The sequence below is a fragment of the Elgaria multicarinata genome, chromosome 19 (assembly GCF_023053635.1).
Source record: "Elgaria multicarinata webbii isolate HBS135686 ecotype San Diego chromosome 19, rElgMul1.1.pri, whole genome shotgun sequence".
Classification (NCBI taxonomy): Eukaryota; Metazoa; Chordata; class Lepidosauria; order Squamata; family Anguidae; genus Elgaria; species Elgaria multicarinata.
In genome coordinates this window covers 15,501,159-15,571,933 of record NC_086189.1, presented here as the reverse complement: position 1 = coordinate 15,571,933, position 70,775 = coordinate 15,501,159, and the positions used below count along the sequence as shown (strand labels likewise).

The window sequence follows — 70,775 nt, the reverse complement described above, 5'->3', positions numbered from 1 at the left end:
AGTCTATGCTCTGGTAACCTCCAAGTTAGATTACTGCAAAGTGCTCTACGTAGGGCTGCCCTTGAAGACGGTTCAAAAGCTGGAGTGAAATGCAGCAGCCAGAGTAATAGCAGGGACCAGAAAGAGTGAGCATACAACATCAATTCTGGCCTGCTTGTACTGGCTGCTTGTAAATTTCTAAGCTTAATTCAAGGTGCTGGTTTTAACTCAAATAAGGCCTTACACGGCAGTCCTCCTTGACTTTGTCACCATGGTGGCATTACCCATTCTTTCCTTAGCTCTGATCCCTCATCAGCCAGGGAGGCTGAAATTTTGACCATCAGCTTCTCTACATAGGCATGCACAAGAGGTGTGCCGGGTGCGCCCGGGCACACCCTAAAGTCTCAAACAATAAGAGCTGAATTGAGGGGGCCATCGAGTAGGGATCCAAAGGGGGAACCAGATGTGCCATGAACAGTCCTCTGCTGCTACCGCCCCTGACAGCACGCCACTGCTCCAGGCAGCAGGAGTGAAAAGGAATCACCCTGCCGGGAGGCCAGGGAATGAATCCATAGAGGTGATTAGTTTCTGGGTGAAGTACAAAGTGTTGGTTATCACCTTTAAAGCCCTACATGGTTTGGGTCCAGGCTACCTGCAGGATCGCCTTCTCCCGTACAATCCGCCCCACACACTCCGGTCCTCTGGGAAGAATCTACTTCAGTCAGCAAAGACTAGGCTGACAACCATAACTCAGAGGACCTTCTCTTCTGCCGCTCCCAGACTGTGGAATGGCCTGCCGGAGGAGATTCATCAACTTAACAGTCTTCCGGAATTTAAGAAAGCCATAAAGACTGATCTCTTCCGGCAGGCCTATCCAGTGAAATTTTAGAATGTTTTAAGGATGTTTTAATCACGTATGGCATGTTTTTAATCAGTTTTTAATGTGTTCTATGTTCACTGTTGTTCCCCGCCTCGATCCAAGTGGAGAGGCGAGTAAGAAATAAATTATTATTATTACCGTATTTCTTCGATTGTAAGACGCCGTCGATTGTAAGACGCACACTAATTTCAGTACCACCAACAGAAAAACAACAACCCTAAGACACACCCGCGATTCTAAGATGCACCCCATTTTTAGAGAAGTTTATATGGGAAAAAAAAGTGTGTCTTAGAATCGAAGAAATAGGGTATTATTAATATAATCTCATAAGCCCTTCCTCTGGTCAGTATCAACTCGATCCTCCCAGAGTGCAGGACACGGAATAACGGGCTCAAGTTACAGGAAGCCAGATTCCAGCTGGACATCAGGAAAAGCTTCCTGACTGTTAGAACAGTACGACAATGGAACCAGTTACCTAGGGAGGTGGTGGGCTCTCCCACACTAGAGGCCTTCAAGAGGCAGGTGGACAACCACCAGTCAGGGATGCTTTAGGGTGGATTCCTGCATTGAACAGGGGGTTGGACTTGATGGCCTTGTAGGCCCCTTCCAACTCTGCTATTCTATGATTACAAAGCCCCACCAATGCTGGGGCTCAAGGGGAATTTCCTCATTCCCCTCCCTCACCTGCAACGGACAGGCAAGCTGAACACAGAGTAGGCCATCCGTGTCTACACTGTTTAATAAATAAATGAATAAAAATTATGTCCTTTGTGATCGAGTACTCTATCAGTGTTGGCCTTTAGGAACAAAAACTCCCTGGGCGCGCACCCTAATGAAATGTGTTGCGCGCACCTATGCTTCTCTGCTGAAGCACTGCCTCCCCAGCGCCCGGCGCAACTTGGCATTTTGTGCGGCTAGCCTCTTTGGCACCGTCAGACCGGGCATCAGCACAATTACCAAGCCCTAAACAAAGACCTCTACAGTTCTACTTTGGACGACCAGCGACGGCATTTTCGATTCTTTGTGCGCGCAACGGGATTTTATTTATTTATTCTGGAGGAGGGTGGGGGGGAAGAAAAGAGAGGTAACGCGGGGACTGTTTCGGACGGAACAGTCCCTGTGAATGAACGGACGGCTTTTCGCTTCTCTTTTTGGCTCAGCGTTTGAGGCTCCCATAGAAACCAGCTATGCTAAGAGAGGTTTTTCCCACAAAGTCAAGGAAAAGCAGAGAGAACAGTGGGTTTGTCCAAATTCTGCCGTTTGGAAAGTTTAGTTCCTTGCTAGTTTCTTTACATTTTAAAACATAAACGTTGCTCTTTTATGTGGATGTTCAGTAGTCTTTTAGAGTTACTGGCTGTTTTTTTTATTATTATTTATTTATTTATATTTATTTATTACATTTTTATATCGCCCAATAGCTGAAGCTCTCTGGGCAGTTCACAAAAATTAAAAACCATGAAGAGTTTTGCATAAATCTGACTCAGGGTGGCCTAACTTTATAGCGCACAGTCATCTCTTCAAACAGCTGCCAGAAGACAACCTTCTGTTTGAAGGACTCGCTCGTCCAAGTCCGCTTTCAAGATAATGAACCCTAAGGAGGGGGAACATGGGCCTTGAAGTTGCCCAACCATAGCTAGCACCTGGGCAGCAGATTGAGCAGGCACATGGAGTGACCTGGTCACATCTTCCTCGATATGGCAAAACGTATCACATTTCTATTAAAAGTATAGTAATCATTTCTACATGTGCACCCATGCGTGTAAATCAGCACATGCGAAATGCACGCAACTTTGCATCCTCTTTCATCTTTCTTTTTCGGCAATGCTTAAGGAGTCATGCTACTCGGATCCCACCGCCCCCACCATCACTGTTTTAGGAGTGACATGGAAACAGCCCAACTGAAAGGACAGCTCTGTACATCTCATTGATTAGGAAAAAGGGGAGAAGTTTGCCACATGCAGCTTCACTATTTTGTCTGAAGCCATCTGGGAAAAGTTTAGAACGGACAGACAGGTGAAGTTGGAGTCTTACAAGAAGAAGAGGGAAAGACAAGAACTCAATATATTATTATTATTATTATTATTATTATTATTATTATTATTATTATTATTAACTACCAACCTACTACATTTTTTTAGCCAATATATTAATCTGTTTTTATATTATAGCTGTCACATTTAGGGCTCAATCCTATGCACGTTTGGACAGAAAAAAGCCCTTCAACTTCCAGCATACTTTTCTTTCTATCTAAGCATGCATAGGGTTATGCCCTTAATTGGTTAGAAAAAAAATTGAATTGGAAAGTGGGGAGGAAATATCTTTAAAATCAAATTTTAAAAATCTGACTTAAGGGTTGTGAAAACTTTATAAGGGTTCCCCCTCATCCCATATAAATAAGGCCAGAGTTTTCCCTGCCAATAAACCAGCAAAAGTTTGAGTTTATGACTCAGAGTATAGCTTGGAATCCTCAGAGATGTGGTTCCTTTTCAAAGTTAATTTTTAAAGAGAAAGGTGCTTGGATGGGTTCATGTCTGGTTAGAAATCAAACTACATAGACTCCTACGTTCCTCCGATTTCAATCTGTCTCACCGTCCAAAATTTATTTTTGGTTACGAAGTGAAGAGAAAGAATAGGGCAGCTAGATGGAATGAAAGGTTAGCAAGGACAGCTCCTGCACCTTTAATATCATATTTTAACTATGTTATTGCTGTGTCTAGGGTTGAGCTATTAGCAGGCATACTCACTCAAAGCATTTTATACCACTTTTTCATAGAATCGTAGAGTTAGAAGGGAACTCAAAGGTCATGTAGTCCAATCCCTGGTCCACCAGTGCAGCACCACTGATACATGGCCACCCAGCCTCTACTTAAATACTTTCACAGACATTAGGCGCAGCGATCTTTCCAACAGCCCTGTAAGGTAGGCAACTACTCTTTTATCTCAAGTTAAGGCAACCCTTCCTGCATTTATGACAAGGCTTCAGCTTGAAACTTCCTAGTTCATCATTGTTTCTCTTCGACACTACAGCTCACCCCCTTCCCCCGTACCACAGGTTTATATGAAAGCAACACCTGTTGAATTTCTACCTGTTGCATAGGATCCCTGCCAGAGTAAAGCGTGTGGCAGCGTCTGGCTAGGTTTAAATGGAAGGTTGCAAATGAATTCACCCACCCAGCAGATGGGAGTGGACAAAATTAAAGGCACTAAAGATATCCCGAACCTTTCACGCAGGTGTAACGGCCGACCTACGTCCTGTCAAAAATCCTTTTCCCCTCAATGCATTTCTCCAGTTTAGGACATAACCCCATCGATTCCTTCTCTCCTCCTGGAACCCTGTCTCCTTTCCTGCAAGAATCACCTGTCGTAAGTTTTTAAACTTCACCCACTCACCGCACAGGAACTCAGCCGCAGACGGAATCACCGCAAAATCTCTGTGCCTCTTGGCAAGCCATCCCAGAATATAAACCAAAGTCGCTTGCCTGGGTGGGAGGAGCCAGGAGGGAGGGAGGGAGGTCTAGTCACATGGGTGGGTTCAATCCACTACAGACACCCCTCTGTGTCCATTCACAATTTTTGCCTAAAGTCAGCATATGATGGAGTGTTTATAAGGTATTGTGTAAGGGCTCTAGGAGTGCTAACTCTTTTGAGCGGCCCCGTGCCTTTAAGTGCAGCCTGGCAGGCAGAAATCCAGCAGGCTGCAGTCCTTCCTGGCATGGAAATATGAAGTGAGAATAAAAATGCCAGGATCATCCTGCCTTTAGACAAATCTATGGAGCGAGCGCATTTAGAAGACTGTGTAGAGTTCTGGTCAACACACCTAAAAAAAAAGTGATTGTAGAGCTGGAAAAAGTGCAATTAAAATGATCAAGGGCTAGAGCATCTCTCCAGTGAGAAGGTTGCAACAGCTGGGATGGTTTAACTTGGGGAAAAGGAGGCTAAGGAGACGGGATAGAGGTGTACAAAATGATGCCTGGTGTGGAGAATGCGGATAGGGAGACATTTTTCTCCCTTTCCCATAATACTACGACCCGGGGTCATCCCATGAAGCTGATGGGTGGGAGATTCAGGACAGATCAAAGGAAGGACTTCTTTATACAGCGCATAGTTAAACTATGGAACTCACTACCACAAGATGAGGTGACGGCCACCAATTTGGATGGCTTTAAAAGAGGGTTGGATGAATTCCTGGAGGAGAAGGCTGTCCATGGCTACTAGTCCTCCAGTATCAGAAGCAATGGGCCTATGTACACCAGTTGTAGGGGAACATGGCCTATGAAGAGAGACTGAAAGAACTGGGCATGTTTAGCCTGGAGAAGAGAAGATTGAGGGGAGACATGATGGCACTCTTCAAATACTTGAAAGGTTGTCACACAGAGGAGGGCCAGGATCTCTTCTCAATCCTCCCAGAGTGCAGGATACGGAATAACGGGCTCAAGTTAAAGGAAGCCAGATTCCGGCTGGACATCAGGAAAAACTTCCTGACTGTTAGAGCAGTACGACAATGGAACCAATGACCTAGGGAGGTTGTGGGCTCTCCCACACTAGAGGCCTTCAAGAGGCAGCTGGACAACCATCTGTCAGGGATGCTTTAGGGTGGATTCCTGCATTGAGCAGGGGGTTGGACTCGATGGCCTTGTAGGCCCCTTCCAACTCTCGTATTCTATGATTCTATGAGCAGCAGGGTGCTGTTGTACCCGTGTCCTGCTTGTCGGTTCCTGGTCAAGAGCAGGTTGGCCACTGTGTGACCAGAATTCTGGACTGGATAGACCCTTGGTCTGATCCTATGGGGCTCTTTTTAGGTTCTCGTGTTCTTAAGGTCCCTCTCCATCTAATCGGAAGAGCTACTCAGTAACAGCATCTCAGTCTTGACCTCCTTGTGTGCTTAGGTGTTGAAGTAAGCAGTAATCCCTGCATTTCTGGCCGCTGTTAAAGGCATAGGAGCAGGAGCGGGGAAAGAATTTGGTGACTCTGATTCCACAGAACCAAGGCTTGTGATTGTGGCTCCAAGGCCAGAGAGAGAGATAATGTCATGTTGCGTAAAAGCATCACCTGCCTTTTCGGCAGCTGATGTTGACACAGAACGATCCCTTGACTGTCCACACTTCACAATAATCCCTCAACACCCTCCCTCCCTGGTCCGGTTGGCACTGCTTCCAAATTCCACGCATCTATGCTGATTCAGCAGCTAGCAAAGTAAACAGCAGGGCTGAGATCCATGATCTCACCTCTCCTGCATCCTGACCCTGGACATCCCGTCTATAAAAGAGAGCAAAAACCGCAGACCCCAAAGTCCATCTAGTTCAGCATTCCAAAATCCGCCAGCATCCAGCCAGATGTTCTGGGAAGTTCATAAGCAGGCAGGATGGAAATATTGACTTGGTTTGATCCCAGCAACTGGTAATTAGAGGTCAATTGCCTGGGGGTACGGAGGTTTATTTATCACATTTCTTTATCTCCCAATAGCCAACGCTCTGGGCAGTTCACAAAACTTAAAATCCACGAATGCAACACGACGAAACGTAATATAGAACCGTTAGAAGCTTAACATAAAATGAAAACAGAGTGAAAACCAGCAACAGGATAAAGATCTGAAACACAACAAGATCGCTGGGAAATCCGTAACTTTTTTTGGCTCGACGGAATTCCATGGCATGTAATACTCACTTTGCATCTCTGAATCGAGATGTTGTTTGCTCCCCGAAGTCCTGATTTCCCCCCGACACACATTTTCTTTTTTGGGGAGGGGGGGGGGAAGGTTCTATGATTTGTGGCCGAATTTTCACAAATTGTACAAATATGCTTATAATTTGCACGAATGTGGCCATAATTTGCGCGAATTGCTTAGAAATGTGCATGTACGACTCACTTTCCGTGCACTAGAAAAGTTGCGGGTGTTCCTGAAATGTCAGGAAGTTGTTTTCACATTTTGGAGGGGGCTGCATTATTACATTTTTATTCCGCTCAATAGCCGAAGCTCTCTGACAAAATGACAAAATTCAACCATAATTTGCACAAATCTGGCTGCAATTTGTACGAATTCTGCCATAATCTACACAAACCGCTTAGACATTTGTGTGCAAGACTTACTTTGCATCCACTAACTGTGCTGCATGGTATTCCCCAAATGCCAGGAAGTTTTTGTGCATTGGGGGAGGGGAGGAAGGTTCTGCCATTTGCGCAAACTTCTGAGCAATTTGCACAAACTAATGCTGAATTTGCACAAATTATACAAATTCAGCCACAATGTGCAAAATCCCAGGGAAAATCTGCAGATCAAGTTGAAACAAAATCAAACTCTGGGGGGCTTTCATCAGACTCCACTATCCCAAACAGATTTCTCTGACATCTCTAAACAAGACACAGAACTGAAGCCTGGTGAACCTAGTTCTGAAAAGACCACCAAGTAAGTCACAGGCGAGCCTCTGAAGTAGAGTGCCAGCACAGAAAAGGCCCTGATTTTATTAGCTCCCAATCTCACCTTAATTGGCGGAGACATCTGAAGGAGGCCTTCTGAAGAGGATTCCAGGCTCCGGGCAAGTATGTATGCAAGGGGGCCTTTCTTCCGGTCACTTGACTTCCAACGTCGTGGTCTTCAACAGACACAAAAGAAAGATTTTTGTTGAATAAGACGCAGCCTAAGATCTATAGCCATGTCAGGTAGATGCCAAAGCTGTGGTCCACTGATTAGACACTTTGTGATGGAGCCTACAGCAGTTTCTGAAATTCCCAAATATGCCCCATTTTTATTATTTATTATTGCATTTATATCCCGCCTTTTTCCCCCTCCAATGAATCCAAAGCGTTGGCATACATCCTCCTCCTCCTCTTCATTTTATCCTGTGAGGTAGGTTGGGCTGAGAGTTTGTGACTGGCCCAAAGTCACCCAGTGGGCTTCCATGGCCGAGTGGGGACTAGAACCCAGATCTCCCGACTCCCAGTCCAACACTTTAGCCGCTACACCACACTGGCTCTACACCACACCATGGGGCCAAACGGGTTGGTGACTCTTGCTGCAGACCACAATAAACATTGACAATATTATAATTGTTCTCTTTATTTCCGAAGTTCAGGCTGTGAATGCTGTTGCTTATGTAGTCAAAAACAGCACCACCCATGTGCAAGAGGAAGGGGTCAACACGCTTGGGGGAACCCCAATGTTTGGCAAAGCACAACAAACTCTTAAAGTGGGGAGCTATAAGCAGCGGGGCAGGGAACCAAAGCATTCCAGTGAGGACTGAACATGGCCCACAATCTTGGAATACTGATCAGCTGTTGGGGTGAGCCTTGAATGGAGTGGCTGGAATCCTGAATTGCATCACTCAATGCTGTAACTTTTTGTTGCAGCTCTCTCTCTCTCTCTTAGATTTCCAAAAATGGCCAGATATACAATGGCACATGGAACCTGTCTGACTGTCAACTGCCAGCAGATGGCAACCTTTCCCTGACTGCTTTCATTTCCTCACCTTAATCCCTTTACAATGACTCTTTTGAAGGAAATAATATTGTAGGGCCTCCTGCTCACAAATTCTATCTATCCCTCTTTTTCTTTGTATGCCGCTTCCCCACAAAATGGTGCCCAAAGCGGCTCACCACACAGCAAATGGACAACAACAAAATGCAATTTACAAGGTAGCAAAACAGCAATAAATACAAAAAAACTACAAGGACCATAGCGTTGGCAGATAAATACATAGTAGGAAAAAGTATAATAAAATAGTATAAATAAACTTAAATAAACCTCACTGTATAGAAGAGAAAATAAAGCACAGTACAAAAATACTAACACAGGTAAATAAGTCTCCATTCCACACGAGGTTTCTCCACAAAGAGCCTCCAAATACAGGTTGGCTGGCAGACCTCTCCCTCATGAGAAGCAGCCTTCATCCTTAAAAGTTCTCACCTGCATCTGCTCTCATAGCTCCTTCCCTGTCTCTCACCTGAGGTAGAGATTGCCGGTCCTTCTTCAAGCCCGATAGACCCACAAAGTTTGCCATTCATCAACACCACCCAACCAAACGCTCCTCCCAATTCTGGTCTTCAGGCAGCAGGATTTTCCAGGTTCCAAGGTGTTGGGTGGGATGAGGCAGGTGGGAGTGTTCAAGCCCTTGTTTTGAGTCCCTCTTCATCAAACGCTCCTGGGTTAAGTATAGCTAGGGTGACCATATGGAAAGGAGGACTGGGCTCCTGTATCTTTAACAGTTGTGCTGCAAGGGGAATCTCAGCAGGTGTCCTTTGTATGCATGCAGCACCTGGTGAAATCCCCTCTTCATCACAACAGTTAAAGCTGCAGGAGCCCTGACGTCCTTTGTATCTGGTCATGCTAGGCAGGGCCCTGCAGCTTTAACTGTTGTGATGAAGAGGGGTGGGTGGGTTTGCACATTTTGGGAGGATTTGCGCATTTGCACAAGTGCAAATTTGTGCAAATTTGGGAAATTGACAAAAATCTGATTTGGAACAAAGGACACCTAAGATTTTGCAAATGCAGACAGAAAGGGGTTTTGCAAAATCTATACATCCCTAGTGAGAGGACATTTTGAGGTGGCTACAGCAATGCTTGCTTGCTTTATTTATTTATTTATTTATTGCATTTCTATACCGCCCAATAGCTGAAGCTCTCTGGGCGGTTTACAAAATTAAGACAATTCAAGTATAAAACAACAGTATAAAACCATAATATAAAATACAATTTTACACCTCACTGCAGATATGTCATTGCTATTCACACCATGGGCGATTGGTCGTGGTTCCTGGTCATTGGTCATTGGTCAATGCTATACACACCATTGTAGAATGACCACCAGGGTCAGGAAGACTTCTTTAGACGTTGAATCTCACTGAACACAGCAGGACTCGCTTCTGAGTAAGATGCGCAGAATTGCAACGCACTTTCGCCATTTCTTGGTATTGCACCATATCCTGCCGTACAGCTTCTTAGCATTAACTCAAGCAAAGGGTGAGTTGCTCTTCTCATGTTACTAGAGCATAAAGTCCCTCAACCCGTTTAGCTGCCCTCAGGGAGGAGCTGCGGAGTTTGTAGGATCAAACAGCCAAACTGTAGACCTACAAAACATAATAAGACGTGACCCAAAAAGACAACTTCAATTTATTTTCCTGAAATAGGTCACTACATGTAGATGGCGATCCTCCTAGATCAGCCTTCCTCAACCCGGGGCGCTCCAGATGTGTTGGACTGCATCTCCCAGAATGCCCCAGAATGCTGGGGCATTCTGGGAGTTGTAGTCCAACACATCTGGAGCGCCCCGGGTTGAGGAAGGCTGTCCTAGATGATGCTGGAAACTGTAAGACGTACAGCACCATGTACATTGATGGTGCTATATAAATAAATAAATAAATAATAATAATAATAATAATAATAATAATAATAATAGAGTACTTTCAAAAAGGATACTCTGTGTACTGATCTACACTATCAACTTGTTTGCCACAGTAGAGGCTGGTGGCTCTCTTTTGGTGGGTCTGTGAATCCATTCTTCATCACAACAGTTAAAGCTGCAGGAGCCCTGCCCTCTTCTGTACCTGGTCACTCTAGCTATACTAGAGCTATACTGCAACTTCAACTGTTGTGATGAAGTGGGAATTTCACCTGGTGCTGCATGCATACAAATGACACCTGCTGAAATCCCCTTTTCTAAACCACTGTTAAAGATACAGGGCCCCTGTCCTCCTTTCCATATGGTCACCCTACCATGGAGACTGCAGAGAACGTTGATAGGGGGACATTTTTCTCCCTCTCCCATAATACTAGACCCCAATGGGGTCCTCCCATGAAACTGATCGGTGGGAGATTCAGGACAAATACGAGGAAGGACTTCTTCACACAGTGCGTAGTTAAATTATGGAATCCGTTACCACAAGATGTAGTGATGGCCACCCACTTGGATGGCTTTAAAAGGGGGTTGGATCAATTCCTGGAGGAGAAGGCTATCCATGGCTACTAGCCCTGATGGTTAAGTGCTACCTCCAGTATCCGAGGCAATAAGCCTATGTGCACCAGTTGCTGGGGAACATGGGTGGGAGGGTGCTGTTGCATCATGTCCTGCTTTGTTGGTCCCTGGCCGACCATTGTGTGAACAGAGTGCTGGGCTAGATGGACCCTTGGTCTGATCCAGCAGGGCTCTTCTGATGTTCTTAAGCTTTTACAGAGGGTGAGTCTCTGTACATAGAGGAATATCATCCCATCCACCCACCTTTGTTCTTGCAGGATACAATCAATTCCTCCCTCCCTCCCGAAAACCCTGTCTTATTTTTCGCCAGTTTGCCAGGATTGAATTAACTGAAAAGCCTTAATGACGGTATAAACACAACAACCATTGTAAAGCCATTTCAGAATAATGAGCTGTTTCTTCAACGGTGCATTGCCGTGTGTTTGCGTGCATGGAACAAAACAGTTTTCTAGGCATGCTTTCAAGCTGCTCTCGGCTGAATGCAAGAGGGTGCAAATGCATCATGAAATCGTTATTTTTCACTCGTCAGGCATATGGTACAGCTCATCTTTGAAGACGGGGACATGCTTCCTTTTATTTATTTTATTTTCCAGCTCAAATGCCAGTTGCTTTTCAAGGTGATAGGCCCTCTTCCCAGCCCACCCTCTCCAAAAATAGACAGCAGCCAGGGAGGAAAATGTGCCTTAGCCGGTACTATGTAAAGAAAGCGTCAGGGAACTGTCGAAGCCTGGGTGGAGAAAGTCCTGTAGTTTGGCGGAGAGAAAAATCTCGTGCGGGGATGTACACAGGCCTACAGATTTAGGAAGGGAGGGAGATGCCATGGAAGGATTTGTATCCTGAAAAGCAGGATCTAAATACTACTACTACTACTACCAAACAATAATATAGCCCCATCTATGCACATCACACTTTACAAAGAACAGTAGGTGCGATAGGTCTCTACCCCAAGGAGCTTACAATTTAAAATAGACACACTTGAAACAACAGAGAAGAGGAAAGGAGGTATGGTTAAGCAGAGGAAGGATACCTGCTTACTTCAATTACACTTACTTTGGGTTAAATAACTATATTATATGCTACTTAGTGGTATTATTTAAATAATGGCATCACTCGTTCCCTGAATCCTGTATGTATTACTCGATTCCTATCCCCTTTCCCTTCTTTGCAAAGAACCCAAGAACCCATTGTGCTGCTCTTCTCCATTTTATCCTCACCACAACCCTGTGAGGTAGGTTAGGCTGAGGGTCAGTGACTGGCCCCAAATCATTCCAGTGATCTTCATGGTGGAGATCAACTATTTATTGATCTTTATTTATTGTTACATTTATACCCTGGCATTCTCCCTCTTGTAAGGAACCCAACGTGGCATTTCCAAGGTTGTTCTCCTCCGCTCCATTTTATCTTCACAACAACAACCCTGTGAGGTAGGTTAGGGCTGACAGTCAGTAACTGGCCCAAAACCATCCCAGTGACCTTCATGGCAGAACAAGGACAGGGCTTGGGACCACAATACCTGACGGAACGGCTCTCCCGACATGAACCTACCCGTACACTACGCTCAACATCTAAGGTCCTCCTCCGAGTGCCTACTCCGAGGGAAGCTCGGAGGATGGCAACTAGGGAGAGGGCCTTTTCAGTGGTGGCCCCCCAATTCATGATCTCCCCGATGAGGCTCGCCTGGCGCCAACACTGTTATCTTTCAGGCGCCAGGTCAAGACTTTTCTCTTCTCCCAGGCATTTAACAGCATTTAACAACGTATGCTAAGTTTGTTTGTTTTTTAATGGATCCCAGAACGGTTGTTGTTTAAATGGATACAGTTGTTTTATACTACTGTTTTTATATTTTTGATGGTTTTAAATTGTGTATACTTTTTAATGTTCATTGCTTTTATCTTTTGTAAACCGCCCAGAGAGCTTCAGCTATGGGGCGGTATATAAATTTAATAAATAAATAAATGCATCTTTTATTATTTATTGACCTTTATTTATTACTACATTTTTCCCTCTTGCAAGGAACCCAAGGAGGTTCTCCTCCTCTCCATTTTATTTATTTTTATTTATTTATTTATTAAATTTATATACCGCCCCATAGCCAAAGCTCTCTGGGCGGTTATGTTCACAACAACCCTGTGAGGTAGGTTAGGGCTGAGAGTCAGTGACTGGTCCACAATCATCCCATTGACCTTCATGGCGGAACAAGAAACCTTTTATTTATTGATCTCTATTTATTAATACATTTTCCCTCTTGCAAGGAACCCAAGGCGGTTCTCCTCTGCTCCATTTCATCCTCACAACAACAACCCTGTGAGGTAGGTTAGTGTTGCACCATGTACACTGATGGTGCTACATTATTATTATTATTATTATTATTAATAATAATAATAATAATTGACAGTCAGTGACTGGCCCAAAATCATCCCAGTGATCTTCATGGCCAAACAGGGACAAGAATTATTGATTTCTATTTATTATTACATTTTCCCTCTTGCAAGGAACCCAAGGCGGTTCTCCTCCGCTCCATTTTATCCTCACAACAACAACCCTGTGAGGTAGGTTAGGGTTGCACCATGTACACTGATGGTGCTATATAAAATAATAATAATAATAATAATAATAATAATAATAATAATAATAATAATAATAATAATGGTTGACAGTCAGTGACTGCCCCAAAATCTTCCCAGTGAGCTTCTATGGCTGAGTAGGGATCCCCCCCCGACTCTCGACATGGTACAGCCCATTCTAACGCCTCCGCAGCCCCGTGGAGGATTCTACCATTTCCTAAAGGAGGAGGCAAAGCCAGTGGTGGCTGGTGGCTCCGAGGCCCGCGGGGCTATGAATCCGCTCTGGGCTTCTGTCAGAACCAGTCACGACTCTCAAAGGAGCGGCCCAAGGTGCTGGATCCATTTGAGGGTGGGATTCAGATCCTTGAGAGCCCTGGCTGGAGCCCAGGGCGGGGGTCATAGCCCCGCTGGCTTCGGAGTCACCAGCCTCCGCTGGACTAGGCCTCTTCCCTCTGGTGAGGCGTTCTTTTCCTCCTCCTCCTCGCGTTTCCCGCCCTTCGGTCCCGGGGACTACATTTCCCAGCCTGCCCCGGGCGGCGCCGTTCCCCCGCATGCGCAGCGGCGGCGGCCCAGTGTGTCTGTGCGTGAGGGGGTGGCTGGGAGAGCTCGAGCGGGGCGGCGGCGGAGGAGAGGCCGAGGCGGCGGCGGCGGCGCTGAGGAGACGGACGGAGGCCCCACAGGTGGGTCCCCTCAGGCGGGAGGCCAGGCCAAGCCAAGCTAGGCCCAACCCTCCCCCTCAGCCCCGCCAGGCCTCGCTCGAGGGCCCGGGCCTGGCCTGAGGGGGGCGGCCCGAGGGGCTGGGAGAGGGCTGGGCCCGTCCCGTCCCGTCCCCCCGTCCACCCCCCGCCATTGCCTCAGGCTAAAGTTAGGATGTGCCTCTGCCCCCACGGGGCCATCGCCCCCCGCCCCACATCTTACATGGACACTTGTCCAAGCCTTGTCCTCCACGGGCCCTGCTCCCCCTTCGGCCCCAAGTCAGGCGAACCCCACTATTCGGCGCCGACGCCCCCCCCCCCCTCTTTCCCCTCTCTCTCACGCACAACCTGCAGCCCTTTCAGGCCGAAGCCACGATGTTCTTCTCTGGAAAAAAACCCCGCCCCAAATAATTTTGCATTGACGAGACCCCCCCCCCCACTCCCACATGTACACCCCACACATCCCCCCTTGCCCTCCTGACAGCCTGAATGTGCCTTTCTCCCCAGCCCCCCTTCGGCTTCAAGTCAAGGGAGCCCCCTATATTTTGCATTGACAAGATCCCCCCCCCACTCACACCCCACACATCCCTCCTGACCACCTGAATGTGTCTTTCTCCCCAGCCCCCCTTCAGCTTCAAGTCAAGTGACCCCCTATATTTTGCATTGACAAGACCCCCCCCACACCACATCCCCCTTGCCCTCCTGAATGTGCCTTTCTCCCCAGCCCCCCTTCAGCTTCAAGTCAAGTGACCCCCTATATTTTGCATTGACAAGATCCCCCCCCACTCACACCCCACACATCCCCCCTTGCCCTCCTGACAGCCTTAATGTGCCTTTCTCCCCAGCCCCCCTTCGGCTTCAAGTCAAGCGACCCCTATATTTTGCATTGACAAGATCCCCCCCCACTCACACCCCACACATCCCTCCTGACCACCTGAATGTGTCTTTCTCCCCAGCCCCCTTCAGCTTCAAGTCAAGCGACCCCCCTATATTTTGCATTGACAAGACCCTCCCCCCACTCACACCCCACACATCCTCCCTTGCCCTCCTGACAGCCTGAATGTGTCTTTCTCCCCAGCCCCCCTTCGGCTTCAAGTCAAGCGACCCCTATATTTTGCATTGACAACACCCCCACTCCCACACATACACCCCACACATCCTCCTTTGCCCTCCTGACAGTCTTTGTATGTTTTTCTACCCCCGCCCCTCTTTGGCCTCATCTTTTCCCATTATCAGTTGGGTTTGACCCCCCCCCCCTGTTTTTCATTGACATCTCCCCCACTTACAGAAGGAAATGATTTTCCTGACACCCCCTCTCAAAACGTTATACTTCAAAGACTCTCAAGTAAAGGTGGGTAGGAATCTGTGGCCATCCAGATGATGGTGGACTACTACTCCTATCATCTACAGCATGGCCAATAGTAAGGGATGGTGGGTGTTGCAATGCAATGTCTGGTAGGCTACAGCCCCCCCCCCCAGATTTATGGTTAGAAATCTGCCAGATGGGGTGGTGGTGATGGAGGCTGTTTTAGAGAAATTTCTATTCACCACCTTGTATTCTTAATGGCTAATTTGCAATGTGCTGCTGAGACTCATTCCTATGGCATTTCCAGTTTAAAGGGTGTCTGATAGCAAGGCTGTGAAAGCCGCCCCCTTCCTTTTCTGCCAGAGTTTCTGCTAATCTGAGACAACAGTAAGTTAGATTAAAACAGGGGTGCACAACTAACGGCCCCTCAAGGGCTTTACTATGGTAAGAACATAAGCAGAGCCCTGCTGGATCAGACCCAGGGTCCATCTAGTCCAGCACTCTGTTCACACAGTGGCCGACCAGCTGTCGACCAGGGATGTACAAGCAGGACATGGTGCAACAGCACCTTCCCGCCCATGTTCCCCAGCAAGCTTGCTGCCTCGAATACTGGAGATATCACACAACCATCAGGGCTAGTAGCCATGGATAGCCTTCTCCTCCAGGAATTAATCCAACCCCCTTTTAAAGCCATCCAAGTGGGTGGCCATCACTACATCTTGTGGCAGTGAGTTCCATCATTTAACTATGCTCTGTGTGAAAAAGTCCTTCCTTTTATCTGTCCAGAATCTCCCACCCATCAGCTTCATGGGAGGACCCCATTGGGTTCTAGTTTTTTGAGACAGGGAGAAAAATCTCTCCCTATCCACAGTCTCCATACCATGCATAATTTTGTACACCTCTATCCTGTCTCCCCTTAGCCTCCTTTTTTCCCAAGCTAAACAATCCCAGTTGATTTAACGTTCCCTGGTAGAGGAGATGCTCCAGCCCCTTAAACATTTTAGTTGCCCTTTTCTGCACTTTTTCCAGCACCATAATACCCTTTTTTTAGTTGTGACCAGAACTGTACACAGTATTTTAAGTGTGGTCGCACCATAGATTTGTATAAGGTCAGTATGATACTGCCCATCGCATTTCCCTCCCACTGCTAGCAACCAGGAAAGGGCCATCTATATCACGATCACTGTGTGTATGTGTGTATATATATATATGTGTGTATCTTGGGGCCAAAAAGATTGTGCACCCTGGGCTAGATGGACCCATGGTCTGTCTCGGTATGAGGCAGCTTCATCAAATCAATCAATTGGTGGCAAGTTCAGAACTGACAGAAGGAAGTACTGTTTCATGCATAATTAACTTATGGAATTCAGTGCCACAGCATGTGGTGGTGATGGCCTTTAGCTTAGATGGCTTTTGAAAAAGAATTAAATGAATTCGTGGTTGGTCAGTCAGTCGGGAGCCATTGCTCAGTGGTAGAACATTTGCTTTGCATGCAAAACAATCCCCCATGTTCAGTCCCCAAGTTCTTCAGTTAAAGGAATCAAAAGCAATGGGTAGGGGAAAACCTTTCCTTGAGATCCTCGAGACACTGCCGGTCAGAGGAAGCAGTACTGGGTTAGGGGGAATAACAGTCTGAAGGTTTAGGACAGCATCACATAACCGGTGTCTATTAGCTGTGATAGCTAGCTAGAAAGCCCTTCTTCACACAGTGCATAGTTAAACTATGGAATCGGCTGCTGCAAAATGTGGTGATGGCCACCTATTTGGATGGCTTTAAAAGGGGATTAAGCTATTTATTTATTACGTTTTATACTGTCCAATAGCTGAAGCTCTCTGGGCGGTTCAAAAAAATTAAAACCATAAAAAGCATAAGAAAACAACCAACAGTCTAAAAACACAAATACAGAATACAATATAAAAAGCACAGCCAGGATAAAACCACACAGCAGAAATTGATATAGGTTAAAATACGGAATTAAAACAGCAAAATTTAAATTTAAGTTGAATTAGGTGTTAAAATACTGAGAAAATAAAAAGGTCTTCAGCTGGCGATGGAAGGAATGCAGTGTAGGCACCAGGCGGACCTCTCTGGGGAGCTCGTTCCACAGCCGGGGTGCCACAGCAGAGAAGGCCCTCCTCCTAGTAGCCACCTGCCTCACTTCCTTTGGCAGGGGCTCACGGAGAAGGACCCCTGTGGATGATCTTAAGGTTTGGGCAGGTACATGTGGGTGGAGGTGTTCCTTCAAATAACCTAGCCCCAAGCTGTTTAGGGCTTTGAATGTTAGTACCAGCACTTTGATAGCCTTCCTGGAGGAGAAGGCTATCAATGGCTACTAGTTCTGTTGGCTATGTGCTGTCTCCAGTATCAGAGACATTAAGCCTATATACACCTGTTGCTGGGGAACATGGATTGTAGGGTGCTGTTGCAGTCCTGTCCTGCTTGTCGGTCTCCCGTGGTCAGCTGGTTACCAATTGTGAACAATGCTGTACTACATGGACCCTTGCTCCGATCCAGACCAGCTCTTCTTACGTTCTTAATCTTTGCATTCAGAGGCAGCATATCCTGAAATACCAGATGCTGGAGACCTAAGTTACAGCAGGCCAGAGAGAGGCCTGTAGCCTTACTGCATTGATTGTGGGCTTCCCAGAGATGTCTTGAGCGGCTGCTGTTGCAAAGATAATGCTGTAGTCGAAGGACCCTTGATCGGATCCAGAAGGTCTCTTCTGTTGTTCTTCAACCTGAATTGAAGTCAAACTGAAGTCATTTCCTCGTGCTTTTATTTACAACGTAATACTAAGCTGCGTCTATATCAGGTAGTTCAAAGTGCATCTTGAAGATGGATGGCTTAAGTATTTGGGGAGAGCTGTAACATTGCAAGGGGTGTTGAGTGCACAATATTGTTCTGTGCACACGTATGCCGTGCTGCCTTCCCCTGGGTGTGTGTGTGTGTGTGTTTCTGTGAAGGGCAGCCTACCCAGTGTCAGTGGCAGAGTGGGCAGGTTCCTACATGACCCCACTCTGTATGTATGTGTATAGTAGGACAGGTTGTCTATTGTAGGTGTATTATGTATTTATTTTTTGGCTGCATTTTCTAAACTGCCCAATAGGCGAAGCTCTCTTTAGGGTCTTCAACTGCTGGCAGAAACCCTGAAAGTGAGGGCCAGGTTTTGCTCTTCCTGCAAAGAGGCCATAGCTTAGTGGTACAGCCCTTGCTTTGCATGAAAAAGCTCCCAGGTTCTATCCCCGGCTTCTCCAAGTTGGGCTAGGAAAGGATCCAGCCTGAAACCCTGGAGAGCTGCCGCCAGTCAGTGTTGACAGTACTGGGCTTGATGGTCTGATGGTCTGACTCAATATAAGGCAGCATTTCCAAACGCAGCATATGTTCCTGTGCAGCATTTCCAAGCCCAGCATTTTCTTTGTGTAAAAATGGCTAGCAAATATCTATCCTGGGGGACGTAAAGAGGTGGGCGCTAAACTTGCTCCTGGATGACACCGGCTCCCGGCAGAGCAATGTAAACCTTTTAAGGCTGCAATTACCTGGGAGTAAGCCTCCATATGAACTCAGTGGGACTTACCTCCAAGTAAACATGTCTAGAATTGTGCTGTTAGGCGCGTTGAAGGCGATGATGTTTGATCTGGTTATACTGGTTGGTTGCAAAGTCATGTTTCGGATTCTCCTTCCTTGTCTTGATTTTTCAATGGGCAACAATTTATGCTGTTGCAATGAAAACGTCACAGTTTATGTTTGTCCAGCTGTAGCCCACTCAGCTGTTTGTAAAAGAAGACGGGGAGGCGGAAATATGAAGAAATCAGCTGTGGGAGATGCAGTGGCAGGGAGAATAACTTGTTTGTTCCATTTTAGATCTTTTCCTTCCAGCAGTGAACGTGGAGCAATGCTCATAATAGGAGTTATATCCCCTGCAGTGCTTCTGGAAAAATCAGTGCATTCACACACCATGGGCACAATCCGTCCAAAGTTGAGCACTTTGGTTTAAATGGAAACATTAAAGATTTGGTTCTATTTCTCCAGTTGAATTCAGCAAGATTTGAAACACGATTCAGTTTAGCTGCATCCTGCCCGATCTCCACATCCTGTTTTGAAGTGCTTTTTCTGCTTTCATTCTTACCCAAATGCTTTGGGAAAAGCACAGAATCCTGAGCTCATAACTGTAGGGCTGGGATAATATTTCAGATTAAAATGCGGCAACAAATGTTTTTTAGGTGCTGGAATAAAGTCTTTAGACATCAGTCATGTATGAGGATGGACCTTTCAGCTTTCCTGAGTGCCAGCATCAACGTGTCTGTGTAATTGACACTGGAATCCCACTGTCCCTGCTCAGGTCTCTAGCTGAATGAGCCAAACTACCTCTACATTCTAATATTAGCTGACTGCATGTGGCCCAGCGTGCAAATACTAATCCCAGCCAGTGCACAAACGGCCGACAAGCCTGGAAATATTTTTTTCAGAGTCATAGGAGCTGGTATCAAAGTTCAGGGTGAGCCACGCCATCAGGTGTCTGTGATTCTCCTCCCCAGCCCTAGCAGCCACACTTCAAAAACAAGCTTCTGAGCCAGCTGATTCCTTGCAAATAAGTCCAGCCTGCCCCTGCATACCTGTGCTAGTCATCAGTGGTAACTTGACAGCCTGAAAGAAAAAGAACCAGTTTGCAGAAGTTCTCCCTGCCTGGTTTCCTTGTGGTGATTCCTGCTTGCCAGGGCAGCTAGGCAAGTGACGCATTTTTTAGCCAGGTGTAATTGAAGCTGCCTTTTAATTAGAAAGGTGAATGCCTTGAGTAGTGCCTGGCTCAAATGAATAATAATAAAAAATCCTTTTGTAGTAGGGCCTTCTACATGAATTACTTCAACTGGAACAGGTTAGCATGACAGGGGAATGTTTCAGCTTTGTTTTGAGATATATTTGATGTAGATGGATTGCTTCCAGTAGTGCCAGTTCTTGGTCCACTTTGCATCGCACCTGCCCATTTTTGCGTCAGTAAGATGATTCCTGCACTTGCTGCTACAGCCAAGTGACTTGAAGCGGAAAGCTTTCAAGGAAAAACAGAACTTTCTGAGGGCTTGTAAGAGGTTTCTTCTTGGGTGTAGGAGGTAGGTCTCATGATCAACAGTGCTTATAATTCTTGGAATACATGATGAATAAAGCCAGACAAATTATTGAGCCAAAGAACAAAAAAAAGTACTTCTGCAGCACATAAAACTATGATTTGTTTAATCCATGGATTGTTGAATTATGTGTTATGATGTGTAACTCAGCTGTGCTAACAAACCATCATTTGTTAACCATGAAGAACCCAGAAAGAGAATCCATGGTTTGTTGTTGGGTTGTGTACTCTGGGTTGTTTAATCCATGGGTTGTCATTATATGTGAACCCAGAACCATGGGATGTTGGTTTTTTGCCAGGCTGCACAGACAGCGGGCAAGACCAGTAAAAAACCCCAACAACCCAGCCACTACATGCCAATACTTCAGCTCCACAAAGGCATTTGGGATACAGGGAGGGGACCAGATGAAGGCGGAGGGAAACAGACAATTCAGGGATTGAGAAAAAGCCCCCACATTCACTGTATTATAATATGTGAAGAAAATGTACATTCTTGACAGTTTGGGTTTTGTTGTATAGAGTCTTGTCTAGGTTATCCCACATTTTTCATAGAGTTGTCAAAATGAATAAATCAGACTTGTATTTTTTACCAGTAGTCTGGTCACCATAGGCGACCAGGAATTGCATGCAGGCGAGTGAACTGTCTGATAGAGGATGAATGGAGCCATCAGGACCCTCCTCAGTATAGAAATTGAGTGTGCTGGGCTTTTGAAGAACGCCAGAGCACTCTGTCTCTCCTCTGTCAGCACCACACAGACAACATTTTTCGCAAGCCGGAAACTTCTGTGGGTTTATTTACAAGGATGGAATAAATTGTTGTGCTTAGTGGTCTCGCCAGCAGTGCTTTGTACAGCTCTTTGGTTTGCGATATTGTAATGGAGACATCTTCTGGTTATAAATCTCTTTTTATGCAATGGTGTGCTAGCATCCACCCTGAAATTAGGGCCAGTTCTGTTAAATGCTTGCACCTCAAAGATTCAAGTGACCTTTGCCTACTTCCAACCCAGCTCTTTATTTGCACATTTAAGCTGCAAATGCTGGAGTGTAATGTTGGAATGGATACATTGCACAGTTCCTATATCTGTAGAATTTAGACTGATGACTAATAGCAAACCTGAAACAGTCGTGTGAGTTCATATTTCCTTGTAGGAACTGTTGTTATGCCCCTGGAACAACATTACAACATGCAATAAAATATATAAATAAACGTTTGAAATTGTTCACTTCAAAGGCTTTCTGCTGGAAGGAAAGGAAAGGAAAGGAACCGAACCTCTTGTGCAAAGCACTTGAGTCATTACTGACTCCTAGAGGGACGCCTGCTTTCGCTGATGTTTTCTTGGCAGACTTTGTAGTGGGGTGGTTTGCCATTGCCTTCCCCAGTCGTGGTTACCTTTCCCCCAGCTAGCTGGGTACTCATTTTACCGACCTCGGAAGGATGGAAGGCTGAGTCTACCTGAGCCGGCTGCCCGAGAACCAGCTTCCGCTGGGATCGAACTCAGGCCGTGGGGAGAGTTTCGGCTGCAGTAACTGCCGCTTACCACTCTGCACCACATGAGAACCTGCTGGAAAGCAGGTTCTAAACCTCAATATATTAAGTATTAATTGTGTCCCTCGTTCAGTCCCAATGGAACATTAGCTCTTGTAGGGTGACATTTTTCAGGGTAACCCTTTGAACATGCACACGTGGAAAAGAGAGAACGGTTTGACCAAGCAACTTTTCCGGGCTGATCCTGCGAGTGAGATCCTACATTCCTATTAGATAAATTCGCAGGGCTTACCACAAGAGAAGTACACTGTGTAATAGATGTCTGGATAACTTTACAGCTTATCTCTGCTTTTAGGATGACTTCACATACGTTACTCCTGTTGCGCTGGACATTTTGCTAGAACCGAGTCTCTAATTCATAGAATCATAGAATAGTAGGGTTGGAAGGGGCCTATAAGGCCATCGAGTCCAACCTCCCTGCTTAATGCAGGAATCCACCCTAAAGCATCCCGGACAGATAGTTGTCCAGCTGCCTCTTGAATGCCTCTAGTGTGGGAGAGCCCACAACCTCCCTAGGTAACTGGTTCCATTGTCATACTGCTCTAACAGTCAGGAGGTTTTTCTTGATGTCCAGCTGGAATCTGGCTTCCTGTAACTTGAGCCCATTAATTGTCATGTATGGGACCGGCACCAACCAAGCAGTCAGCCTCACCATAAGCACAGATTTGCAGTGGAGGCTTCTGGCTCAAATGTCAGTGGGGCAGTGAATCTGCTCCAGGTTTCAGTCAGAACTTTGGACACCTCCTTTAGAGTTTGAGCGGGTTCTGACTGACAGGTTCCGCTGCAGATTTTCATGCCTTACACAGTGGCTTTCAAACTTACTGGGGAACCCCAGGGATTCCTCGAAAATTCCTCAATGAGAAAGTTGGGCCACACTTTCTGAAAGACAGGTTTCCTACCGCAGTTGGTAATGCACAGCCATAGGGATGTGTTTGGCATGTTCTAGAGCAGGGGTGGGGAACATGTAGCCCTCCAGAAGTTGGGATCCAAGCATTTCCATCAGCCCCAGCCAGCATGGTCAGGGATGCTGGGTTCCACGCTTCAAGAAGGATGCAGACAAGCTAGAGGGGGTTCAGCGGAGGGCGACGAGGATGATCAGGGGCCTGGAAACAAAGCCCTATGAGGAGAGGCTGAAAGAACTAGGCCTGTTTAGGCTGGAGAAGAGAAGATTGAGGGGAGACATGAGAGCACTCTTAAAAGGTTGTCACACAGGAGGGCCGGGATCTCTTCTTGGTCTTGGAATAATGGGCTCCAGTTACAGGAAGCCAGATTCCGGCTGTACATCAGGAAAAACATCCTGACTGTTAGAGTGGTACAGCAATGGAACCAATGACCTAGGGAGGTGGTGGACTCCCCCACCCTAGAGGCATTCAAGAGGCAGCTGGACAGCCATCTGTCAGGTATGCTTTAAGGTAGATTTCTGCAAATGAGCAGGGGGTTGGACTCGATGGCCTTGTAGGCCCCTTCCAACTCTACTATTCTATGATTTGCAGGACCACAATTCTCCACTCCTGTTCACTTCTAGTTCACACAAGGCTATGGTGAAACCGAGCAGCACGCTGCACCCTAGAACGCCTGCCTCCCTGGGTCTTTGTGATGAGCAAGGGTGTTGTGGCAGATCTGTTGGGGTTTTCTCTGCAGGCAAATCGATATGAAAGGGGTTTCCTGGAGGTAGGAAGCTTTGACTACTGTCCTGGCTCGACACATGCTTTAAACGGTATATTGTCCTCTAGCCAAGAAGATGTCAGTGAGATGATCTTGAAGTAAACTGCTTGAGAACTGCAAGAGGGTGGAATGTGGGCAGCGTTCAGTTGCTGACAGCAAAGCTCTTTATGCACACATAGGACTTCTGCTCCTATGGCCAGGGACGTGACCTCATGCGCTTGTGATCCTAGGAGTCTCAGGCTGCTTGCATTTCCAAGCACTTACTGTGTTGCTGCCAGACCTGGTCATAATTACAGTAGACACATTGAAATCAATGGGACTTCAGTGACTCGTTACTAACTGAGGTGTCATTGATTTCAGTGAGTCTGCTGTCTTCTTGATGTTGAGATCTGGCAGGACTGTCACGTAGGGTGGTCGATTGGTGGCGGTCGAGATTTTAAGTAAAAAACCTACAAACTGTATAAAAACATTGCAGATTTATACATAAATGGGGGTGGGGGGGAAACTCCCTGCCATTTTCTTTCAGTTGCTTGCGGAAGTTCTGCTTTCTTTAGAAATGACCAATGCATTTCGTATCACTCTCACTTAAAAACAAGAGTACAGTCAACCCTTTTTCGAGCATAACACAACTGCAGCTTGTAAACGCTTTGTAATATTTACTGTGGAAAGCTGATAAAGGAAGGAACTTCCACTGACTTCCATATCTTAGTAAGAAGATCTTCCAGTTCTCTCTGCTTAGACAATGGTGAAAGTGAGACCGGAGAACACAGTCATCTCTTGACAGTTGTTTCCACACACACACCCTGCCTTGGGCTTCCCATTTCACTGAATTCAAGTATCGCTTTTATTCATGCGGGCAGTTTTTAAGCCCTTCCGAAGGAGCACACGCCTCGGATTCCAGTCTTGGTTTCTGTGTCTGCTTCAGCTCTAGCCTATAACTTCTGGGCAGGGTTTGCCTTGCTACTGACAGTGTACAGGTAGTAGAAAAAGTAGAAAATCCAGGTTAAAAATCCAGGAGAGGGTGGAAGGCTTAGCTATTGAGGTGTGGACTCCAAAAATATTGCAGATGCTGAGGCATCACTACAGGCAGCCCCTATCATGAGCAAAGGGAAAGTTGACACCTTAGATGATGGGTTTTTATAGCGTTGTAAAGGTTGGCATAGCGGAGAGACCCATATTTGATCTAGGAATGCAAACTCACGCCATGTTCCAGGAATTTAGTGGGGCTTTCACAGGAGGAGAAGATCCTTTGAGATGAATGGGAGAGCTTTTGTGCAACTCCCACTCCAGTTCAATGGGGCCTCCTCAGAAATATGTTGCCCCCAGTTACGTTGTGCTATACGTTAATAAGGCAGCGGGGAGTGGGTGGCCGGGTAGGAATTAGAATTTTTAGCTGTGAGCAGCAAATAATCTTGAGCCAGCCCTGAACCAGGACCACCCTTTTAGGCACCAGCATCACGTTTTGTATACTTGGACGCCTAAGGACTTTTGACATTCTTATGAAATAGAATCATAGAATAGTATTGGAAGGGACCTCTAAGGCCATCGAGTCCAACCCCCCGCTCAGTGCAGGAATCCACCTTAAAGCATCCCTGACAGATGGTTGTCCAGCTGCCTCTTGAAGGCCTCTAGTGTGGGAGAGTCCACAACCTGCCTAGGTAACTGGTTCCATTGTTGTACTGCTTTAATACTTAGGTGCCTGGTTGCCTAGGCAACACCCCCCCTCAAGTAACTTCCCCCCCCCAAAGGTTTTCCTGACTTGTCTGCAAACCAGCAAGCCATAAGAGTTCTGGGACAATCCCCCACCTTTTCCCTTTTTAGAAAAGGCTGAACTGACTATGTGCTATAATTATTTTTGGTGGGGGCTGATGTTTTGCCATTGCATTCCCTGTGTAATTACACTTGCAAACGGTTCCATCAGTTCAGAGTTTTCACACCCAATGTGAGACTCTGGCTGCTGCTGAATTTTGTTTTTATTCTTTTTACCTTTTTTTTTCCATTCGCAAAGAAACTTACCAGTTATCAAGTTCTGTGTATGTGTATACAATTAAAAACAACAACAGAAGAAGAAACCATCAACATTAGAAACAAACAAAAAATGTCTCTGCTAGTCCTCCACAGTATCAAGCGGACATAAAGCCCCCATTCCCATAAAAAGAACTGAGAAAAAGGAAGGACCAAGGTTCAATGAATATGCATGAAATTTAATCAGACTCATTTCCTGAGCTATAGCCATGACTATCAGTTTCAGTCTCTGCTTCAGTGGCAGTGCTGCCCCCTAGAGGCAGAAGTGCATCCTGCTCTTGCATTTGAGAGTTGTAGTCTCAGGACTTGCTTGTCCTCGGTGCACAGAAATTGTAAAAATCTAATACTGCACAAAGTTTTTAGAAATCATTTGGAGAAGTAAATATCTGAACACCTTGTCTTAAACATTTTATTCATCCTGCTAAAATAAAACATCCCATAATCCATTTTTTCTTTCAATTCCCCCAATTTTTCAGAAAACAAAAAAGGCGTCGGGGGAAAAACGGGGACGCCGACATTTTTTTCCTGAATTTTTCCGTTTTTTTCCAGGCCTTCACGTCTCTACCCATTCCATAAGATCAGAAAGAGAGGCCCTTTTTTGCCCCACCTAGGGCGGAGGCACAGTGGATGGTGACTCCAAGACAGGTCCTTCTCAGTGGCTGCACCAATTTTGTGGAACACCTTGTCCCATGAATTATATGTAGCCCCCTCTCCAGCTGTCTTTCACTGGTGGCTGAAGGCATTTTTATTCCAGCAGTCTTTTGCCTGCTAAGTATTCGTTTTGTTTAACGGTTTTATTTATTGGATCTGCCTCTGTATTTCATTGTATTTTTGTGTATATGAGATAGCATTGAAAAGTTTGGGTGGTGTCCCCACCCCCACCCCGTATCCAAGTGGATAAAATCACCCCACGCAATGCAAATGTCTATTCTGAGGAGGTTAAATTACCATAAAAATGCTGAATAGTTTCCACTTTTTAACTAAATTGTTCCTTTGTGAAGCATCAAGTTGAATGCACACACACGCATGCACACACACACACACACACACACACACACACTTGCATGCTGTTGCTGTATCAAAATGGAGCTTTTATGAACACTTGTCCAAATTTTTTTGTACGTATGGGTTCAGAAGGCAAATCAAAATATAATTGTTTTGTTTTCAGAGGGTCAGCTTGTATAAAAACAGAAAAGAATCAAGGTTAGGAGATGGCTGTGCCTCAGAAACCTCTACTTTGTGCACATTTTTAGATTGGATTGGTTTAGTTTAATGTATGTACCCTGCTTTCCTTTTAAAATATTAAGTGGCTTACAGTAAAAGCAAACAAACAGTATAATAAAATAATAATCAACAATAGTTTACAACAACGGCAGCAGCACCTCAGCAAAAAGCATTCAAAGCTTGCTTGAAAAGTTATTTTACCCTCTGTCAGAAGATAAATAGAAGGAGCCAAGTAAACCTTCATTGGGTGGGAGTTCCTCCGTTGTGGGGCTGCCACTGAGAAGGCCCTGTGTGTTTGCTTGGGAAAGCTGTAGCTGATCGCATTCTGTTTTTTCTTCGCAGTGAGTAACCCACCTCAGAGATGGTGAAGCTGGACATTCACACGTTGGCTCATCACCTCAAGCAGGAACGGCTCTATGTGAACTCGGAAAAGCAGCTGATCCAGAGACTGAATGCTGAGGTGCTGAAGACGGCTGAAAAGCTGTACCGCACAGCATGGATTTCCAAGCAACAGAGGATTAACTTGGACCGGCTGATCATAACAAGGTAATGGATGGTCCGACAGGGATTGAAATCCTGATCTTTCTTCCCCCGAAATCATAGAGTGGGTCGTACACCAAAGCGCTGCGGAAATGATGCATGCACGTGTTTGGCCTTTTCAGAACTTCTGACCAGGCATTAAGAAAAGGTAGCTTTGAGGTGATCCAGAGGTGCCAGAAAAGGTTGTGGAAGGGTCTTTCCAGGACTGTATTGCTTCAGACTGCATGCCTCAATGCATCCCTAATGTAAAAAGAAAAAAAACTCCTTGCTAACATGTTGGTGAGAGGGTTTTTTAGTCTAGCAACTTCTCTGATGACTTTGTGTTCCATGAACAGGTAGGTATGGACCTGAAAGGATTCCATACCTTGGTTCTCCCCCCTGTCCCCTTGCATATTTGAATTGGGCCAATAGCACATGAGAGAGAGAGAGAGAGAGAGAGAGAGAGAGAGAGAGAGAGAGAGATGTAAACATAGGACTACTTTATAGGGGCCTGATTCACACATAGTGAATGCTAAGCCATGGTATGGTTTATTAAAATCTACCTTGTTGCATGTTGCATGGTTTGTTAACCAGCTATAAACCACAAGTAGAAGCCATGATTTGTTGTTGGCTTACAACATCTGCTTGTTTAAACCATGGCTTATCGTTATGTCTGAAGCTAGAACTCTGTCTTATCCCTGGCTTATTTATACTGCTGTCCACCTTGAAACAGGTGCCTGGCAAGAGCAGCGTGAAAATGGAACTGCATTGAAGGCAGGCAAAATAGGTGGGAGAGAAACTAGAAATAGGAAAAATGAGCCGTGGTTTGTTTGCAAGGTGGTGAAAACAACAAACCATGGTTGATATAAACCATGGTTTAGTGTTATGTGTGAATTGTGTGAGTTGGCTTATCTAGCTTAGTGTTGTTTCCCCTCACTGGCAATAGCTCTCCAGGATTTCAGACGAGGGTCTTTCTTATCCCTGCCTGAAATATGTGACCCTACTGTGCTTTATGAATATGATAGTTAAAACTGGTTAAAAACAACATGACATCAAATACGTTTTAGCCCTTCTTCTGCCCTTCTTGCAAGAATTTAAACTAGAGTGTCTTAAGTTCATGTTCCTCCGACTGTGGGGTCATTGTCACTACTGTAGAATCTGGAAGAAAACATCATAAGAAAACAGTAATTAGAAAAGGGAACAATTTGAAAGAGGTACAGAGAGGGGGGAAAGAAAAGAAAACTTTTTCCTGAAAGCATTAAAAGATTTTAAACCTCGCTCAAGGTGACGTGTGAAAACTAGCTCCTGATTTGAGCATGTGTTCACACAGTTTCTCCCTTTTTCTGTTAAGCAAAACGTTAGTGTCTCATGCGCCTTGGATATGCTAACTGATTGTAAAGACTTAAAGAGGCAACCCCAACCAATCTCTTTTTTAATCCAGTATTCTGGCAAATGAATGCAAAGGCGCTGAGTGGTTTATTAGTAAGCAAGCGGGACTTTAATTAATCGATAATGAAAGAAGATGTTAGCGCCTAGTAGCAAGACCATGTAACGTAGACACATGAGACTTGGCATGTAGATGAAGAGGACCCTCAGGGTTATTCTGTTTCTAGAACACATAAATTAATTAAAATGTGTTCATGTGGTTGGAGTTTTCAGCCACTGGGGCAGATGTCCGTAACCAGCACATAACTTTGCAGTCAATAAAGTTTGAAGTCATTGGAGGTCAAGAGGCACTGGAAATCTTGGACAGACGCCTCCCTTGAAGGGCTATAGGGGTGTGCCGTGGCAGGGGCCGTGCCAGCGGGCGTAGGTTCACTCAGAATGGGCAGGCACGATGTGACTATCACTCTGACAGCTTTGTAACTTGCTTGAAACCATCACTTATGAAATGAAGGGCTATTCCAACCCGTGTGAAGCCTGTTCTGATGGCTCGTACATCAATAAAAATGGAACATTTGGGAGTGTAGGGTAGCCCTCTGGCAAGGAGTGTATTATAGCCCACTGGGAAGACCTAGCTGTGTCTCGGTGGCCCATCTTCATAGACAGGGCTTTGGGTGTCCTATTGTTCAGAGGATCGCGTGCGTGCTTGCATGTCAGGTCACACTCGGTCAAGCTTAGATGATTCTCTTTCCCTTGGTTTTGGCAACGTTCACTGTCGCAAACTTTAAGAACCCAGCGTTTCGGATGTGGTTGTTCCAAATGACTTCCACTGCTTTGTCTGTATTCATTGTTTAGTGCTGAAGCTTCCCCAGCTGAGTGCTGCCAGCATGCCAAGGTCTTGGAGGACACGCAGTTCGTGGATGGATATAAGCAGTTGGGGTTTCAAGAGACGGCCTACGGGGAATTCCTCAACAGGCTGCGCGAGAACCCCCGTCTCATCGCTTCCTGCCTGGTTGCTGGAGAGAAGCTCAACCAGGAGAACACGCAGAGCATCATTCATATGGTCTTTACCTCCATCTACGGCAACTGCATCATGCCGGAAGATGAAAGCTACCTCCTCCAGGTCTTGCGTTACTTGATTGAGTTCGAACTCAAGGAGAGCGATAACCCCAGGCGGCTCCTGCGGAGAGGGACGTGCGCCTTCAGCATCCTCTTCAAGCTCTTTTCCGAGGGGCTGTTCTCAGCCAAGCTCTTCCTCACCGCCACTTTGCACGAGCCCATCATGCAGCTGCTGGTCGAGGACGAAGACCACCTGGAAACTGACCCCAACAAACTGATCGAACGCTTCTCGCCCGCCCAGCAGGAGAAGCTCTTCGGCGAGAAGGGCACCGAAAAGTTCCGGCAAAAAGTCCAGGAGATGGTGGACTCGAACGAGGCCAAGCTGGTGGCCCTGGTGAACAAGTTCATCAGCTACCTCAAGCAGAACACCTACTGCTTCCCGCACAGCTTGCGCTGGATTGTGTCGCAGATGTACAAAACGCTGTCGTGCGTGGACAGGCTGGACGTTGGGGAAGTGAGAGCCATGTGCACCGACCTTCTCTTGACCTGCTTCATTTGCCCGGCAGTGGTCAATCCAGAACAGTACGGGATTATTTCTGATGCCCCGATCAATGAAGTGGCGAGGTTTAACCTGATGCAGGTATAACCTCCTTATTTTATTTATCTGGAGTGTTTTTAGGCTGCTCTTCAGTCAAAAAGGTTCGGCTGCCGTTCACCGTGGAGGAGCCTTGGGGCCGATCCAGGCGAATGCTCTGTGTGTGTGTGTGTGTGTATGTGTATGTGAGTGAGTGAGACATGAGGGACTGAACACGTTTGAAGCGGCAGCGTAGACACGTTGCTGGTAGCTGTATCGCTTTTGGCCCTCATTTGCCCATCTGTGGAATGGGTAGAGTTAAGATTTCAATCTGGAGATGGGGAATATGGAAAAGGCCGGCAGGAGCTTTTTATGCATGGGGGGCGGTGGCTGTTTGGAGGGCAAGAAGGGGAAAAGCCTGCCAGGAACCCTGTTTCTGGCGTCCAAACTTCCACGTTGTGGGGTTGTACAGGACATGCCATGCAGTTGCACATTTTAATTTTGTTTGTTAAAGTCATGCAAGCATTACATCTAAAAATGGCTAAGGCTGAATGAAACTGGTGAAAAAGCTGAACAAATAAATTAATCACACACACCCCTTCCCCAAAAGCAAACCACTGATTTTTAAGGTTTTTTTTTTGCAAACAGCCTAGAGAGCTTCGACTATTGGGCGGTATAGAAATGAAATAAAATAAATAATAATAAAAAATGTATAAACAATTCTACAAGACACCACAACAAGGAATGGGGAGGGAAGAGAGAGAGAGGAAAAATTCTTTCAGCAGCCTCCCCTACCTGGTGGCCTTTCGGCTCATCCCCACTTTAGATAATAAAAGCTGAGATTGTTCTGAATTTATTTATTTATTTATTTATTTATTTATTACATTTTTATACTGCCCAATAGCCGAAGCTCTCTGGGCGGTTCACAAAAATTAAAACCACGAAGAGCATAAAAATACAAAATACAATATAAAAAGCGCAACCCGAATGAAACCACGCAGCAATTAATGTAGGTTAAAATATGAGCTTAAAACAGCAAAGTTTAAATTTAAGTTAAATTAGGTGTTAAAATACTGAGAAAATTTTAAAAAAGGTCTTCAGCTGGTGACGGAAAGGAAACAATGTAGGTGCCAAGCGAATCTACATGTGAGATTTATTGCCAAATGTTCACTCTGCGTTTATGTGAAAACCACACAGAACCCTCTGAGCCTATTCCTTCAGCGTCCATGAAATATACACGGGCTAGTTTATCAAACAACATTCAGATCGTCCAGTGATGGCTCGCTTAGTAGAGCAATAGGTCGTGGAGACATTCCAAGTTCTGAGAACAATATTGAGTAAGAGCAAATAGCAATACAACGTTCCTGCAGCTAAAATGCGAGAGCAGCCAAATAACAAACTCTTCGAGTTGATAGGTGGTGTCACATGTCTTTAGAGGGGTGGTGGTAGAAGCTCTACACAGCACTGCCCTTATACAAATCTATGGTGCGACCACACTTAGAGTACTGTGTATAGTTCCGGTCACCGCACCGAAAAAAAGGATATTATAGAGCTGGGAAAAGTGCAGAAAAGAGGCAACTAAAATGATTAAGGGGCTGGAGCGTCTCCCCTACGAGGGAAGGTGACATCAACTGGGATTGTTTAGCTTGGAGAAGAGGAGGGTAAGGGGAGACACGATAGAGGTGTGCAAAATTATGCATGGTGTGGAGAATGCGGACAGGGAGACATTTCTCTCCCTCTCTCAAAATACTAGAACCCAATGGGGTCATCCCAGGAAGCTGACGGGTGGGAGATCCAGGACAAATAAAAGGAAGGATTTCTTCTCATGGCGCATAGTTACCACAGGATATGGTGATGGCCACCAATCTGGATGGCTTCAAAAGGGGGTTGGATAAGTTCCTGGAGGCAAAGGCTTTCCATGGCTAGTAGCCCTGATGGTTGTGTGCTACCTCCAGTATTCGAGGCAGTAAGCCTGTGTGCACCAGTTGCCGGGGAACATGGGTGGGAGGGTGCTGTTGCACCATGTCCTGTTTTATTGGTCCCTGGCCGACAGCTGGTTGGCCACTGTGTGAACAGAGTGTGGGACCAGATGGACCCTTGGTCTGATCCAGCAGGGCGCTTCTTTTGTCCTTAAGTCCTGTACAAAATACTTTAATTCCTGCGAGGGTTGGGGGGGGAAGAGGCATGCCAAGTTTAAAACTTGGGTGGGCTGAGCACGAATAGTCCTTTTTCACTCCACTTCACTTTGGTGGTGCGTGCGTGTGGTGCTTTCTTATTGTGAGTGGTGGCATCACATCCTGTGTTCGACTGGTTTCCCATCGTAGGTTGGCAGACTTTTGCAGCAGCTGGCCATGACCGGTTCTGAGGAAGGAGACCCCCGCACGAAGAGCAACCTGGCTAAATTCGACAAAGTAAGAACCCAGACTATAACATGTGTATCTCTGTGTATGCTTGACGTTTTCACCCCCTGGGTAACCTTGATGGGATACCCGTGAAAAGACTGTTGGCATGGTCCGGAAAGGGATGTGAGTAAGCACATGGCAACTTCAGGCAATTTGTAGATGGAGGGTTGGATCCGGATTTAAGCTCGATCAACCGTACTGGCAGGAGTGAACTTCCCTGGCCTCCTTCTCACGACAACCCTTCCACCCTCCTGAAAACCCTGCATGGCCCGGAGACCCTGTTGGACGGGGTGAGCTGTGGTGTGTGTGGGAGAGGGGATCCCCCCCAAATTTGGGACCTTCCATGAATGGAGCCCTTCCACTTGTGAAACGTGCCTTCCTCTCGCAGAAGGTAGTTTCTGGATCCATCCCCATAATCTCTCACCACCAGCAGATGTGATTAAAGGCAGATGAATTGCAACACGCTTGCGTTTAAGAAATGAGCTTTGGCAGTTTTCATGTTTCCTTCTTTACCTTCGAAAAATTATTTGCCAGGCCTTCTTGCCTTGCTTTGTGCGTGAAGTTGGAAGTGAAGCTGCCGTCCCTCCATTAGCACCGGACAGGTCTCTCCCTGAGGTGCCTGTATTGAAATGGCTTTCTTGTCCCCCTTTTCTTGCAGGGTTGTGTGGCCGCATTCTTGGACGTCGTCATCAGCGGGAGGGCGGTAGAAACTCCTCCCATGTCCTCCGTTAACCTTTTGGAAGGGCTAAGCAGAACTGTGATTTACATGACATACGGCCAACTCACTGCCCTGGTAAACATCTAAACTCTTGCGGGTTGCCGAAAGAGACAATTCGGGGTGACCATATGTGTTTGTGTGTGAGAGAGGGGGGAGTCTACTTTGCTTTCTACATTTTAGTAATAACTTCTACTGCTTTTTAATAATACCTAGGTCGGCTTTATGCGGAATGTCATGTCCAGTGACCAGCTGAAGGAAGACCGGATGGCTCTGGAAAACCTACTGTTAAACTTACCTCAGAACAAGCCAGGGAAAAGCAGCAGTTTGGAAATGACGCCCTACAACACCCCACAGCTCTCTCCAGCAACCACGCCGGCTAACAAAAAGAATCGTCTGCCTATAGGTGAGAAATTTATTTATTTATTTATTTATTTAAGCATTTTTTAATGCCGCCATTCAGCCAAAAATGGCTCTCACGGCGGCTCACAAAAGTATTTCTTGGCAGTCCCTGCCCACAGGCTCACAATCTAAAAGACATGACACCTTTCCCTTTCGGTTTTCAAATGTGACGGTTCTAGAAACCTTCCCCACCTTGACTTGCGTGCCAATGGCTTGGTTCTCATGTAATGACTAACTATGGGTTAAACAACCCACAATTAGTCAGGGCTGCCCCAGAGCAAATGAACACGCTGCTTGTTTGCCGCTCCCACTTTGAATCCGGTTTCATCATTGTTTGATGTGATGCACGGACCTGGAACTCTGGGTTGTTGAGGGACAAACAACCCAGAATCCTAACCCCAACAACAAACCAATGGGTTCCTGGGTTGTTGATCAAACCGGATGCAAAGTGGGAGGCAGCTCGCTCACTCTCGCACAGCCACGACAATTCATGGGTTAAACAAGCCGTGAATTGTCGTTATGTGTGAGTCGGGCCCATGTCAACCGCATCACGCTGGGCTCTCAACGGCTTCAGACGTGTTGTTTTGTTTCCAAATCCTAAAAAGCAAAAAAGTGTATTATCTCGACTTCCTGTTCCTGATGCTGTATTTGCTTTATAAAAATACTGATTTTTCTGTGGCTGATGGACGGTACAGCCTGTCATAGCAAACCTCCCATTTTTAGAACTGGCCATTAAGAAAATGGCTTTGGTGGTGTGCTCCATTGATCCTATCCCTTTGTATAAGCTCAGGGTTATTTGTACTCTGCACTGAATAATACATAATCAACATTGGTCGATTGCACAAGTTATTCTGCTGCTCAGGGAGAAGGGCAATGGATGACCCGGGGAGCTGGTTTTCTCCCGCCATGTCCACAGGAAATTGTATTCTGCAACCCTTCTCGCGTCTGAGATCTTTCCTGATCTCAGACCCCATGTTTGCAAGTGTGTCTGGTTTCTGGACCAGCCCTATTCTCTGGATTCTCTGCACTTGTGCAGAATTGCAGCTTATAGGCCGCCCTGCTCACAGCCTGAATGGTTGTAAAGCCAGATCTCTTCCAGACTCCAATATTCCCGAGTCGCCCGTTTCTCCAGTGAACTCTGTGCGCATGTATTGATTTTTTACTACTGATCCGTGTTTTCTCTCACCCCACGGCTTGACTTCTGTTTCTGTTTAATGCTATCAACTCAGGACAACAGCTGGCAGCCATCACTGCCTGGGACACATCCGCCACCAACCTGACAGCTCACATAAATCTAGTAACCCCATTTGGTGGGTAACGGGATTCTTCCCTCTTTCCTCCTCATTAATGTCTCTCTACAAGGGCCACGCTTTGCATGCATGTTCACGTCTCCAGCTGCTGTTTTTAGAGACACCTTCTTTGGCTCAATTCAAAAGCTTGGGTCCTGTTTCCTAAAAACTTTGTGTGTGTTTCTCGATAGCTAGAGAATCGTACCGTTGGAGTTAGTGCATGATAAACTCTGCCTCTAAGCCTTGTTTTTGGTTCTATAATTGCTGCAAGAGGAGAAAAAAGAAGGCTGGATGGGGGCATTGGGTTGGTACTCTGGAATTCTGAGTGGATGTGGAATGTTCGTCTACAATCTCATGCATTCCCCAGTGCCAAGAGTGAGTAACATACAGCTCATGAACCAGTACTGCCCACTGTAACCCTCCTCGTGCCTTTTTTAAAAACCCAAAATGGAGGGTCCCCGGACCTGACCAAAGTTGCCTATTCCCTACACAAGTCAGGCTGTCGCGATTAACACCCACCCACCCACCCAATTTCAGCTCCTTGTGTAGCATCAGGGGCAAATTCACGGAGCAGCTGTCCTGGTGGCACGTTTTCTTCACCTGGGAAGAAACATTATTTATATTTATTATAGGTTTAGCTTGCCCAATGACAAAATATCCCCTGGGTGGGTTACGTGATAGAAGAATAAAAACAGTTCACAATGGTGTGTGTGTGTGTGTGTGTGTGTGTGTGTGAATAATCAGCAGAGGAAATACAATAAAAAGATATATTTTGCGAACCGCCCAGACAGCTTTGGCTGTTGGGCGGTATAGAAATGTAATATATATATATATATATATATATATATATATGTGTGCAGCCATTCCAGCAAATTTGTACTGTGAAGTCTGGATTCTAAAATGCCTGGGCTGGGAAGATAACTGTGTGGGCCCCAGGCAGGCCTCCTTAGGGAGGGTGTTCCATAATAATCTTTTAGCTACCTCATTTGGTGGGGGTAGCCAGAGAAGGATCTCCAAGGTGACCTAAGGGTCTGGGCACGTACATATCCATTTATACCACTTGTATGACCAGATTTTTCTCTTCCCACTTTATTTTCAATGGCAGCCAGTTCTCCGGACGTTTATTTAGAGAAGTGTAGGATCCACTTTTTAACTTATAAAGAACTTCTCAAAACAGACTCCTTTGGATAAAGCTGTTTAACTTCTCTGTTGCAATGACCAGCTGTGCTTTCGGCCAGTTTGTACAGTTGGCAAACTCAAGTGAACAATTTTTTCCTGGGTTGTACCACTTTAGGCTACAGATGGATGGGGTTGGATAGGTGAACAAACTCCCTACACCTAGAAAACTAGCATGTGGAGGAGGGGTTCAGCCTGTTGTATGTTACCTTTCTACATACGGGGATTTTTCTCACAGGGGGCCCAGTCCAAGGGTGGGCAGAGGTGGGTGGGAGGTACCACTTAATTCCGCTGATCTGTGTAAACTGGCTTTTAGTTGCTCTAAGCTGCAAGTTTTGGAGAGCTACCATTCTCTGGGAAGTCCAGCAATAATGCATTGCGCTTGAAATTTCATAGTATGTTTTGTTCTGTTACGTACTCAGAAGTCTGCCTAAACAAGACCAGCTCTGTGGGTTTCTCTGTGTGTGTGTCTATGTGTAAAGCATTTTATGTTCCATTCCAACTTTGCTCATTTGTCCTCTTATGCATCACGATTTGGTGAAAAGAGCTTCTTTATTTTAATGCGGCTCAAAAGTCTCTATCCCCCCCACCCCCCCGGCAAGAACTTTTAGGCTTGGCTGTTAGGGGCTCAGTACATTCCCTTGTGTGCATTTAGATACTATCCAGGGCCCTTATTCTTTTAACGCTGTGGTTTTGGCAGTGGAGTTGTTCAAACAGCAGCACCTGAACGGCTGCCAGAATCACTGTTCTTTCCCTTGCCATGAAAGGAACAGCCTTGTCTCCCTCGTGCCGCTGCTACAGTTGACATAAGAAATAGCGCAAGTTGTAAAGGCATATTGGCCACTTTATTGCTTATATCTAGGGATGGGTTTAGTAATAATATCGGGGAGCCGGCTGGTGACTCCACGAAAGACGTCCAAGCCCACCTTCCCGTTTTCTGGGTGTTCCTGAGGGTTTTCTCTCTACTGGTTGTCCTCCAGTAATCCAGCAGATTCTGGGGAAATGCTTTTCCATCCACCATGAGGCAGGTTCAGTATCTTGAGGAACCTGTGGCCCTCCAGATACTGCTGGACTTCAGCCCTTATCAGTGCCGGCGGGCATGGCCAAAGATGGGAGGTGTAGTCCAAGAACCGCTGGAAAGGAAAGAGAGAGTCCCTCCACCTCTTTACTCAAAGAAAAGTAGATTTTTTCCCCCCTTGGAGCTACTCTTTCTCCTGCCTGTGTTGGAGATGGTTAATAGTAAGAAAAGTTAGGAAGTGGTTCGATGTCTTTTACTGCTTCTGCTCCTCAGATGACAGCCGTGTTGCAGAATTAGGACGATAAAGCAGTGTAGACCTTAGGTGCAGATAATAAAATAAATTCATGCTATTAAGCGATAATGACGCATGGGAGTGTGTCGCCTAGAGGGGATTTTAGCAAGTGTATTTTCTCTTGTCCCTGCAGCACTGAGATGTGACAGGCCTCACTGGGCAACTTTCTTTCTTCTGCCCAATTCGTGCCTAACGCTCCTGGCCCTCGGACCTTCATCAGGTCTGTAAGACATAGGAACTAGTGTGCTCAGTGGCCTGTAGCCAGAGAGAATGTGTGCAGTGAAGGATTTCCCATGCCTCTTCTTGGAGAAGCATGGTGCGCTAGATACTTGCGGTCTTACGTACTTTCACAGTGGCATAGCGCCCGTTTAGCACAGCCCCGCCTCATCCTTTTTGCCTGTATGCATGTGCTACACACTTCGCCCTAGAGTGTGCGTTTGGCTCCGCTTTAACAATGCAAAAGAACGTCAAGAATCCTCTATAAAACAATGATTGCTTTTTAAAAAAATGTTCCAGCTACCCGTAGCAAGAGCCGTTCGAATATTCAAGTGGACCAGCACACGGACCACGAAGGACTCTCTCAGGAGACGATACAAGAAGTTCAGCCGGAAGAGGTCTTGGTTATTTCTCTTGGGACCGGACCCCAAATTACTCCTGGAATGATGTCAGAAAATGAGGTATGGGACCGTGTGGCTGTTTTAAGCCTGTGTGGCTGGAAGCAGTTCTCTGTCACACAGGCCGTTGCCTCTAGCACAGAGGCTGCTGTGGAATTCTGTATCACAGCCACAAGTGGGAGGAGACGCGTGTGGGTCGCGACTGGTGGGCCTGGCTGCGCAGGCAAGCCTCCTGTTGGATCCTGCCCTTTGTCTGCTCCGGCAAACCAATGGTTGTGTTCTCAGGAAGTAGGCGCCTTGAGTAGGCCAGCGATCATTTCTGTATTCAGTACAACGCCTTCTCATCACTGAGACTCTTTAAGTAAATGCTACGAAGTACCGCCGTCACGCCTCCCCGGCAACTCGAGGATTCATTTCTCCATCTTTCTCCCCTGTACTCCTGATCCGTTTGGGGTTTGATTGTAGATGCAGGCTGTAAAGGAATTACGATTTGTAGTCAATGTTTCTCAGCTGCCATTTGGGGAAAAGCACACGCGCTGATTTGTTTTCCTCTCTTACTTTCTCTGCCCCCTGCCCTACTAGGTTTTAAACATGCAGCTTGCTGATGGAGGGCAAGGAGATGTCCCTGTCGATGAAACCAAACTCCACGGTAAACCTGATAAAACCTTGCGCTTTTCCCTCTGCAGTGATAATCTGGAAGGCATATCTGAAGGTGAAGGGTCGCTTTAGTTTCTTGTCTGTGAGACAGTGTTTTGAAACAGGAGCTTCTGTTCCTTTTTGCTGGCGTGTTTTTTTCATGGCCGCTGTTGTAAAAGTTGTGATAGCCGCTCATTCCATCGGCCAGTACGTGTTGAAAACGACTTAGCGTGCATCTCTGTGTGTGTGTGTGCGTGTACGTGTGTGCTCTCCTTTGCCTAGTGACTTCTGCTCTTCCCTGAATTTCCTTTCTCGCGCTCTTCCCGCTGGGCGATCAAACTAGAACGGCGCAATCTCTTTCTGACAGGCCCTTCAAACCGCTCTAATTCTGTCTCGTCGCTGGATTTGGAAGGGGAATCCGTGTCGGAGCTAGGCGCAGGCCCTTCAGGAAGCAATGGCGTGGAAGCACTGCAGCTGTTGGAGCATGAGCAAGGTCAGTGCTGGAGGGGGAAAGGTCAGTGCTGAGGGGGAAAGGCTTCCCAAGGACGATGGCCTCTTGAAGCGGCTGAAATCAGGACGCAATCCTACGGAGATGGTTGGCACCCCCCCCCGATGTCGGAAGCTGCCGAGTATCCTAATAATAAAAATAATAAAATTTATTTCTTACCCGCCTCTCCCTTTGGATCGAGGCGGGGAACAACATTAGAACAGGAATCAACACATCTTAAAAATTCTTGCTTTTACATTGATCTGGGTAGGCCTGCCAGAAAAGGCTAGTCTTTAAAGCTGCCTTAAGAGAGTTAATTTTACGAATCTCCTCCGGCAGGCCGTTCCACAATCTGGGGGCGACAGAAGAAAAGGTCCTCTGGGAAACTGATGTCAGCCTAGTTTTAGCTGACTGAAGTAAGTTCACCCCAGAGGAACTGAGTGTGTGGGGCGGACTGAGTGGGAGAAGGCGATCCCGCAGGTAGCCTGGACCCAAACCATGTAGGGCTTTAAAGGTAACGACCAACACTTTGTACTTTGCCAGGAAACTAATTGGCAGCCAGTGGAGTGATTTTAATGTTGGGGTAATATGCTCACCCCTAGACGTACCGGTGACCAACCTGGCTGCCATATTTTGAACTAGTTGAAGTTTCCGAACTAGGTACAATGGTAACCCTATGTAGAGCGCATTGCAGAAGTCAAGCCTTGGGGTTACCAGCACGTGCACAACCGTCTTTAGGTCTTCTGACTCTAGGAAGGGGCGCAGCTGGCGTATCAGCCGAAGCTGATAGTAGGCACTCCTGGCTGTCGCATCCATCTGGGCTGTCATTTGGAGCGACGGATCCAGGAGCACCCCCAAGCTGCGAACACAGTCTTTCATGGGGAGTGTAGCCCCATCCAGAACTGGCTGACACACCTCCAAACCTAGATCAGAGCCCTTGACAGCAAGCACCTCTGTTTCGTCTGGATTCAGCTTCAGTTTGTTTTTCCTCATCCAGCCCATTGCCGCCTCCAAGCATTCACTCAGAGGAGACACACTATCCTTAGCTGATGCTGTTATTGAAGGCATAGAGAAATATATTTGGGTGTCATCAGCCTCCATGCTCTGGCCGCCCTGCATTTCCACTAAATGGGCTGTTTCATCTGTCTACTGCGGAACTTCCGAGTGGGAGGGAAGGAGGCTGGGGGAAGCGTAGAAAACTGGGTAAGGCAGCTTTCCCGATCTCATCGCTCTGTGCCCCTGGGATCGCCCCCCTTTCCCTGACCTCCCCACACGCACACGCAAAACAAATATGCACACACCCCTGAACAAGGACGTAAGGATGGGCGGCGTTTTAATCGAAGTCGTCTCTTGTGACAGCCACGACTCAGGACAACCTCGACGACAAACTCCGCAAATTCGAGATTCGCGACATGATGGGGCTGACAGAGGACCGGGACATCTCGGAAACCGTGAGCGAGACTTGGAGCACCGATGTCCTCGGAAGCGACTTCGATCCAAATATCGACGAGGACCGTTTGCAGGAGATTGCGGGTAGCCGATCCTCTCGTTGAAGCGACGAAAAGCCACAGGGCTTTCTGTGAAGTGGGTGGGTGGGGCTGCATCTTGTCTCTGGGTTTTGAAAGTTGCCGGCGTGCTTTAAGGCGGGGGCCAGCAACGTCGTGCTCCCCAGCACTCCTGGGTATGTCCTAGAGGACTTTGTGGTGATGCCTGCAGGCACGTTTTAAGCTGGGAAAAACATCCCCGCAGACCAAAAACGGTTTCCTACCCCTGTTTTCAAGTCTGGCTCACATTTGCCTTCAGCCTGTCCGGACCTGAACCCTCAATCTACAGGTTTTAATATCTCAGGATATATAAGCCTCTCTTTGTTGCCTTTGCAGGCATAAACGCATTTCGGTTCTTGAAGCCGGGAGCGGTGGAAGGAGAGCTGTGGTTCCCTTTGGCTACCTGCGTGCTTTTGACCATCTCGGGGTTGCTTCCGCAGGTGCTGCTGCAGAGAATATGCTGGGGACTTTGCTTTGCTTGCCCGGCTCAGGATCGGTCCTCTTCGACCCCTGCACGGGTTCTACCATTTCCGAAACCACGAGTGAAGCTTGGAGTGTTGAAGTGTTACCAAGCGATTCAGGTTAGAATCAAGGTCGCAGGTTTTCTGCATCTGTCCTGCACGCAGGGTTGGAGTTGTGAAAGAACCCAGCCCTCTTGAATCTATTGCATGTCCAACAAGGCCTTCTTTAGACTTCTCCCACGCTTACATTTTTTGGCCCTTGTCTCTTATATTCTTGCCCGTGACCCCTAATTCTTCAGTTCCACCATCCTCAGCCTCTGTAGGTGACTGGGTTCGGACGACACGATAACCAGCGGTGGGTTAAATAGTCAACAGTGGGTTATTGAGTCGTCTGTCGGGACTTTTCACACCACGGTTGGTTATTCGGCCGAATTAACCGACGCAGATAACCAACGCTGTGCAGAGTTGATTATTTGAACAACCGTTGGTTATCGTGTCATGGGTTGGGCACTGTTGACTATTTCGTCGCACACGGTTGGTCAGCGACCAAAGCGGCGGATACCACTGTAGTCCATCCAGCAAAACTCACAATGGCGGGATACCAGTGGGAAGACTGGGGTGGGGGAGAGAGGGCGGGGGATGTGTCAATCAAGCACAGAGTTGACTATTATTCAACTCCACGCTGGCCTTAATCCACACAACGGTTGATTATGGTCATGTCGTGTGGGAAGTACCCCCTTGATAATCAACCATGGAGTTGACTATTAGCCCACCATTGACTATTGTGTTGTCCGAACACAGATGCTCTCTTGCTCCCTCGACCGTCTCCCCATGTTCCTCCTTGTGCCTGGATCTCTCTCTCTCTCTCTCTCTCTGAACGCCTGCATGGTCCCAACTCCGGGTTGCATCTGGACCCATTGTCGCTCCTGGATAGTCAGCTGCTGAGGCTAAGCGCACCTTTCCTCAGCTTTGGACAGTGACCCGGCTGCGCCCCTTCTTGGAGAAGGTGGATCTGGCCACGGTGATCTATGCCTTAGCCATCTCCTGTTTAGATTACTGCAGTGGGCTCTCCGTGGGGCTGTCCTTGAAGAGCGTTCAGAAAATCGCAGCCAGATGGCTTTCTGGTGTGAGCTTTGTAGGCCTTATTGGGTCAGTTTTAAATCCACTGCACTGGCTCCCAGTTTTTCCCCAGGCCCAATTCAAGGTGCTGTTTCTTTCCTAAACAGCTTGGGACCAGCGTGTCCAAAAGACCGAATCCTCCTGTAGGAATCTGACTGTAATTGGGTTGGCTCCCTCATTATTTGGCCTTTAGTTATTTGCTAAACACAAAACTGTTCTCCCATGGTTAAGAACGTCAGACCGAGGGTCCATCTAGTCCAGCACTCTGTTTGCACAGTGGCCAACCAGCCATCGGCCAGGGACGATAAAGCGGTACATGGTGCAACAGCACCTTCCCACCCATGTTCCCCAGCAACCGGTGCACACAGGCTTACTGCCTCTGATACTGAAGATAGCACACAACCATCAGGGCTAGTAGCCATGGATAGCCTTCGCCTCCAGTTATTGACCCAACCCCCTTTTAAAGCCATCCAAATGGGTGGCCATCCCTCCATCTTGTGGCAATGAGTTCCACAACTTTACTCTGCGCTGTGTGCAGAAGCCCTTTCTTTTATTTGTCCTGGTTTCACCGGTTAATGCTGCTCTTGATTTGAAAAGGCCTCCCGGCTTTATTGGACCATATGTGCTTCACAAGTTTTGTTTGGATTTTATTTTTCATATGATTGTATTGTAAATTGCCTTGAGGGGAGGAACAATTCATCTGGGCATGGTTTTAAGTTACGAGAACTCGGTATCAAGGCGGTGAGCTGTGTGTTGTGTTCCTCTCTCTCCCTCTGCCTTCCCCAAATCTTTCTTTAGAAGCCCCGGACCTAAAACAGGAGGAAAGGCTGCAGGAGCTGGAGAGCTGCTCGGGCGTCGGGAGCACCTCTGACGACACGGAAGTCAGGGAGGTCAGCTCTCGCCCCAGTACGCCAGGCCTCAGCGTTGTATCAGGTGAGTCCGGTTTCCAGGGAAAAAGATGATCAGGGGTCTGGAAACGAAGCCCTATAAAGAGAGACTGAGAGAACTGGGCCTGTTTAGCCTGGAGAAGAGAAGATGGAGGGGAGACATGAGAGCACTTTTCAAATACTTAAAAGGTTGTCACACAGAGGAGGGCCAGGATCTCTTCTCGGTCATCCCAGACTGCAGAATACAAAATAATGGGCTCCAGTGACAGAAAGCCAGATTCCAGCTGGACATCAGGAAAAACTTTCTGACTGTTAGAGCAGTACGACAGTGGAACCAAAGACTTACGGAGGTGGTGGGCTCTCCCACCCTAGAGGCCTTCAAGAGGCAGCTGGACAGCCCTCTGTCAGGGATTATTATTATTATTATTATTATTATTATTTATTTATATAGCACCATCAATGTACATGGTGCTGTACAGAGTAAAACAGTAAATAGCAAGACCCTGCCGCATAGGGTGGATTCCTGCATTGAGGAGGGGATTGGACTTGATGGCCTTAGAGGCCCCTTCCAACTCTACTATTCTATGACTCTGTGATTCATCAGATGAAGCTGCCTCTTATGCTGAGGAACCTGGGTTGATGTGAGATACATGGCAGCATTGAAAAGCTGGTGAATGTTTTGGAAACGAGGCATGTGTGCGTATTCCCTGCTTTGTCCCGGCATTAACAGTCAACGCAAGTTGAGATGCGTGGGCACTTAACGCTTATGCTATCTCAATTGTGTTGGATGTTAATGAAGTATAAAGCAATTCATAATAAATTATTTCACATTGAACACCCACCTCTGCTCTGTACAATCAGTAAAGAAAACGGTAGCAAACGCCCGCAGGCCCGGCGCGGTGCCGTCCCTCTCAATGAGATCTTTATTGCTCTCCGCAAGGTATCAGTGCAACTTCTGAAGACATCCCCAACAAGATCGAAGACCTGCGGTCTGAGTGCAGCTCTGACTTTGGTGGGAAAGATTCAGTAACCAGCCCTGATATGGATGAAACCGCTCACGGTAAGAGGAGGCATGACCAAGTCACGGTGGGTTTGTCAGCGCCTTGAATATCTAACCCAGCCTTCCCCATACCTGGAGCTCACCAGGTATATTTAACCATAACCCCTATAACACACACACACCCCCCGCTGCTAGCTATACTGTCTGGGGAGTGTTTGTCTAACACAGCCTTTCTCAACCTGGGGCGCTCCAGATGTGTTGGACTGCATCTCCCAGAATGCTCCCAGAATGCCCCAGCCAGCAGCGTAGTAGTAATAATAATGCAGATAGAGGTGAAGTGTAGAAAAGCCACTGAGTGTAGACCCTCTCCAAGCTTGTACCCCCCCCCCCCCCAGATTTCTCCTTTGTGCAGAATCCTAGACCACCTCCTCCTACAAACAGACATAACATTCTGGCCAGGTGGACCGGCTTTTTCTTCTTCTTTGTCCTCTCCACCCACCAACCACCTCTAAGCGTAGGAAGTAGATTCTGGGTAAGGCGTATATGTGCTAGAAAAGGGCATTAGTTACAGGGGTTTTTGGTAACACTCTTTGGATGGTTTTTGCTTTCAGGCTTGAAGCCCAACTTGGCTAGGCAATTCTGGGACACTCCCGCCCCGAGGGGTCAGGCTTTCTATTACAGCTCATTCAGTCTCTACTTGACTGCCCTCCTCCTCCTCCTTATTCTTCCTCCTCCTCCTCCTTCTTCTTATTCTTCCTCCTCCTCCTTCTTCCTCCTCCTCCTTCTTCCTCCTCCTCCTCCTCCTCCTTCTTCTACTTCTTCTTCCTACTTCTCCTCCTCCTTTTTATTCTTCCTCCTCTTCCTCCTCCTTCTTCTTCCTCCTCCTCCTCCTTCCATCTCCTCCTCCTCCTCCTTTTTACTTGCTTATGTAATGGACCTGGCTTAACACAGATTGAAAGTAGCCCTTAGCTTGGTTGATACAGCAAAGCCTTCAAGAAAACCGATACAGCTGTCAGAGTTGGACACCGTTTGCCCGCCCTGTCTGAACGCAGCCACGCCCACTGGTACCCCACGGCACGGCCCCTGCCGTGGTGCACCACATAACCCCCTGAGGGAGGGGTCTGCCTGCTCCATTTTGGGGGGTGGGTGGGTGCTGCCCTACAGCCTAGGGGGACGGGAGCGCAGGTGAAGATCTCTGCATTGATTCTACAGCTATGCACTGGTTAGGGCAGTCTGCCACCTCGTGACTGACAGGGGTACTGCAGACTTCAAGCACAGACACATTTGAATGAATTAAAATTAACACATTTAAAAAACCAAATAATCCAAGTTTCACGCCTCTAGGGTCCCCCGTATGTCAAGTTCCAGGTATCTTTCACTGTCTTAGAGCTATGGCTCTTGATAGGTAGAAACACACCACCCTCTTTCATTACTATAGATTACAATATTTCGATCCTGCCTTCCGGCTCTAGAATTAAGTCCCCCCCACAAGGAGGCCAATAGTTTCAATGAAGAAAAAGCAAACCTATATAAGAATACAGATGGCAAATATTAAACGAGTGAGCAGCAAAGCCAAAAGGCAAAGGGGTGGAACCAGGAGTTGTGTGTCCGAAAGGATTCATTATTGCCGACGCGTTTCAGAATAAATCGAGTCTGAAACACGTCGGCAATAATAAATCCTTTCGGACACACAACTCTTGGTTCCACCCCTTTGCCTTTTGGCCTTGTTGCTCACTCGTTATCTGGGGTTTCCTTTCTCTTTCGGCAAATATTAAAGAGCAGTCGGCCTCCTAGCCACTGAAACAACTTGTGGATTTCGTTGGGAGGTGGGTCTACCTTTTGAATTGGGTTCCTCAAGGCCCACAGGACTACTGAAATGTTTGGGGATGCGCGCCGGGTGTGCTGGACGAGGCGCCTCTGGGAATTTCCGAGCCCGAGGGGGTTCTAGGACTCTCCGTGCCGCCTCTTCGCAAAGACGCCCGTGCCGCTATCTGAGCCGCTTCTCCGTATTTCAGGTGCCAGCCAGCTGACCTCTCCCCCTTCTCAGGTGGACTCCTTGCTTGCCATGTTCGACCCCTTGTCTTCTCATGAAGGTAATCTCGCAGAGTGTGGGCCGCTCCCTGCACGGCTGCCACCCCCCCCACCCCCCCGAGTGTTTCATTTCACCTCCAGCGGCGGCATGACCCTAACGCCGGCCTCTTCTCCAGCAGTGGTGAGGCCTAAGGTGCACTACGCGAGGCCTTCGCACCCCCCGCCGGATCCCCCGATCCTGGAAGGGGCCCTGGGAGGCAACGACGCGCGGCTGCCCAACTTCGGCTCCCACACCGCCACCCTCCTCGACGCCGAGGCGTTCAAGCAGCGCTACTCCTATCCCGAAAGGCTCGTCCGGAGCAGGAGCTCCGACATCGTGTCATCAGCTCGGAGGCCAATGAGCGACCCCGGTTGGAACAGGAGAGCCGGCAATGAGGACCGGGACCTTGCTGCGCCTGGCGTAGGCGTGGGGGGAGCCGCTTTGAGTATGGCCCCACAGTCCTCTTCCTCTTCTCCGAGCAAAGATTTCTGCAGAGGAGAGGTAAGGCACGCCGGGTCTCTTCAGGGCAGCTTTCTCAAATAAGTACAGCTGAATTGTGCATCAGTTTGGAGTCGGCTGCGTTTCTAAAAAGTCTGGCGCTTTGGGCCTCTATCGCGGCGAGGCTTGGGATGTCACCAGGGCCAAGTCTCTCGAGTGAGCCACAGAGGCTTGCATGTCACAGTTCCGTAGGAGATCAGCAAAGCCGCAGGATATGGTGTTGGCTGAAGAATTCTGCTTCCTAAGAATCTCCGTTTTGTTTTTTTAAATCAAGCTTCTAACCCATATAAAGCTACCTATCATAGAATCACAGAATAGTGGAGTTGGAAGGGGCCTATAAGGCCATTGAGTCCAACCCCCTCCCCCCCCCCCCGTTCAGTGCAGGAATCCACCCTAAAGCATCCCTGACAGATGGCTGTCCAGCTGCCTCTTGAAGGCCTCGAGTGTGGGAGACCCCACCACCTCCCTAGGTAACTGGTTCCATTGTCGTACTGCTCTAACAGTCAGGAAGTTTTTCCTGATGTCCAGCCGGAATCTGGCTTCCTGTCACTTGAGCTCATTATTCCGTGTCCTGCACTCTGGGAGGATCGAGAAGAGATCCTGGCCCTCCTCTGTGGGACAACCTTTCAAGTATTTGAAGAGTGCTACCATGCCTCTCCTCAATCTTCCCTTCTCCAGGCTAAACATGCCCGGTTCTTTCAGTCCCTCCTCATAGGGCTTTGTTTCCAGACCCCTGATCATCCTGGCTGCCCTCCTCTGAACCCCCTCCAGCTTGTCTGCCTCCTTCTTGAAGTGCGTTGCCCAGAACTGGACGCAATACTCAAGATGAGGCCTAACCAAGATGAAGCCTTTGAACATGTGCGGGCAGTGTGGGTCTTCAAGCCACTTCAGTTCCTCACCCCCCTTTCAAATCAAACTGCACTATGCAAAATAAGAGGATGCACACATTTGCAGGTTTTAACACCAGGCACAGTATTCAGCTTTCCTTGTCTCAGCGTTCTGTGGGTTGTTGTTTTTTGTAGCGCAAGGTACACACGGCCCTCCTCTTAATCCGCCAGGTTGTCCCTATAGGGAGAGGAGGAAGCTACTGTTGCTGTGGAAAGATGAGGCAGGGTTGCCTTTCCCTTCCAGCCCTTTTTCCATCCTTCTTTCTGGGTGAGCTGATGGGAAAGAGAAAGGCCACCATCATCCCTTTAGACCTGCATAGAAATCTGTAGAGCAGCCCACTATCATGTAATTATTTTCAGTATTGGGAGGGGAGGGGGGGGCGCTGTCTCTCACAAAATTTAGGATGCTTGATCGCTTTTGTGCTGGACATGTTCCTAGAGTTGCAAACACAGCACAGTTTGAAGAAGCAAAGAAGCAGACAACTCCCCTGTTTAAAACAGCTCCGTTGGCTTCCAGTCTGTTTCCGGGCACAATTCAAGGTGCTGGTTACGACCTATAAAGCCCTATATGGCTCGGGTCCAGGTTATCCGAAAGACCGTATTCACCCTTATGAGCCTGCCCATGCTTTGAGATCTTCTGGAGAAGCCCTTCTTTCAGTCCCACCATCTTCACAGGCCCGCCTGGTGGGAACATGGGACAGGGCCTTCTCGGTGGCTGCTCCAGTGCTCTGGAACTCTCTTCCCAGGGAAGCTAGGCTGGCTCCCTCCTTGATGGGCTTTCGGAAGCAGGCGAAAACTTTTTTGTTCAAGCAGGCCTTTGGAGAATAATCTGGCCCTCCGTCTATGTTAAGAACTTGTAAAGTTTATGTTTTAATATTGTATTTTTTAAAAGTCATTTATTGTATATATTTTTTTCATAGGTTTAAAAATGTATATGTTTTAAATTTTGTAAGGCCGCCTTGAGGCCCAGTACTGGGCAAAAAGCAGGATACAAATAAATATAATAATAATAATAACAACAACCAGAGGCCGGGCCAGACTTAAGTTAGTTAAGCTTCCTTGGGAACTTTCGGTGCAATTAATTTTATTTGTGTCTACTCAGAAGTCGGCCCCATTGAATTCATTGAGTTCGTTAACTTAGACTGCAATTCTATACACGCTTTAACCCCACTGAATTCCACGGGAGTTCTGAGTAGACACGCATAGGATTCCACTGTTAAGTTTGGATCTAACCCGGCGTGTTTCTCCTCAACAGGCCGAGGACCGGAAGGACAGCGATGATGAGAAATCTGACCGGAACAAACCATGGTGGAGGAAGCGTTTTGTTTCAGCGATGCCCAAAGGTGACGTTTTATATATCTCGATCTTCTTACTTCAGTTAGTGTGAGTTAGTTGAAATTCTTTTATCACGCCCTTTGGAAAAAAAATAATAACATCATGGACTCTGATGGACTGGCAGAAAAATGTTCAAGGATTTTATCTATGCAGGAGGAGAGTTTGGCCTTTGAACAGCGGAATCCCATGCTGTGCGTCAAACCGTATTTGAACCTCCCCTCCTGTTTTAAAAGCAGCTTGCTGTATTCAGGAGGGCCCCTCAAAGCCCCCCTGGGTGCACGGAGGGGACAACGTGAGCAGTTATTTCAGTAATAACAACGTAAAGTCACTTGAGACCCTAGTCCTGCTGGTTTGTTCAGTTCAAATATGGTAATCTGAGAAGTTTTGAACACCTAAAGCTTCCGTAGAGGGTTATCTGGGTGGGGGGAAACGCTTCATTTAGAAGCTGATGCCAAAGAAGGTGGGGTTGGGGTTTCAGGAATGCAGAAAGCAATCTTTACTATTTGTATAAACTTTGGACTTGCATGTGTTTTGGGGTTTGAGAAAACCTACCCTGGATATCTGCTACAGTAGCTGGAAGTTGGGGGGTGGAATGCAAGGCAGCAGCAAACTGAGTAAACAAGTGTCCAAACAGCTGAGTTTTGTAATACCTGCATACCTGCCCATTTTTGATACTTGTATAAACTCCTCCAGTTATTTTATCTTAATTTGGTTGAGCGACTTTGAAAAGTGATTTTTCCTCCCAGCGTTGCATAAAACATACATACACCCGGCTCTTTAAATCCCGGGCTCCTGCTTTCTTCCGTTATGGTGAGGTGTGTCCCTTTTGTAGTAACTGAGCTGTCAGGAAATTCCTGTTTTGAATTCAGATATGCTGAAACGTGCCTTTTCCCTCTGAATTCCCAGCTCCAATCGCGTTTAGAAAAAAAGAAAAACAAGACAAGGACAAAGACGACTTTGTGCCCGATAGATATGGCTCGCTTCAAGGTCTGTAGTTTATTCTGACTGCTGCCATCCCACCTGAACATATTTAGACCCTGAGTTGGTTTCCAGGTTTCTCATTGAATCAGATTTGACTAGTCAGACAGTTTTATAACACTGTTTACTAAAACAACATGTAAATGAAACCCTCGAGGGCTTTAACAATATCGATCAGGGATACAGAATAGGATCTATCTATCTTTGTCACCTGAAAACAGCTTGGGGCCAATTGGTAGAAATCAAATAGTAAAAGCTCTTTTTGTATTGAATCACTCTGGAATGGGTAGTTTGTGTGAGTGAGAGAGAGATGCCCCCTGCAAAGAGCGAAATTGCATGTTAGGGATAACTCTGATAAACCAGACTTGAATTTAACCATCTGCCCAGTATAAATAAGCAGCCAATAGGTTGTGGAGCGAAATGGATGAAAACACAGCGTTCGAACTTCTTACTGATGTTTTTTATACTGTTGTTTTAATGTTTCTGATGGTTTTTAAATGTTGTATACTTTTTAATGCTTACTGTTTTAACTTTTGTGAACCGCCCAGAGAGCTTCGGCTGTGGGGCGGTATATAAATGTAATAAATAAAATAAATAAATTAAGAGGCTAGTAAAATTGTTTGCAGGTCGGTATTTCTCAGAGGGTTATTTGCAGGGCTGCGTTAAACCCTTCCTGCTAACGTGCTAGTTTTCTTCGTGAAGGGAGCTTGAAGTTCCCCTCACCCCCAGAGGTAGGCATTCAGTCATGCAATTCTTGTCCCCCTGCAGCCCAAAGTAGAACAGTTGAGAAATTGCTGTATGGCTTGATTCTGCTGATTCTAAACTGGCCCTAATAATAATAATAATTTATTTCTTACCCGCCTCTCCACTTGGATCGAGGCGGGGAACAACAGAAGGAAGAATTGGATTTCCTTCACCCAGAGTGTGTTACTGTTGGTCTAGTGATCTAGCTAAGAAGCTCACGTTTCCCAGCATTTGAGTCCTCTAACCACATGTTTAGCTCTCTCTCTGTGTGTCTGTGTGTGTGTGTGTGTGTTGCTCTTCCTGTTGGGAAATGTCTCTGAGTATATCAGCCAGAGTTATCAACATTTCTAAGAGCTAAGTGTGTTCTTCCGTGTTTTGCTAGCTAATGTGCTCCAAACTTTTACGAAACGGATTCAGAGTACTGATTCAGAGTTTGACCATCCCTGGCATCATTATATCTGAGTTCCATCTCTGTGATGGTCCGTTTCACGCAGCTCAATAAGGAATTGAATCCAGTTTACTTTCTTGGTTTTTTTTTTTAAAAAAAGCAAGAAAACAAAGCCCCACATTTTGAGATTGGAAAACTCCCCGGCTGGACTAAAATGTATTAGCGTGTACTTTCAGAGAGAAGAAACACTTAAATGGGGGGCACTGACAGATATATGAAGAGGTTCAAAGTACCCATTTGCACCAGAAATTCTGTTCCGAACGTTATTTGATTGTAAACCGCTTTGCGTGTCTGAAGCGGGCGATAAATCTTGTAAATAAACGCTCTTTCCTCAACTCTGTGTTTCTGCAGCCATCTTCCCCACACAGCTGATTCAGGGGAAAGTGAAATGGCCTCTCTGCAGGCTTGGTGAGACCCTGTCGGTAGCTGCTGCATGACTCCACCCAGCGCATGATGCCTTTAGCATTTAAACCACCTGCGGGAGACCGAAACAGGTTAATACCTGTGATGTTTTCTTCTGCTTGACATTTCAGATGAATCCGGCCCGAGGCTCAGCGCCCAGGCCCAGGCGGCAGAAGACATCCTGGACAAGTATAGGAATGCGATTAAGCGGACCAGCCCCAATGAGGCTGCTGTTGTGAGCTATGATAGCACAGGTGCGTTTGCCTGTACCCTTTGGCCCAACCCGCCCCGGTTCTCGCGAGCAGGGGGGAAAGCACAGCCGCTACCTGTCGATAACGGGAGAGGCGCTAATTGCTCAAAGCTCCTTTGCTGGGCTGTGTTTAGATGCCATCGGAGACAGCGAAAGCATCCATGACTCCCCACGGGACGACAACTTGCAGAACATGTCTGCGGATGACCTCCCGGATTCCGCCAGTCAAGCAGCACAGCCCCAAGATTCCGCCTTCTCCTACAGGTAACGGAACCGTGTATGGTTGAGGGATGTGAAGTCAGAGGAAAGGGACTTGGGATAGGGTGACCCTATGAAAAGGAGGACAGAGCTCCTGTATCTTTAACGGTTGCATAGAAAAGGGAATTTCAGCAGGGGTCATTTGTTTACATGGTAAACCTGGTGAAATTTCCTCTTCATCACAACAGTTAAAGCTGCAGTTTCCCTGTCCTCTTTTAAATCCGGTCGCTCTAACTTGGGAGGAAGGAGAGATCCAAACGTGGGCTGAGAATTTTGCATTGGGGAAGACACCCCCCCCCCCCGGCCCTCCTTTCTAGGGGACAGAATGTCAGACGAGGGTTGGGGAACCCAGTTCAAATCCCCGCTCAGCCACGAAGCTTGGATTGGTCACGCACTTTAAGACGATCCTACCTTTCATTGTGAGAATGAAATTGGAGGGAAGAGCTCTTTGGATACAAAAGTGGGACGCAAACGGAGCAGTGATAATAAATAAACCCCAAATACCCCCAAATATTTATTTATTTATTTATTTATTACATTTTTATACTGCCCAATAGCCGAAGCGCTCTGGGCGCTTCCCAAAAATTAAAACCATAATAAAACAACCCACAGTCTAAAAACACAAATACAAAATACAGTATAAAAAGCACAACCAGGATAAAAACCACGCACCAGAAACTGATACAAGATTAAAATACAGAATTAGAACAGTAAAATTTAAATGTAAGTTAAAATTAAGTGTTAAACTACTGAGAGAATAAAAAAGTCTTCAGCTGGCGACGAAAGGAGTACAGTGTAGGCGCCAGGCGGGCCTCTCTGGGGAGCTCGTTCCACAGCCGGAGTGCCACAGCGGAGAAAGCCCTCCTCCTAGTAGCCACCTGCTAATAAATAAACCCCAAATAAACCCCACAAAAAGACTTGTGAGTGGAGAGAGAGAGAGAGAGAGAGAGAGACCCGTGGAGGCTGGTGGATGTGATGTCAGAGGAAGTGGTGACTTCGTTCCGGGTTTCAGTCAGAACTCTTAAGGAGCTGACATTGAAGCCACCAGCCTCCACCGAGAGAGCCTGGGAAAGGAAGTGTGTGTGTATTGCAGGGGGTGAGGGACTTAGGTCTCTGCTGAGTATCTTTCCTTGCCTATGCAAACTCTGCTTAGATACCCTCTGGCATGCAAGACAGTAAAGGGAATCGCCTACGCATTTTCCAAGTTCTTCCCTCTCCCTGAGGACTACTGACTTGCACTGGTCCTTTGGGCCAGGAACGCTCCGCTCCTACAACACCCTTCTCCTCTCCCGATGTGTTCTTGCAGCTGTGCTGGGAGGATCCGGGTGCAAACCTTACAAAACAGTATGCCAACACGTTGCTCGGAAGGTAACGTTCATCCTTGTTGGGATGGCAGGGGGAAAAGGTAGATTTTTTTATTAGACGTAGAAAATGTTCACGTCTCCATAATTGACTGACCGGTGATGCTTTCTTCTTCTTCTTTAGGCACTGCTTATATTATTATTTTTTTATTTTGCCATTCATATCCTGCCTTCCTAGGATAAATGCCCCACAAGGCACAAATGAGAATCCTTTGTTTCCTGCAGGGATGCAAAGAAGAAACTGCGTCTCGCGCTGTGCTCGGCGGACTCCGTGGCCTTCCCCATGCTGTCCCACTCCACGCGGAACGGCCTTCCGGATCATACGGACCCTGAAGGTAATGCCTTCTGTCTTCGCTGGTGTTTCCCAAACTTCTGATAGCTGAAGCACATTTTTTTTCTTACCCCTAAATCAAAACAAGAGGTATACGCTACATCTACTGTACACCCCCGCAAAGTATTACCTTTCAGGCGTTGTAAAATGTCTGTAAATGGCTACTCGTTGTGTCAGCCCTATTGCCCTCATGTTGCGCTTGTGGAATTCCTCGAAGTATTTGGCTAGCCGTTGTGGGAGAATGGATGCAGGATTAAGCATGAGCATGTCTGAACTTATTCAGCAAGTAAGGAATCCCTACTTGAAGAATGATGTTATAGCACCGTATTTTCCATTCATCCTAGGCTGAGGCACTTCAAACTTTTGATAAAGTGCCAACCAAGTACAGTTGCTGATAGTTTTTCTGATTAATACGCACAAACGCACAAAATGACATACACTTAGAATCATAGAATAGTAGAGTTGGAAGGGGCCTATAAGGCCATTGAGTCCAACTCCCCGCTCAGTGCAGGAATCCACCCTAAAGCATCCCTGACAGATGGTTGTCCAGCTGCCTCTTGAAGGCCTCTAGGGTGGGAGAGCCCACCACCTCCCTACTGGTTCCATTGTCATACTGCTCTAAAAGTCAGGAAGTTTTTCCTGTTGTCCAGCCGGAATCTGGCTTCCTGTCACTTGAGCCCGTTATTCCGTGTCCTGCACTCTGGGATGATGGAGAAGAGATCCTGGCCCTCCTCTGTGTGACAACCTTTTAAGTATTTGAAGAGTGCTCTCATGTCTCCCCTCAATCTTCTCCTCTCCAGGCTAAACATGCCCAGTTCTTTCAATCTCTCCTCATAGGGCTTTGTTTCCAGACCCCTGATCATCCTGGTTGCCCTCCTCTGAACACGCTCCAGCTTGTCTGCGTCCTTCTTGAATTGTGGAGCCCAGAACTGGACGCAATACACCAGATGAGGCCTAACCACATCCCTTTTAAATGTTGTAGAACTTGTAGAGCTCCCATAAGCTGGGGCTTATGGGAGCTGTACCCAATTTAGAGAGTCTAGTTGTGACCGTTTCTGATGCCCCAGCGGAGCGGGAGCTTTGACCGAGGGGAGCAGTGTTAGCATCAAATTCACGCTCCGTTGAAGCCATGCCACGATACTGCTTCAGCATCTCCCGTTTTTCCTCCCTTCCACCCGCCATCTTGGGCTTCAGACAACGAAATCGTCTGCTTCCTCAAAGTCCAGCTGGCTGAAGCCATCAACCTTCAGGACAAGAACCTGATGGCCCAGCTCCAGGAGACCATGCGCTGCGTCGGCCGCTTTGACAACAGGACCTGCTGCAAACTCCTGGCCTCCATTGCTGAGGATTACAGGTGAGCCTCTTGCTCTTCCTCTGGTTGGATCTGTTTTCAGAAGACAGCATTTTGTCCGTCTCGAGTGGAATCACACGGTCACAGGCTTTAACAGCCTTCCCCAACCTGGAGTTGCAGTGAAGGCCGGCCTAGATAGACTTTATGAACTTCCGCAAGCCGTACAAGTCCACAGATATCTCCCCCTTGTTTGTGGATGATGCCATTTCGCCTGCATAAGGGTCTATACTTGGAGACTGGGTTTGCTGTAAGTACATAGGATTAATATTATTCAGAGAGGGCTCCCAGGACCATAACCCCATGGTTCTGCCTTTGAGACCCTTCCGCCACCCCCTCACCCTCCCCATGCGGAAAAGATGCATTCGTAGAGCATTGGGTCACGATCAGCCTCATTTATTAAAATCTGTATCCTGCCTTTATCGTGGGGTTGAAGGCAGCTAACAAGATATCCGAGAAAACAAATAATTCAAAGAAGAAAAAATTAACAAGTACCAAACGCAGAAGAAGAAGAAGAAGAAGAAGAAACATTGAATCAGGGGTCCTCAACCTTTTGTGGATGGTGGGCACATTTGGAATTTTGAGGAAGTGTTGTGAGCACTCTCACAAAATGGCTTCCACGGGAAGGGACTTTTTCATTCATCGACGGGCGGCCATGGCCAGTTACACAACGCTCATTTCCCAGAATGCAAACTGGTGAGACTTAAAGAAAAGTAACTTGCCCACTAAAGACAAGGCAGAGGTGGAGTCTGAGCATCCAAACCAAAAACCTCAATGATGCTGGGCTCTGAACCAAAACAAAGATGGTGCCAAAAGCAGCACTTTGCTTGGCAGCATGGCTACCTCCCAGATATATAAATTTTAAAAGTAAAATCAGGAGAGGCACCAAGAGAGGTGCTCACGCTCACCCTGTTGGAGGCCCTAGCATTAAACTACCTTAACACCAAACTAGATTGACAAGAAACGAAACATTTATATGAGGCTGTGGTGCGTGACAGGGGTGTGCGGTTCACGCCGCCCTCGTTCCTCTCTGCCTATGTCGGCGGCGGAGGCCGTGTTGATCAAAACCTGCTTTGCGATAGGAAAACCTTGGCCGACGCGCAGGGCTGCCGCTCACTCCGCAGTGGCACGTGCGATAGTTCAGTTGCCCGCTCCTGGCTTGCTTGGATGCCATGATAGCAGCTGGTTCTGGCGCACTCCAAAGGGCGTGTTTTATGGGTACGGAGCACGTCGGCCGGTGTCGCCTCCTTTAATTGGCTGCCGGCCTGGGGCCTCCTGCAGTCGGAACTCAGCCGCGCCTTTTCTCTTCCAGGAAAAGAGCTCCGTATATCGCGTACCTGACACGGTGCCGCCAAGGCCTCCAGACCACCCAGGCCCACCTGGAAAGGCTGTTGCAAAGAGTCCTGCGAGACAAGGAACTGGCCAACCGGTACTTCACCACCGTGTGCGTGCGGTTGTTGCTGGAGAGCAAAGAGTCAAAGATACGGGAGTTCATTCAAGGTAACGGTGCCTGCACGGAGGGTGGGGTCAGATGTGGGACCAGGATGACCTAGGTTCAGATTCCTGCTCCGCCGCTTACCCGATGTCTTCAGACCCTTCGCTCTGTCCCAGCTACGTTTGCAGGGTTGTTATGATAACAGGGCGAGGAGAAAGCCGCCCTGAGATCTTAATGATATAGGGCGGGATATAAGTGTTTTAAATAAATTAAATAAAATAAAGCTTCTGTCCTCTTTGGAGGAAAGATGAGATAAAGTCCTACAACTCCCAGCATGCCCCAGCCAAAATGGCTGCCTGGGGGAATCCTGGGAATTCTAGGCCTTTTTTTCCTGTCTAAACATGCATAGGATTGAACCCTAAATTCACTTTAATCCGCTTTTGGTGAAGCCTTGGCAGCATTCGGGCGAGCTGCTGTGATGTCACAGAAGGGGGCCTAGAGAGGCTTTGCTATTGGCTGAAGTGGCGTGATGAGGCAGAGGGGCCTCGGATCCCCCTGGAAATGCCCTTGGCTACTCTCCTTTCCCATTCAATATATGACGACTAGGTAAGAGTGTGGGCTCACCAGTTCACGGAGTCTAGTTGTGACCGTTCCTGATGCCTCAGAAGAGGGGAAATGGGGAGTCCCCTTTTGAACCCAGAGGCTCCCAACCAAGGGGAGCATCGTTTGCACCAAATTCATGCTCAGTTGAGGTAGCCCTCCTTGATCTTCCCCCAATTTTGTGTGTGTGTGTGTGTCCTTTGCAGTAGTCACAGCAAAGACCACGTCACGCCAGTCCTTTTCCAGCTTCATTGGCTGCCAGTCCAGGTCCGGGCCCGATTCAAAGTGCTGGTATTAACATTTAAAGCCCTAAACGGCTTGGGGCTAGGCTATCTGAAGGAACGCCTCCTCCCATATGGACCTGCCCGGACCCTAAGGTCATCCTCAGGGGTCCTTCTCCAAGAGCCCCTGCCAAAGGAGGTGAGGCAGGTGGCTACCAGGAGCAGGGCCTTCTCTGCTGTGGCACCCCGGCTGTGGAATGATCTCCTTAAGGAGGTTCGCTTGGCACCTACACTATATTCTTTGAGACGCCAGGTGCAGACCTTTTTATTCTCCCAACATTTTAACAATCTATAAATTTTAAATAACATGGTTTTAAATTTGTAATTTTGCATTGCTGCTGTTTTTATCTGGTTGAGCTTTTATATTGTATTTTATATTACGGTTTTACACGGCTGTTTTACACTTTGAATTGCCTTAATTTTGTAAACCGCCCAGAGAGCTCCGGCTATTGGGCGGTATAGAAACGCAACAAATAGATAAAGCATAGTGGCACAGTTCAGCAGTCACGATTTGCCGGGCGGAAATCCTGGGAGCGATCGTGGTTGGGGTGGGCTCCTGAGAAGGCCTGTGGCGCGAGGGGCCCTGTTCCTCGAACTCTGCAATGCCCCGCTCTGCTCTTGTGTCCAAAGATTTCCAGAAGCTGACAGCAGCGGACGACAAGACGGCTCAGGTGGAGGACTTCCTTCAGTTCCTGTACGGGGCCATGGCCCAGGACGTCATCTGGCAGAACGCCAGCGAGGAACAGCTGCAGGACGCCCAGCTGGCGATTGAGCGCAGCGTCATGAACCGCATCTTCAAGCTGGCCTTTTACCCCAACCAGGATGGGGACATCTTGCGTGACCAGTGAGTATAGACACCTTTCCCCAGCCCAGGGCCCTCCAGAGCAGTTGGACTGCTATTCCCACCATCCCCAGCCGGCATGGGGAACCATTTTCCTTAGAATTATAGAATAGCAGAGTTGGAAGGGGCCTACAAGGCCATCGAGTCCAACCCCCTGCTCAATGCAGGAATGCTTCTAGTGATCACCGCATTGATTTCAAGGTGTTTACAGATTGACTTCTTTATAATCTGCTCCAGAATTTTCCCAGGGATGGATGTCAGACTGACTGGTCTGTAGTTCCCAGGTTCCTCCTTTTTGCCCTTTTTGAAGATCGGGACAACGTTAGCCCTCCTCCAGTCGTCCGGCACCTCACCCGTCTTCCATGATTTTGCAAAGATAATAGACAAAGGTTCTGAGAGTTCTTCCGCTAGCTCCTTCATTACTCTTGGATGCAGTTCATCGGGCCCTGGAGATTTGAACTCATTCAAGGAAATTAGGTGTTCTTTGACCATTTGTTTATCAATCTCGAACTGTAATCCTGCCCCCTCAACGTGACTCCGCTTGTTGCGCTGCCCCAAGTTTGCGTTTTATTGAAGTTCTTTAAAAAAATAAGAAAGAAAGCAGATGCCAGTCCTGCACGCCACTTGGCCCATGCTGATAAATGATTTGTCTTGCCTAATTTGCACACTTGTTCCGGGTTTGACAGTTGAACTCCTGTCACTGCTGAAAGCTTTCATGGATTAATCGGTAGGATTAATCAACTAAAGCTCTAATCACTTTAAAAAGAGAGAGAGAGAGAGACTCCCTTGATTTTGGGCACGGCTGGGATGGAATGTACTAACATTCAAAGCCCTAAACGGCTTGGGGCCAGGTTATTTGAAGGAACGCCTCCTCCCATATGTGCCTGCCCAGACCTTAAGATCATCTACAGGGGTCCTTCTCCACGAGCCCCTGCCAAAGGAAGTGAGGTAGGTGGCTTCTAGGAGGAGGGCCTTCTCTGCTGTGGCACCCTGGCTGTGGAACGAGCTCCCCAGAGAGGTCCGCCTGGCGCCTACACTGCATTCCTTCCGTCGCCAGCTGAAGACCTTTTTATTTTCTCAGTATTTTAACACCTAATTTAACTTAAATTTAAACTTTGCTGTTTTAATTCCGTATTTTAACCTAGTATATCAATTTCTGCTGTGTGGTTTTATCCTGGTTGTGCTTTTTATATTGTAGTTTGTATTCATCTTTTTAAATTGTTGGTTGTTTTTCTGCTTTTCATTGGTTTTAATTTTTGTGAACCGCCCAGAGAGCTTCGGCTATTGGGCGGTATAAAAATGTAATAAATAAATAAATAATGGGCAAAAGGGACAAACTATGGGACTTGATACATGAAATACATTACTAAGACAGTACGGTGTAGTGGTTAGTGTGTTGGACTGGGAGTAGGGAAATCCGAGTTCTAGCCCCCACTCGGCCATGGAAACCCACTGGGTGACTTTGGGCCAGTCACAGACTCTCAGCCCAGCCTGCCTCACAGGGCTGTTGTTGTGAGGCTAACATGGAGAGGAGGAGGATTAGGTACGCCGCCCCGGGGTCCCTTCAGGAGGAGAAAAGGCAGATATGTAATAAATAACTAAGTATAAGAAGTTTCTGGCGCTGCATCACTTAAACTTCTCTCTCTCTCTCTCTCCTGCCTCCTCCATTTCTAGGCTTCTCCACGATCACATCCAGAGGTTATCTAAAGTAGTCACTGCAAACCATAAAGCGCTTCAGATACCTGAGGTAACACCCTCCAAAATCCTTGGCTGGGCTTTGTCCTCTGACACGGTAAACTTCGGTGGGAGAAGTGCAGCACTTCTAATTGCAGGCCGGGGCTCCCCTCCCAGAGCCCCGCCCCCAAATCCTGAGCATACCCGGCACCAGCCAGCCACGTGGGAGGCGGGGCAGGGAAGAACCCCCACCAACAGCTTGAGTTAGCACGGGCCTTATAGACCACAAGCCCTGAACGGGAACGGCCTTCCTGAGAGGGAGCAGCAGCTGCATCACCCTTCCCCAGTCAACAGGGCTTTGAACTGGCATCCTCCATCCATCTTCTCAGCCTTGAGGCCGGGAAGCAGCAGAATTCGTCCCCGGGCCCTGGCTTCACCCGCCCCATCACTCCGGTGGGAGCAGGGCCTCTTGCTCCTATTTCAGTCGCTCACCCTGGCTAGTTGCTGCATTTTCTTTTTAGTGGCATTTCCCTCTGTTTGCGCTTTCTTTGGACGGCTCTAATGCCGAGGTGACGTTAACGCTCGCTACGTTTTCGACTGTTGCTGTTAACGGCAGATCTCTAACAGTGGCAAACAAAGCTCTAGTCCCGCTCTGTTTTGTCCTGGTTGGGTTTTTTTTCCCTTTTCTTTTCGTTTTTGCATTCTGTTGGGTTGACGAATAAATGCAATCATGCTGACGCTGAAATCATCCCAGCTACACCATGTGGTCTGTTCCATTTTGGAGATGTAGAATCTCCCTTGTCATTGTGATCGTCGCTCACTTTTCTTTTGGATGTCAATACTACCGTATTTCTTCGGTTGTAAGACGCCGTCGATTGTAAGACGCACACTAATTTCAGTACCACTAACAGGGAAAAAAAAAACCTAAGACACACCCGTGATTCTAAGACGCACCCCGTTTTTAGAGATGTTTATATGGGGAAAAAAGTGCGTCTTGGAATCGAAGAAATCGGGTATTACTGCTTAACATTTGTACAGTGATTTTGACTATTCAAAGAGCTTCACATCCATTCCCTAGTTGCAATCCTTACAGTTCTGTAAAGTACGCCAGTGCCGGTATCCTTTATATTGCAGCTGATAGAACTGACCAGAGAAAGGGTGTGTGTGTGGCTAGCCTAAAGCCACGAATGCTGCAATCCTATACATGTTTAGATCGGAAAAAGTCCTACAATTCTCAGCGTGCTCCAGCCTTAGTGAATCCATGAAGAGGTGAAATTCAGACTAACTTAGGACTTACGAGTCTGCTCTAAGCATAACTAGTTCTGTATCCAACCTAGGTCCATCTCTTTGCCACTAATGGTACACAAACGCTCTAGTCTAGTGTTTGAAGTCACAGGCCTTGCGAATGGGCTCACTTATCTAACGCATTCAGCATGTATATTGTGGGACGCCCTGGGCTCACTGTATTAATATGTAGGTGCCCCACCTTTCCCAGTTGCCCTACTAATTTGGTCCTGGTTTAGCTAGAAGCAAGATTCCTCTTCTCCTTGCAGGTCTACCTCCGCGAAGCGCCGTGGCCGTCGGCCCAGTCTGAAATCCGCACCATCAGCGCCTACAAGACGCCCCGGGACAAGCTGCAGTGCGTCTTGCGAATGTGTTCCACCATCATGAACCTGCTGAGCCTGGCGAATGAAGACTCGGTCCCCGGGGCAGACGACTTCGTCCCCGTCCTCGTGTTTGTGCTCATAAAGGTACGGGGGGCTTATTTCAGGCGTGAGCCCCAGCACCGCTTCCTTTCAAAAATAGGCCCAGGATCACTTCTCGATCATTCCAGAGTTCAGGACATGGAATAAGGGGCTCAAGTTGCAGGAAGCCAGATTCCGGAAAAACTTCCTGACTGTTAGAGCAGTATGACAATGGAACCAGTTACCTAGCGAGGTTGTGGGCTCTCCAACACTAGAGGCCTTCAAGAGGCAGCTGGACAACCATCTGCCAGGGATGCTTTAGGGTGGATTCCTGCATTGAGCAGGGGGTTGGACTCCATGGCCTTATAAGCCTTCTATGATCTCTTCAAATACTTGAAAGGTTCCCACAGAGAGGAGGGCCAGGATCACTTCTCGATCCTCCCAGAGTTCAGGACACGGAATAACAGGCTCAAGTTACAGGAAGCCAGATTCCGGCTGGACATCAGGAAAAACTTCCTGACTGTTAGAGCAGTACGACAATGGAACCAGTGACCTAGGGAGGGGGTGGGCTCTCCCACCCTAGAGGCAGCTGGACAGCCCTCTGTCAGGGATACTTTAAGTTGGATTCCTGCATTGAGCATGGGGTTGGACTCGATGGCCTTGTAGGCCCCTTCCAACTCTACGATTCTATGAAACGGTATTTTTGACTGCTTGCTGAAGTCGCTCCTTTCTTCTCCCCCTCCAGGCCAATCCGCCCTGCCTGCTGTCCACGGTCCAGTACATCAGTAGTTTCTACGCCAACTGCTTAACTGGCGAAGAATCCTATTGGTGGATGCAGTTCACGGCGGCCGTGGAGTTCATTAAGACTATCGACGAACGGAAGTGACCCAAACCAGCAATCCTCCGCCGAACGAAAACCGCTCCGAGAGAAAGACCTCTAAGAATGTATGTCGCCCGTTCCCCGCCCCTCCGAGGCTACAGAGAAAGGAATGAGGGGAGGAGGAAGGACTTCTGTATGTAAATATTGTACAGAATCCAGGCATTTTAAAAACCTTTATTAATCAAACTAATTCCAATAGGGTGATTTGGGGTATTGTTTGATTGTGTGTGTCTTTTTTTTTTTTAAAAAAAATCTCTCTTTCCCATAAAAAAAAGTGGGGGGGGAAAAGAACTAGCACTGTGTCAAAACTTAATAAAAAAAGGGACCATATCATATGCTAAAGGTATCCTGGGAACTACAGGCCTTTCTTTGCTGCTGCAACAGCTACACCCTTTTTCTAACAGTTCAGTTCACATGGTGTTTTTTTTTAAAACAAATATAATTTTTTTAAAAGAAAAAAAAAAACTTGGGGAGGGGGGTGTTGGAAACGAGAGGGAAGCACTTTCTAACGATCCTTGTTCGCGTAACGCGTTTTCGGGGGCGCGAGGGGAAACACCAGCCACGGGGGGCAGTTTGCAGCGAGCGGGGCGCGCAAAGGCGGACTTGAATCATGAAATCACAATGTAAATATAACAGTGACGATACTTTCGACAAACCTCTGCCCTTCTCGGCCTGCCTGTCTGGCAGTGAGTATGAGTACGTGACCCCCTTTTTTTTGGGGGGGGGGCAATAATTGCGACGACCCCTAGCAGAATTTAAGCTACTTTTTTGGGTGGGGGAACGACCTGAAGCCCCCGAGTATTTATTAAAACGTAAAAGCTTACCGAACGTTACTAAAACTAGAAGTTATTCACAGGGCTTTCTCATTAGCATATTCTTTTTTTTTTAATTTTGGGACAGGGCATTAGCGTCCTCATCTGTTGCACAAAAGATACAAGATTTGGGGTTTATAAAGAAGGGGAATTGTTTGAAGAGAAGAAGTTCTAATATAAGCAAAAAGCATCAATACCTTGTTAAGTTTGGAGTTTTTGGGTTTTTTTCCCCTTCTGAAATACTGTGTATACTGTACAAACCCCGAAACAAAATTTTCCCTATGAAACCAGAAACTGTAATATATATTTTGATTATTCATATTAAAAAAAAACGTACGCCGGGGTTTTGGGTGAAGTCTTCGTTGTAACGTCCTTTGTATTGTCACCGTCTGTGGCATTTACATTTCTCCGTGCTTGAATGCCGTGGACGCTTTGTTTTCCGTATATGAGCACAAAAGCAGGGCTTTAATAATATAGAAAACATGGCTCACCTTTTAAGGCCTTCCCTGCTCACACCGAATCATTATGGACCCAGATTTCTTTCAAGAGCACATTCCTATGCATGTTTAGAACGGGAAAAGGCCGTTTTATTCATGACTGGCTGTGGAATGCTGGGAGTTGAAGGACTTTTTCCTGTCTAAACCTACTTAGGATTTTCCCCATAGAATCCTATGTGACCTAGACATTTATTTATTTATTTATTACATTTCTATACCGATCAATAGCCGGAGCTCTCTGGGCGGTTCACAAAAATTAAAAGCATTCAAAGTATGAAACAAAAGTATAAAACCATCATATAAAATATAATATTAAAAGCTCAACCAGATAAAAAGAGCAGCAATGCAAAATTACAGATTTAAAACACCAAGTTGAAATTTATTTATCGACTGTTAAAATGCTAGGAGAATAAAAAGGTCTTCACCTGGCGTCTAAAAGAATATAGTGTAGGTGCCAGGCGAACCTCCTTAGGGAGCTCATTCCACAGCCGGGGTGCCACAGCAGAGAAGGCCCTCCTCCTGGTAGCCACCTGCCTCACTTCCTTTGGCAGGGGCTCGTGGAGAAGGACCCCTGAGGATGACCTTAGTGTCCAGGCAGGTACATATGGGAGGAGGCGTTCCTTCAGATAGCCTGGCCCCAAGCCGTTTAGGGCTTTAAATGTCAATATCAGCACTTTGAATCGGGCCCGGACCTGGACTGGCAGCCAATGAAGCTGGAAAAGGACTGGCGTGATGTGATCTCGCTGACCAGTCCCTGTTAGTAACCGTGCTGCCCTGTTTTGTTCCAGTTGAAATTTCCGGACCGTTTTCAAAGGCAGCCCCACGTATAACGCATTGCAGTAATCCAAACGAGAGGTTATCAGAGCGTGGATTACTGTAGCTAGGCTATCTCTGTCCAGATAAGGGCGCAGTTGGTATATCAACCTAAGCTGATAAAAGGTGCTCTTTGCCACGGAGTTCACCTGTGCCTCAAGTGACAGTTCTGGATCCAAGAGCACCTCCAGACTACGGACCCGACCCTTTAGGGAGAGTGCAACTCCGTCCTGGGCAGGTTGCTGGACTGTTCAGTTTCCTGGCTCTGATCTGGGTGTCCAGGAAACGGTGCTCCCCTCCCCCTTCATAGTCTGCATTCCTGGGGGTGGGGAGATTAGGATGGCAGCCATATGACAAGTCCGGTGGCTGCCCCAGCCTCCTTCCCTCCCCGAAGCCTCTGCTAGATGGGCAAAAATGCCCATCTAGCTGAAATGTAGAGCAGGAAGCACAAGATTTATGGGTAGCCAGGACGCTTCCCATAGGATGTGCCCATACGGAAAGGAGGACAGGGCTCCCGTATCTTTAACAGTTGTGTAGAAAGGGGAATTTCAACAGGTGTCATTTGTATGCCTGCAGCACCTGGTGAAATTCCCTCTTTATCATAACAGTTAAAGCTGCAGGAGCCCTGCCTAGCATGACCAGATACTAAAGAGGGCTGTGCAATCCTATGAATGCCTACTCAGAAGTAAGTTCAATGACGTGCAGTCCTAAGTGTGTTTAGGGTTGCAGCCTGAGAGATGCAGACATTTTTTTTTAAAAAATGCCTCTTTTCCTAGCAAACGAAGTGTGGCAGCGCTTTGCCTGTTGAATTTCAGCCTGCCACAAAGTCACCCCCCCCATCCTGAATGCTTTAGATTTGCATTGCTGGAGTGACATCTAGTGGCCAAACGTCTTAACTGCACCCCTGGTCAGCCACAGTACATCAGTATAACAGACGCCCATGAGGACTACCCTCTTAAGGAAGGCACACACACACCAAAGCTGGCCTTGTTCCTGTGCATCGAACAGAAACCAGCCCAAAAGAAGCTAATTAACTCACACTTCCTCTACCGCATCACCTCTATGCAACAAAAGGCATCCCTTGCTAAATTTCAACATGCCACCCTGTTGGTCGCCATCCAGGCCTCCATTGGCACGGAGTGTGTATAAAACAAGAGGACGTGGAGAGCTCAGCACCATATTTGGAATAGAAACAAGAGATGGTTCTTTTTAATGCAAGCCAAAACGCCGCACAAGCTCCCATGTCGTTGCACTAGAAACAACGCAAAGACAAGCAAACTGTAGGAGGTATCTTAATATTTGCATGCGTTTAGATCGTGTATAATAGGGATGCAGGACCGCCTTCAGTCTGATTCCTACAGTGGTGTGGATGCAGACAAGCTGGAGGGGGTTCAGAGGAGGGCAACGAGGATGATCAGGGGTCTGGAAACAAAGCCCTACGAGGAGAGACTGAAAGAACTGGGCATGTTTAGACTTGAGAAATGAAGGCTGAGGGGAGACATGATAGCACTCTTCAAATACTTAAAAGGTTGTCACACAGAGGAGGGCCAGGATCTCTTCTCGATCCTCCCAGAGTGCAGGACACGGAATGACGGGCTCAAGTGACAGGAAGCCAGATTCTTGCCAGACATCAGGAAAAACTTCCTGACTGTTAGAGCAGTACAACACTGGAACCAATGACCTAGGGAGGTGGTGGGCTCTCCCACACTAGAGGCCTTCAAGAGGCAGCTGGACAACCACCTGTCAGGGATGCTTTAGGGTGGATTCCTGCATTGAGCAGGGGGTTGGACTCGATGGCCTTATAGGCTCCTTCCAATTCAACTATTCTGTGATTCTATGATTTGCCATATTATCCCAGCTTGGGAAGTTGCTAAAATCCATGCTTCCTGACCTTCCTGCACCAGGAAAGGCATTTTGCAAAGCGCCATGCCCGCCGGCCATGCCACCACACCGGTTCAACCCATCCTTTCCGCCGTTCGTACCGTCGTTCCCTGCCGTGTGATTGACCTTGAATCTCATTCGTTCGCTGCCGGCATTTTTCATCCCCTGGAAGATGGCGTTTGGGGACCTTTCCATCATTAAGTGGATTTACAGCAATTTCCTTATGTGTTTTCTCCAAGGGATTCTGTTATGAGAGGCACATTAAATCTCCATTAATACCTCATTATCCCACTGATAAGATTACCATGATAATGAGGCAGAAATTCTAATTGTCTCACTTCTTATTGTGCCTTTCATTAAATCATATACCTGGAAGCATGAATTGGGAGGCGGGGGGTGGGGGGTGGTTCCCGAGCCAACAGGCCCAGAGAGGAACCACAATGCACACGCCTGGTGTTTGTGGGGGCAGAAATGCACCGGGGATCTCACCCATATAGTGCTAGAGGATTCTCTGGGTTCTATTTCCTTAACAGTCCTTAGTGGTAGCTTACCTAAGGCTGCTGAACATACTCCGATCAGTAAAACGATGTCAAGTGAGAGCCCACGGACTTGTCTTTATGCTCTATATACCTCATCGCAGCGGCGTCATTGCAACCCCTTGTCTCAACAACGCAGCTGCTGGCTTGCACCCACATTGTGCTATTCCCTGTCCTCACAGAATCATAGAATAGTAGAGTTGGAAGGGGCCTACAAGGCCATGGCGTCCAACCCCCTGCTCAATGCAGGAATCTACCCTAAAGCATCCCTGACAGAGGGCTGTCCAGCTGCCTCTTGAAGGCCTCTAGTGTGGGAGAGCCCACCACCTCCCTAGGTCACTGGTTCCATTGTACTGCTCTAACAGTCAGGAAGTTTTTCCTGATGTCCAGCCGGAATCTGGCTTCCTGTAACTTGAGCACGTTATTCCGTGTCCTGCACTCTGAGATGATCGAGAAGAGATCCTGGCCCTCCTCTGTGTGACGACCTTTCAAGTATTTGAAGAGTGCTATCATGTCTCCCCTCAATCTTCTCTTCTCCAGGCTAAACAGGCACAGTTCTTTCAGTCTCTTTTCATAGGGCTTTGTTTCCAGACCCCTGATCATCCTGACTGCCCTCCTCTGAACACGCTCCAGCTTGTCTGCGTCCTTCTTGAATTGTGGAGCCCAGAACTGGATGCAATACTCTAGATGAGGCCTAACCAGGGCCGAATAGAGAGGAACCAGTACCTCTCTAGATGGCCCCCTGTCAAGAGAAGCTCCAAGGTTATCTCACTGTAGAGGAAAAACCTGGTTGTTATTCCAGCTGTGCCCCCAAAGGCAGGAAAACCACATTGGTTTTCCATCATTGTCCCCATTTTCACAATTTGAGGTTCGGGTCTATGAAACTCCTTGCCTCACCTATAAAAACAACAACTTTACCCGTAAAAACCGTCGCCACCAAAATAAACCCTTTGTATCTGCTATACCTCAGTGGTACCGAAGGCGTAAGCCTGGCATTGATACCACGACGGAGAACAAGATTGAACGAAACTGATTCATTAACGGAATGATATACCCAAGAGACCAGAGTCTGACTTGTCGAATAATAGGACGGGATTGCTTAAATACACTTCAATTAAATATCCTTGGTTACCAGACCTCATAAGAGAGTGTTCCATGCTAATGAGATCTCCGTAGCTTTTCTCTCAACAAAAATTCCCCACAACCTCACCGTCGCCAATCCCTCACAACCAGAAATGGAGGAGATACAAGGGATTTCCTCTGTGTTCAGGTCTTTCCCTGTTGCTTCTTGGCTTGTGGGTTGATGATACTGTTCAAGGACTCTTGCAGAAGATCTCTGACTGAATCCTGGACCGGCGCCATGAGTAGGCATGGCCAGGCGCTTGCTAAGGGTCCTCACCTCAGCCGGGACCCACTGAGGGAATCGCCCTAGCGCTGGGCTCTGCCACCTGCTTGAGGTGTCTCTGCTACCCCACACATCTCAGCCAACAGCTCCAGATTCTGCGTCTTTTTCAAAAAAGAGCTCTCTCAAACCGGCTTTCTCTTCCCACCGATATAGCACTGCTACCTTCAGCCAACCACCTTTCAGGGCGCAATCCTATGCATACTTAGACACACACAAAAAAGTACTACAACTCCCAGCATTCCCCAGCCAGCATGGGGTGTGGGCTCCTGGCAACTGCACCACCGTGCCTTTGCTTGACAATGGCCCAACTCTGCCTGCCTGTACGTTTCCAAGGCCGATACAAGGTGCTGGTTTTGACCCATAAAGACTGACACATCTTAAAACGTGATGGAGTGCCTCTCCCGGCACATATCAACCTGTACATTACGTCGATCATCTAAGGCCCTCCACAGGCTGCTTTCTCCGAGGGAGGTTCAGAAGTCGGCAACAAGGCACAGAGCCTTCTCTGTGGTGTCCCCCCTGGTTTATGGAATGATCTCAACAAGGCCCGCTTGCCATCTTGACTAATCTTTTCGGCTCCAGGTTAAAACCTTCCTCTCTCAGGCCTTTGGCCACATAGGACGAGGTTTTAAACACATCCTGGACTGTTTTCTTGACTGTTTAAAAGGGTTTTAGATATATGTGTGCCTCTATGTGTGCTGTTTGTGTGTGTCTGGATGTAAATGGTTTTATAACGTATTTTTTTAAATGGTTTTTATTTTTTGTAAACTGCCCAGAGAGCTTCGGCTGTTGGATGGTATAGAAACGTAATGAATGAATTTAGGTTGGAAAAGTCTTTTTGTTGTTGCTGCTGCTGCTATTGTTAAACAGCTGGGATTCAGAAATTCCTGCTGAACCACTGCAAATCACCCAGAAATGTAATGGCAGATTCTGATTTACTTTTTGACTGCTCTTGGCTTATGGTTCTTTGTCGTTAAACTGGAATTGAACAGGACAATCTTTCAAACGGAGGACCGTCCTTTGCCCGGTCTCCAAAAACAGTCCTCAGGGGAGGAGGACACCTCGCCACCCTAAGTGTGGACCCAGCAGAGAACTGGTGCTCTGATTCATGTATTTCCAGACACGTGTGCATCTCATTCACACACTGCATTATTTCTTTCTTTATTCATTTCATTTCTATACCGCCCCGTAGTCAAAGTTTTGGACGGGTTCACAAAAATTAGAACCGCAAACGACAGCATAAAACAACATGACATATAAAAGCTTAAAAGCGCAACCAGAACAAAACCTCGCAGCAATGCAGAGATTCAAAAGACAGAGCTAAAAAATGCTGGTGAAATAAAAAGGGTCTTCACCTGGTGCTGAAAGCAGTACAACATAGGTGCTAGACAAACCTCTCTAGGGAACTCGTTCTGCAGCTGGGGTGCCACAGCAGAGAAGGCCCTGCTCCTGGTAGCCACCTGTCTCACTTCCTTTGGCAGGGGCTCGTGGAGAAGGACCCCTGAGGGTGATCTTAGGGTCTGGGCAGGTACATATAGGAGGAGGCGTCCCTTCAGATAACCTGGCCCCAAGCCGTTCAGGGTACCCCTAAATTCATGTTGAGGTTCACATGGAGAACACATCGCCTTGGTTTCTGAGCAGTCCTAAGTTGGCTGCTCTCTTTTTCTCCTTCCTCCGCAAAGGCTGTGCCGCCCCCGCCGTGCGCCCGTTGGCAGGTGCTCTGATTGACAGCGGTGGCTCTGTAGCCGGCGGGAGGCAGCGACGGCGTGGAAGTTGACCATCATTCACTGCCACCCTGTCGAATGCTCCCCGTCAGCCTAATAATGAGGCCTGCCATTAAAGGCTCGTCTCCCACGGCTCAGGGAGCTACCTTGGCAGAGCCCTTGCTGGGACAATGACTAGACGTGGGGCGGGACAGCTTGACCCCATGACAAATTCCGGAGTTCAACAGGCTGCTGAGAACGTTGTCCACAGCCG

At 47.3% G+C, this 70,775-nt stretch overlaps 2 protein-coding genes across 7 annotated transcripts in view; one reads left to right on the top strand and one right to left on the bottom strand.

The window, feature by feature from the left end:
- Positions 1 to 4,343, bottom strand: part of ASS1 (argininosuccinate synthase 1) — an 82,192-nt gene extending 77,849 nt beyond the window's left edge. Inside the window, exon 1 of the mRNA XM_063144433.1 lies at positions 4,250 to 4,343. The gene's annotated coding sequence lies outside the window, so the exon portion shown is untranslated. The remainder of the gene's footprint in view (positions 1 to 4,249) is intronic.
- Positions 4,344 to 14,023: 9,680 nt separating this feature from the next.
- GAPVD1 (GTPase activating protein and VPS9 domains 1) lies at positions 14,024 to 64,009 on the top strand. Of its 6 annotated transcripts, XM_063144534.1 has the most exons (29): positions 14,024 to 14,068; positions 17,941 to 18,203; positions 27,313 to 27,516; positions 29,728 to 30,571; positions 32,830 to 32,916; positions 33,566 to 33,700; positions 33,839 to 34,028; positions 35,254 to 35,334; positions 38,316 to 38,476; positions 38,996 to 39,125; positions 39,417 to 39,542; positions 40,896 to 41,069; positions 41,521 to 41,661; positions 43,459 to 43,593; positions 44,488 to 44,607; positions 46,563 to 46,640; positions 46,758 to 47,119; positions 49,259 to 49,346; positions 50,245 to 50,325; positions 51,860 to 51,916; positions 52,042 to 52,164; positions 52,295 to 52,424; positions 54,005 to 54,114; positions 55,305 to 55,464; positions 56,771 to 56,958; positions 58,405 to 58,618; positions 60,290 to 60,362; positions 61,843 to 62,040; positions 62,720 to 64,009. In XM_063144534.1, the coding sequence occupies exons 3-29, from the start codon at positions 27,332 to 27,334 to the stop codon at positions 62,858 to 62,860; spliced, it is 4,512 nt and encodes a 1,503-aa protein (XP_063000604.1). In that variant the 5' UTR covers positions 14,024 to 14,068; positions 17,941 to 18,203; positions 27,313 to 27,331; the 3' UTR covers positions 62,861 to 64,009. The 6 variants fall into 6 exon arrangements, with proteins under 6 accessions (XP_063000604.1, XP_063000606.1, XP_063000605.1 ...); XM_063144536.1 differs by lacking the exon at positions 35,254 to 35,334 and having other exon boundaries at positions 38,996 to 39,062; positions 46,755 to 47,119; XM_063144535.1 differs by lacking the exon at positions 35,254 to 35,334 and having other exon boundaries at positions 46,755 to 47,119.
- Positions 64,010 to 70,775: the final 6,766 nt, after the last annotated feature.

Excerpts from the sequence above, each read along its gene's own strand:
- GAPVD1 (XM_063144534.1), top strand. The coding sequence starts at position 27,332 with ATGGTGAAGCTGGACATTCACACGTTGGCTCATCACCTCAAGCAGGAA. Across the intron at positions 51,917-52,041 it reads ATGGCCTCTCTGCAGGCTTG|ATGAATCCGGCCCGAGGCTC; the intron begins GTGAGACCCTGT and ends TTGACATTTCAG. Across the intron at positions 52,425-54,004 it reads GATTCCGCCTTCTCCTACAG|GGATGCAAAGAAGAAACTGC; the intron begins GTAACGGAACCG and ends TGTTTCCTGCAG.